We start from the raw sequence: 52,597 nt of genomic DNA on the forward strand, positions 1-52,597 counted from the left end.
GAAAACAATTAGATGCTCAAATGTAAACTAAATTACTCTAAACTAAAATAGTGATATAATGGATGAAGTTAGGGGTTGGATTGTCTACCACTAACCTCCCTTGCAAGTATTGAAGTTCAAATACAAGTGATGCCATTCTGATTTCCCAGCTACCCTCTTTGCATCCGGATAAGACTACAAAGGCTTAAACTCCTTTAATGGTATTAATTCCAACCAGATAAGTCTAGAATTAACTACCTAAGAACAAATCCTATTACCAGTTAAGTCTCAATTCATTGTTCCTAGATGCATAAAGCTTTGAGTTTAGATAATCATGCAAGTAAACCAATCCTAGATCTAGGTGATTTTAACTCACAACCTTCACATGCACATAGAGGATGCTATCATGCTATCAATGCTCAAGGTTAACTACTCCCTAAACATTTTTTCATGAGATGACAAACACAACACATTCAAATTAGTTAAGTTTGAATGAATGCATTCACTTCTTGAATTAACAAATGAAGATGAAAATCACAAATAACATCAAATGTAAATTAAAAAAATAATTCATACAAGTTTGGCTAGGGCTTTCAAACATAGCCCCAACAAAGTAACTACTCACTCATAGTCATACAAATTGGCATCAAATCTATAAAGTAAATCAAGGTAAATTAAAGAGTTAAGGAAAGAATGAACTAGTTGAAGCTTGACAAATCAATGGCTAACTCCTTCTTTGTTTTCCTCCAATGCTCCTTGAATCCTCTTTGATGGTGGAATGGATGGATGATAAGCTTCTTGATGGTGATGATAAATGGGATGGTGATGAAGATATGATGCTCCTTTGGCCAATTTTGAGTGGTAGTGATGGAGTAATGGCGATAATGATGGTAGTTGTGGGATATGGATATTATGAGTTCGGATTTTGGGAGGTGGATATGGAGGTTTTATGAAGGAGATGAACAGAGAAAGAAGATGTAATGGGGTGGAATGGTTGATGTTGAGAGTGAGAAGAGAAGGTGTTTATATAGGGAAGAACAAGAAGAGTGAAATAAAAATAATGAAAGTGGAGTATGGAATTGGTTTGTAAAATATGGAAAAGATGGAGTAATGATGAAATGAAAGCAAAGCATGAAGGTGCAGAAATATAGAAGTGATGATGATATATTAAAGAGGATGGAGTAGAAAAATATATCCAAGGAAAAAGAGAAAAGCATCTAGCTTTCTTCATGCGGATAGGAATATGTTGAGCTGTTTGTTTAGGTCACTTTCTGCCCCTTTATTCCTTCAATTATTTCTCCACCAAGACTTCATCATGGGTCTCCAATTTCTTCATATCAAATGTTCCTCTATCAGTGTAGATTATCCTGTTAGAATTTCAGAATTTTTAGAATAGTAGTTGGGGCGGAAACGCTACTGGACTCCTTACAGGTCTAGTTTTCCAGTTTTGCTTCTGCAGAAAATTAGACTGTTTGTTTGAAGGTCTTGCACTTCTATCTGGCTCTTGCACTCTTCATAAGAAATGTTTCTTAGCATGTCTAGAATAGATTTGAAGAGTTTCAGCTCATTTGGAGTTCATTTGGTCAGGCGTCCGCTCCATCTTCCTTGTCTAGCTCACTTTCTCCTAGCCGGAGTAAGAAAATGTTCTAAGGTTGACATTTTATTGCATTTCCATTCTTCTCCATCATTTCCTAGAATGATAAGGAAAACATAATAAATATATATAAATAAACACAAATATTAAGTAAAGTACAAGATTAGAAAAATAATGAAATTAGATTAGTCAACATTAAATTGGACTTTTAGAACATGTAATTTTCATGTTTTAGGGCACAAATATGTATGGGAAAAATTCACCAACGGTGTCTGGACACTTAGGGGACTTTCAGAATGATACCTGAACTTACAAAGTTATCAATGTGATACCTGGACTCATTTTTTCGTATCAACATCGTACCTATGACCAATTTCCGTAACGGCTCCGTGACGGAAATTGGCCGTAGGTATCACATTGATATGAAAAAATGAGTCCAGGTATCACATTGATAACTTTGCAAGTTCAGGTATCATTCTGAAAGTCCCTAAGTGTCCAGACACCGTTGGTGAATTTTTTCCTATTTTGCACGTGCGATGCACGTGAGTCACTTAAGGAAGACAAAATGACCGATTTACCCTCAAATTCTTTCTTTCTTTTCTTTTCTTTTTTTCTTTATTCTTCTTTCTTTCTTTCTTTCTTTCTTTCTTTCTTTCTTCTTCTTCTTTTCTGGTTTCTTCTTCCCCTGATTTGAATCATCAAGATTCAAATCATCTTGCTCGTCCGATTCCTACCGCCGATCGCCGATCAAACACCGCCGCTGCGTCTCAATCCACCTTCATGCACCATAGATGTTTCTGGTTCCCCCAACTTCAAATCCTATAGCAAATTGAAATTGTGCATTGAGGCTTCACCGCTCACTCCGAGTTCATCCTCGCCGTCGTCGCCAATGACTTGACCACAACAACCTCCACCACCGCACAACAACGTCGTCCTCCGCTGCTTCTCGATTGGGTTTGGGGATAAGGACTGCTTCTTCCTCCACCGCTAGCGAAATCGTGGAGGCTCAATGCCACATTCTAAGGGCCACCGACCGGAAGGACCGCCACAGCAAGGTTTGCACCACCAAAGGCCCCAGGGACCGCAGCATCCGACTCGTCGCCCACACCGCCATTCAATTCTACGACATGCAGGACCGGCTTGGATACGACCAGCTTAGCAAGGTCGTCGATTGGCTAATCAAGAAAGCCAAGGCCGCAATCAACGAGCTTGACTAGCTGCCACCGTTGAACCAAACTAAATTTATGTTCATACAACATTTTCTCCGACGATGCCGATATCCGCCGCGCAGGACACGCAGAACGTGAGCGTCAATTTCTCGATGGTGGAGGCTCCGAGTTCTTTGTCTACTAATCGGCGAGGCACAATGGTGGGTAGCAGCGGAGTGGCGAAGCTGGTGAATAAGAACAGCTCGAATTTTCTGCAGGTGAGGATGGTGTGGAGGCCGAAGTTGTTAATCTTTGTCTGCCTAAAATTGCCTCTGATCGAAGTTGGGCTAAACCGATGAAGTTGCAGGTGAGGATGGTATGGAGGTGGTGTTGCATGTCGGGAACGAAGGAGAGGATGGAGGGGTGGGATTGGAGCTGTGATTTGAGAGTGGAGGGCTGGCAGAGTCTGAGTTTCTGATCAATGGTGTATAAAAGGGGGTCGGAGGAGAGAACGAGAGTGGTGGTGGTCAAGTCATTGGCGGTGGCGGCGGGGATGAACTCGGAGTGAGCGGTGAAGCCTCAATGCACAATTTCAATTTGCTATAGGATTTGAAGTTGGGGGAACCAAGAACATTTGTGGTGCATGAAGGTGGATTGAGACGCAGCGGCGGTGTTTGATCGGCGATCGGCAGTGGGAATCGGACGAGCAAGATGATTTGAATCTTGATGATTCAAATCAGGGGAAGAAGAAACCAGAAAAGAAGAAGAAGAAAGAAAGAAAGAAAGAAGAATAAAGAAAAAAAGAAAAGAAAAGAAAGAAAGAAAGAATTTGAGGGTAAATCGGTCCTTTTGTCTTCATTAAGTGACTCATAGGGAAAAATTCACTAACGGTGTCTGGACACTTAGGGACTTTCAGAATGATACATGAACTTACAAAGTTATCAATGTGATACCTGGACTCATTTTTTCGTATCAATGTGATACCTACGGCCAATTTCCGTCACGGAGCCGTTACGGAAATTGGTCACAGGTACGATGTTGATATGAAAAAATGAGTCCAGGTATCACATTGATAACTTTGTAAGTTCAGGTATCATTCTGAAAGTCCCCTAAGTGTTCAGACACCGTTGGTGAATTTTTCCCAATATGTATATGAATTATGATCCAACACCCAGCATGCATGACAACTTTCATAACTAGCATCAAGTCATAATCAAAGCGAAAAGGGTCGAAAACTACCTCGAAAGTCGTGAATCACTGTTCAATCCGAGCTGAACCAATTTCCACATGAATCGACCCAAACAACCACCAAGGATCGATGGAGGAGGCTCCCACGAACTCAAAACAGGAAGCTTGAAGCCACGACATCGCCAGAGCAAGGATTTCCGATCGGGTCCGACTGAACCAAACTCGGCCGCCTTGCTGCACCATCGTCGCTGAGAATCGATGCTAGAGGAGCGCACGGTAGAGACGAGTCGATCTGGAAAGTTTCACCGGTAGAGGTCGCCAGACAAAGGACTGTCGGCCGGGTCGGATCACCAGGTCCGGGTCGAGTCAGTCGCGGGTGAGGAGAGAGAACGGAGAGTTTTCAAAGTTTCCATAAAGGGAAAATTCCAAAATGAAAATAGTAAGTTTCCGAAAACGGAAACCCTTATTTATAGAATTTTTCCAAACTTCAAACGCTCATAAATTTCTTATACGAACTCCGATTTTCGTGTTCCGCATATCCACGAACCTCTTATCGACGTGCTCTACGACTTTCGTGAAGAGAGTTTTCTGAGAATCTCAATGTATAAAAAGTCAATCTTGAACCCCCCTCCCTAAATCCACATTTTTCGAATAAATAATTGTCCGAAACAATTCCACTTCACATATGACATACGCATAAAGCATAATAACCATAATTCATACAACTGGTCCATTATTAATTACTAAAATTAAATAACGAAAATTCAGGTCATCACAACTATTGTATACTGTATCATGAACTAAAATTTTCATTGAGCCAAATAAAATTATTTTGGCGTGACCATTGTGTCTTTATTTTATCTACTATGTCATGTAGACTCATCTACATACATACTTTACATTGTTGTATAATACAACAACAGTTGCAAACCTTCCTAACAAGGACATTATAATTTATCGCATAGTTGCGAGTTGTCACTATAATGGGACAATCCTCCCGCCATTAGGGGGAGAAATATCGTTCATGAAAAATGTGAATTGGTGTGAGATTTTATCTACCATGTCTCATTTAAATTTTCAGAAAAAGTCTCAATTCATTATCTTTTTGACCTAAAAATTGGTTTGGACCTGCCACCCACCAATGGATTTTCAAACCAATATTTATAAACACATATATTGTGTGGTCAAATCTAATACTCTTTCCGCCGTTACGGGAGGAAAGACTATTGTAACGGCGTGAATTATGTGGAATATCCCCACTAAGTCCAATGTTTAAGTTCCCTATAAGGGAAGATTATACAAGCCCTATAACGCTCTTCATGAGGTTATACAAATGTCCACATTCTTTAATTAATTTGTCCTTGAGAGACAACAAATGCCCTAAAAGATGTAGGGGTACTTGATATGAATAAGCTTATTATAGCTAATAGATGCATATATTTTGAATGTGTGATAGATCTCTAATTGATGATCATTGATGATATCTCATCTGTAGTAGCTACTAAATATCATCAAGGGCTGTATACTATACCACGTTTCATTTTGTCAACAAATTATAACATTGGCCAAATTGGAAAGAGGCAATTCCAATGAATTTGAATATTGTAAACATGATGATATACTTGAATTTATCAATCCTAAAAATTACAAGAGGGTGTAATAAAGTGAATTGAAATCACTATGACACAAGTCTTTTTATAGAGACATGAGATTATCATTCTTCTCCAAGCGACAACTTTTCTATAAGTACAGTGTTACATATAGGTGTTATATTGACGAGAGGCTTATGGTACGTTGTCTTGGTTAATATGAAGATCTTATAGGCAAATTGCTAAAAGCAAATCCTCAAATCCTATGTGTCATCATAAGCATATTGCTTAACCGAATCCTTAATGAATTTATATTGCCAAAGGCAAGTCAATGAATAAATGAAAGAGCTTAATACTCGCTCATGGAATCAAAAACTCTAAAGTTCATATATACTCATTCATTTACCGTCAAAGTGAGTTATTGCCTCAATGAGTACTATGACAAGACTAAGAAATCGAATTCAAATCATGCTCACAATGTTGCAACGTATTCTAACTTTCACGAAGTTATGAATTTATCTAAACCTCATATTGAGCCTATATGAAATTACCAATTACACAAATTGATATTTATAACTAAGTACGTCATACTTAAATTTCAATGCTCGGATAAAGGTAAATGTGTCAATTTTTGTTCCTTTACATTGTTATTCTTTAACTAATATCTTTATCTATAATTTAAGCATATGAAATTGGTTCTACTCTTATCATGTGAGGTAAGATTTATTATCATTTATTATCAAGTTTTATTGGTATTACCCTAACCTTTGCAGGAATAAAGATTCATGATGAGTCCTCTTTATGCAAAGCACACATGGTCTCACCTATGTGATCGACACACCATATTCAATATACATAGTGCATGTATTTTGTTACATACATGATTGAAGCTTGTAACAATTAGGGGGAGATTCTCATAAGGGGGAGCATGCAAAATTATGCTACCTAAGACATATGTGCGTTGTACTCTTTTTCTCATTCGACCAGGGTTATTTTTTTTTGTCCCACTAGGTTTTTCATTTTTGTTACCTGGCAAGGTTTTTGACGAGGCAACATTAAGCGCGTCCAACACCATATCACAAATTAGTGGACATCCAAGGGGGAGTGTTGTAAATATTATATATATGTGGTTGTCCAATGTAAATACTCATTAGTTATGTCCTTATGATGTAAACTTTACTCCTATATAATGGGTATAATGAGAATGAAACACACACTTCTACCTCCTCCTATATTTTGTTTCTCTCTTCTATCACTCTCTCTTATTCTCTAGTTTATAACATTTATATCTAATTTCTCTATGACATTTACATGTTGAAAGTCCTAGACCATAATCTTATAGATCAGAAAAACTGAACTGGCTTAATTGGCAAATCAATCATGAAAGGATTTAACGATATTACGATAATGATGCAAAAAGACCAAATAGATGTGCCGGGATTGAAATGGAGGTATCAATCTTAACATATATACATTCAACAAACAAAGATGTCATGATAATATGCAATGCTTCACAAGGATCAATATCTCTCTCTCAAACCTAGTCTCAGCCTAGAACTGATATTTTGTATGAGAAAATTGTCAACAACACAAAAACACCATACTAACAAAAAGTTCTCGTGCGTCGACTTTAGCATAGTGTTGATAACGGTAAACGTTGAACTCGTTTCAAAATTCAAAAAATGAGTAAATTAAAAATAAAAAAATACAAAATAATAATAAATAAATAAAGGACCCGCTCAAATCATGAAAATATGGACCAGGCCCATAGGCTATAAGCTATGGAGAAAACCCAGAGGAAATCACGAAGGCCTTAGTTTCCCTTGTTGAGGTCCAATACAGTTGTAGTTGTTGGTCACCTATCTAATGGACTAATGGACATCGATAATGGACGTGTACTACACGCCTAATATATATCTGGACTCATTGAATCATACTAACTATTACGTGTGCCAATCTGTTTCTGCAGGAAAATCTTCAACTGTAAATCGTCTTTTTTCGAGGATTTTCTGAATTATTGATATTACTAGCTACTTATATTAGATAATTACTTAAATTTATAGGATATGAACAGGCAATGTGTTTATATTAAGGCCATGATAAAGTTTATTTTGGTGAGTTAAGGTTAATCGGTTAAATGGATGTGATCATGTGTAACAGAATCTTCATTACAGTATCTCGATATTTTACATAGATCTCACATGGAGTGGTGCCATTCAAGTCATCCAGAGACTAATGAATTTATAATTATCTATAGTTGAATTTAATGTTGATGCTTGACGGTCAAGAATAATGATAAGTGAACTACCTTTTGAGTGGTTTATATGCCGAAATGCAACATAAGGTGAGGTTTAGGTGGGATATAAAAAGATAATTCACCTAGAATTATATGACGGTTAAACAAGGAAGATACACTTGTTTGGCTCCAATTTTGTTGCAGCTGGTCAACAGTCTCTTTTCTTGCGCGGGCGTGCCAGCACCGTCGGGTGCGGTCGTCGGGGGTGTCCCTTGACCTGACTTCTGTTGAGCGATTGTAGACGAGGAGAGCACCAACCTCGTCGCAGGATTCTTTGTGCCTCGTGGTGAGGACTTTTGCTGAGCTTCTTGAAAATCACAATCGATACTCGATGTTGTAGATCGAGCAGAGCGAGAACCACTGGGAAGTGAGGAGAACTTGCTAAAGCGTGACTTTAGCTTGGCTGGGTTGCTAGGGCGTTACCCTTACTTGGCTGGTTCTGTAACCGTTGTGGTTGCGGCACTACCGTCGGCTCCCGAGGAGACTAGGACCGAAGTACGTTGGCAGAGGGTTTGGTGGCACTGAAAGTCGGCTTTTGAGAATACTAGGACTAGGAGTGTGATCACCGGTAAGAGAAAGAGAAGGAGAGGAGTTGCTCTAGAGAGAACTTAGATCATCTTAGAGATGTTTTGATGTTGTGAATGTGTCCCTAGAATGAGAGGAGAAAGTGTTTATATAGGGAAGAAAAAGAAGAGTGAAATGATGAGTGGAAGAAAAATAATGAAAGTGGAGTATGAAAGTGATTTGTAAAATATGGAAAAGATAGAGAAATGATGAAATGAAAGCAAAGCATGAAGGTGCAGAAACATGGAAGTGATGATGATCTATTAAAGAGATTGTAGTAGAAAAATATATCCAAGGAAAAAAAGAAAAGCATCTAGCTTTCTTCATGTGGGTAGGAAACATGAACATGTGAATATTAAGCTGGTTTTAGGTCAGTTTCTGCCCCTTTATTCCTTCAATTATTTCTCCAACAAGACTTCAGAATGAGCCTTCGACTTCTTCATAAAAAATGTTCCACTATGAGTGTAGATCATCCTGACAAAGTTTCAGAGCTTTATTCCATGCGGTTGGGCCGGAAAAGCTGCTGGACCTCTTACAGGTCCAGTTTTCCAGTTTTGCTTCTGTAGAAAATTGGACTGATTGTTTGAAGTCCTTCCACTCAAAACTAGCTCTGTCACTCTTCATAAGAAATTATCCTTGGGATGTCTAGTATTAATCTGGAAAGTTTTAGCTCATTTAGATTTCATTTGGTTAGTCTGCCGCCCCTCCTTCCTTGTTTAGCTCGGTTTCTCCTAGCCGAAGTAGGAAAATGTGCTAAAGTTAACTTTTCATGCTTCCATGCTTCCATAGTAGGCTTTATTTAGCCTCTAAATATATATTTCGAGCTTGTCGATAATATATAGCTTGAGCCACTGACATTGGCTCAATTTCTCCAACACATGCCTTGTCAGGCCAAAATGTTTATTTTGGGTCCAAACATTGCCCCCCAGACCTCGAAGTCAAAGGTCTTCGTCTTGACTAAAGAGGTCTTGAATCAGTACCGCTCTTATAATGTCGTTGCTTCAAAGTCGTTGTTCCAAAGCCACTTGTATTGGCTTGATTGTTTCCATATAGGCCTCTAAATAGGCCATAAAGCTTGAATGCCACTACTGAATTGCCTTTGTCATGAACTGACGCTTCCTTTGCCAACTTTATTGCCCCCCATGGATCTAGCGAAACTTGGGCAGGTTGTAGGCAATCAAAACTTTAGCGTGTCCCCCATGCGAAGGAGACTGCTTTTGATCGCGGATAAGGATCCTTCTCTTCCTTGGTGGTAGCTTCGCCATGTGTATAGCAACAAGTATCTGCCTTGTTTGCTGGCTCTCTGTTGATTTTCTCAAATGTACGTGTTGGAGCCGCTTTCCTGGCCAGATCAAGGCCTATAGTACTTGGCGAAATAAGATGCAAAATAGCAAACTGTTTGCTTTCATTTAATCCTTCACGAGTCTTATGCCAAAGAGGATGATTGGATCATGGCTATCGTCATCATGACGTGTGACCAAGTGAAACCACCATATTTTGCTGCAACTTTAGTATCTAAAACCGCATCGGTTTTAATCATGTTTTATTTAAAAAACATCAGGCCACTATGCTGGCCCTGCGGTGGTAGGAAAAGGTGGAATATCTTCACTGTCGCCTTAGATGCGATTCTCAAGATGGAATAATGACTCATTAATTATCAACTAGGGCCACTCACTGGCCCAGCTAATAAATTAATCTCTAAACATATTTGAGCTATAAATCAAGGCGTATTGGAGAAGTATCTTCACTGTCGCCTTAGATGCGATTCTCAAGATGGAATAATGACTCATTAATTATCAACTAGGGCCACTCACTGGCCCAGCTAATAAATTAATCTCCAGAATTATCTGAGCTATAAATCAAGGTGTAATGGAGAAGTGTTCCTCACAACCTAGAAATGGCATCCAAGAAACCATTCGTTATCGATCAGGCAGATGAAATCACTGAGAAAGCCGCATTCACCTGGCGGACTAACATGAGTGTTCGATGTAGAAGTCAGACCGGAGAGGAGAGAAGTCGACTGATGGGCTTTGGTGGCGGTGATAGTCAAGCGAGTCTAGGTCCCACACCTCGCGATCGTTTGCCAGATGATGCTATGGCCTATTATGCGCTTCCCATCCGCCGTCCCATAGCGGCTCTTCGGCAGGTGCCTGGTGATTTTAGCAGTTGGGGACCAAGGAGGAAAGTGGGCTACTGGCCTACCGTCGCTCCCGAGGAAAATGTTTGGTATCAGGAGGTCCGAGCGAGAGATTTGGCCCGATGGGATGCGGTGGGTATCACCCAAACCATCGATCTATGCTTCTGTCTTCCCAATAATACTAGCCCTGCACCGCTAGCCGCTCTTTGCTTCTGGAACACCTCCAGCAATACATTCGATTTCCGGTTTGGGCAGATGAGCATAACTCTGCTGGATGTTCTTACCATCACGGAGTTGCCCATTGACTTTGACCCCTATGTGCATGGTCAGTTTGATGGAACTCAATTTTCTTTGAGAATGGATATGGCTGGTCGAGGGCATCACAGCAGATCCTACCCATCCTGGCGCGACTATTACTGCACCCGGCGTGACCATACAAGAGGTATCACATTCCTGGAATTCTGGCTTTGCAAATTTATCTTTTGCACTTCTTCCAACAAACCTACTGGACCTTGGAATTCTCTGGCCACTGCTCTCTACAATGGTATTTGCGTTGGCCTTGGGCAACCTGTATTGGGTGCGTTATATCGCTCCCTTTATAGAGTCGTAATGCACCCATTTGATACCGACATTAGTGGCCCCTTCTAGATCCTTGCCTTTTGGCTGCAGATTTATTTCCCTCTCTTCCGTCGCGGTGATATTCCAAAGGAACCTCCAGTTGATTCCCTTTTGGGGAACTGGCTTTGCCGCAACGTAAGGTATCGAGCTCCACCCTACTCCGAGTGTTTTATTTACTTGTACTTGCTGGGAGAGATGCCGGACCCTAAAATAGTCCTTTCTAGGCGATTCCCTCCTCCCCTTGATGATGGCTTTCTGCCCAATGGACGGGATCATAGCGAAAGAGCCCTCCTGGCCTTTCGTCGTGCCATTTCCTGCTTGGATATTCGTCTTGCCACTGAACGCGTAAGTTATGAGCTCTACGCCCCTAACCACTTTGCTCGCCAATTTGGGTTGGCCCAATTGGTACCTTGGCCTCTGGTTGATTCTGCCAACTACTACACCTCTTGGCGGAGATTAGCCCCACCTGGGTCTGTCCCCTTTCAGAGTCAGTTTACTTTGATAGTGATTCCCCCTTGGGTCAGAGCGTTGTACCCCCTCAACGATGTAGACAATGATTATGCTGATTGGTGGAAAGAAGTGTCCGTGAACTGTTGGGACCCGCCACATGACGAACTCTTCGTCCTGATCTTTCGTGGCATGAGTAGTCCTGGTCCGGAGGACCGCAAGATTCTTGAGCACTTCTCCAACCCTGCAGCACAACCCCCGCGACCTATTCTACCTTCTCGCTCATCGTGTCCAGGGATACAAATCCACGAGCCTAGGGCAACAGTATGTTTTTGTCTTTCTTCACCATTCCTTTTCCTTGGCTTGAGTATCAATCCTTATTGCTAAGTGCATTTGTTTTATTTTTAGCGTACCACCTGGAGCAGGGCAGCCTCTACTCAGGCCGGGAAACAGAAGGCAGTAGCCGAGGAGCCTCCTGAGGGGGAGTCCTCTGATGATGACGATGTGAGCCTTGCTGAGGTAAACTGCCCCAGACTAATTCTGACTTTGCACATTTGGCTTTCCAGACCCCTTCTATTTTCTGAGTTGTGATTCCTCTTCTGTGCAGGTAATTGCTGCTCATACTTGCAAACGCGGTCGCGCCCAAATCGCTGAAGAGGACTTTGAGGATGACGAGCCTCTGTCAATGCGGCTGGTAAGCTCTGGCCCTGTTTTATTTTATTTAAATTTTAGAATCTGGGTAGGATCTTCATTATGTATCTTTTGACAGGTCCGTCAGAGGACCACTGATCCCTCTCGCCTGAGCGAGGCTGGATCCTCAGCCGCTGCAGAAGAGCCAATTCTCTCGCTAGTTCAAGCATCAACTAACCCCGTGGCACCTCTTCCATCTCCTACATCTACAGAACATCTGCAAGGTCCTACCATTCTAATAACGATCTCTGATGAAGACTCCTCGGAGGATGAAAGCTTGGAAAGCCACTCTGAGACTTCTGCCGCTTATGAGGAACTGATGACGACAGAGATTCTCGCGGCACTAGAGGTTCAAGAGGTGAATGAGGTGGGGCCTCTTCCTCTTGGTGACCACGTACCAGATATTGACCCGACAGCTCAAGAAGTAAGCCACTATTTGGCCAATACTTTCTATTTCTCTTTAGATCCAACCCCGCTGTCTGACATTTCTGAATCTAACCAGGATTCTGTTTGTACCGAGGAGGTGGCTACAAACGCTGAGGGTCCTATCGGCCGGACAGTCACCCCAGAGATGGAAAATGATACTGACGGTGGTGGTGCCCCCCAAGTCTCGCGAATAAATGAGACAACCGTCGAAGCCGAGGGCTCTGTGCTTGAATCTACTCCACTTGCCCATGGTGAGCCACGAGTTGAGTTTCCAGATTCTCCCGCGGCTGAAGGGATAGACCAACCTATTGAAGATGAAGAAACTGAGGAAGCCGTCCACTCTTTTGCATTGGTGGTTCGTGATCCTGTGGCGCCTCCGCCGCCTCCTCCTCCTACCAGATTCGAGAGATTGATGAGGGTGTTGGAGGTAACTCCTCTTTCTGCTGTGGATGAGGCTAAGATGGTGCTTCACGGACATCTGGGTCCTCGGGTATTGGAGACTGACATCCTCCCGCGAGTCTTGGAAGCTCTAAGGTATCTTCGTCAGGAGAAGGCATTGACCCTGCAGCAATTTAGTGCCATTGACGATCTGCTGAATGAACTTGGTGAGGCCCGCCAACGTCAACCGGCCGCGAACGCCCAGGCTCACGACACTCGAGAGGCTTTAAATAGCCTTTCTCGAGAAATGGACATCTCTCGCGGTATTTTAAATGAGCGAACCAACCGCCTGCGGGAACTACAAATCCAAAGGTCCGACTTCAAACTTCGGATCAAGGACCTCCATACCGGTTTAGCCTTTGTTGAAAACGCGATTGCTACAGAAGAAGCCCAACTCGATGAACCTCTGGCTGCTTCTGAAGAAATGGGCCGCAACCTGGCCCATCTCAGAGAACGGGCCACTCAGGCCGAAGCTAGTGCTATTGCGGTGAACCTCCGCGTGGACGAACTTTGCTTGAAATTGAGCTTTGTGGGCCAATCTCTGTAGGCCCCCTCGAAAACCGTTCGGTCTCCTCACATGCTATTAATCCCTTCTTTTCCGAGATTTAAGGCATTAATCACTCGTTGAAAAACAACGGTCGTGAAAAAATAATCTCGTGAATAGAACAGTTACCTCCTCGAAAACCGTTCGGTCTCCTCACTTGCTATTAGTCCCTTTTTTCCCGAGATTTGGAATCACTAATCTCGATTTACTGACATCGGTTTTGAAATTGAGCTTCTTTCAAGGGTGGGGATTTGCCTGAATTCCCTATAAATAGTTGTATTTAGGGAAGGGAATACTCACAACAACTTTTCTGGAATATTCAAGAAATGGCCTTTCAGTCCTTGCTTCTTTTTCTCCTTCTTCACAAATCTTCCCCTCATGAAATGACCTTTAGCCTCTAAATTTTAGGCTTTATGGCGTAATCTTAAGCCTGGGTTAGGCCTTATGGCGTAATCTTAGGCAACCCCTTGTTTCTCCTTCTGGAATCCTGCAACAACAATGCCAGGCTTCAGATTGGTTTAGAAACGCGAGGGGGCTCCGAGTGTGGGATCCACGATCATGCGAGATCATCTTTGTCATAATCCTACACGCGGAGCGAAACGGAGAAAGGGAGGACGGCCACTCTGAGGTTCGTCTTTCCTCCTCTGTTTCCTTCCTTCTGGACCCGGCCCGTGTTGTGCCCTCCAGATGGAAGGGGCTTTGGTTCTCACCTACTTCTCCCCATTTCTCTTCTTGATAGAATCTTGAAGGGATGGACTCTTTGAAGGAATGGGTTCAAGCAACAGAATGACTGTTCCTATACTTCACGTCCAACTAATGGTGGTTACCATGGCTAGAGGGGGTGCAGAGACTCAAGCTGATATTCGGTTCCTTCACTCTCTGCCCCTCCAGGAGATAATGGCGCGGCTCAACCCGGTGTTGGATTCCATAGCTGCTTCCAATTGAGGAGGCTTGGGGGCTCCATTTTCTTTCACTGGAGTCTCCCCTTCTCATGGATAATGGCGTTGGCCAAGCCTATGTTGTATTCCTCTACCGCTTCCATGTAAATAGGCGCGGGGGCTCCGTTACTCCTCTTTTTCCTTCCCTGAAGTCTGCTCCTCCTTGAGATAATGGCGCGGCTCAACCCGACATTGGATTCCATAGCTGCTTCCACTTGAGAAAAGATTGAGAAGATATCTGAAGATTCCTGTTTTGTATTGTAGCCACTTTTGGCTTTGTAATGAATGTGCTGCTTTTGGCCGCAAAGCCACTTTACGAATACAATAATATGTTCTTATCCTGATATCTAAATATCCGTGAGAAGCCAATAATTGTGTCTCGCAAGGCCCCAAATATAGGCCCCTATAGTTGTATATTGAAAATAGGATTAAATTCAGTTTACCCCCCTGAGGTTTGGGGGTAACTTCATGTTAGTCCATGTCCTCTCAATTTAATCAGAAACACCCCTGAGTTTTCCAATTCCAATCAGCCGTGTCCAATTCTTGAATCTCCATCCAATTCTTCCGTTAAGTGATGATGTGGCAGGATACAAAATTATGAAATTCCTATAATACCCCTTGTCAAACCTAAATGCTAAAAAAAAAAAAACAAACTAATATGCCCCTAATTTTAGATGAAATGTCCAGAACAAACAGAGCACCACCGCTACACAGAAGGCCAAGACGGTGGCACTCCTGTACCAAAATGCCAATGACCATTGTTTAATATCAAACAAATTCATCATGCTCAATAACTTTCTTTCCAGATCACATCACATTAACTATTTCTAACGTGACACCAATATCAACTCAGCCATTGTCATGTTTAATCAATACCAGACGTCAATTCAACAATCATTTTCTCATATACAAATTCCATTGGCATTCAAATTGCAGGAACAATTGTTCATTGAGTTAACGAGTTTCACAAAATTACCTTTGTTTCAGAATGATCACAGAACCCAAATCCTTGCTCATAGTTTCGACTTAAACTCCAACAATTTCTACCAGCAACCAATTAGTGAATTCAGCCTTCTCAAACAACCCAAATAAAATTGATCAATCCTTGGGTCGACACCAAACTTCACAATTCTGGAAATCAACCATCAGTAACTATCAGAAGAGATGCAATAAGGTCCGAAATAAGCCGGAAACAAACCAAAGGAGCTGAGACCGTCACTGAGAATAGTGACACAGCGGCGGCACAACGTACCTGATTCTCCAATTCAACCCATTCAATAAACTGAGCTTGACTACCAGATATAAGCAGCCCAGATACCCGCGACGCAGAAGGCCAAGACGGTGGCACGCCAGAGCCCCGACCCGTGAGCCTCCATTGTGAATGTGGCCGGAAATATCCGTCCGGATCCGGCCGACTTTACTAAGAGAATTGGGGCAGATTTGAGAGAGAGGCAGCGGGAGATGGAAGCTAGGTGAAAATTTACCGAAATGAATATTTTGTTTGTGCCTAACTGCCACAGTTCCAGCTATACGAACTATTCCTCCGATCCTTCTCCTCCGTCCACGACCGAATCAACACTGCCTCCTTCTCCACCGACCTTCGCAAAAATGCCGGCAAGGTTCCCGCCGGCCTGGGCAAGGCGCAGGGTTAGGATCGTCGTCACCAGTGGCTCCAGCTTCGTCGATAAATTGTTGGTTTAGGCATGTGATTATCTGAAGAAGAAGAAGAAGAAGAACCGGGTCAAGTTCTGGAAGACTCGGGTCGAGGGGTCGAAGAGGCTTGAAGGGAGGCTGAGGGCGGTCGGGTCGGTGAATTCGGACCACAGCTGGTGCGCCGCCATCGTCGATTGGTCAGCTTCCTTGAACCGGGTCACGATTCCGGTAGACATTGTGAAATGGGTGATTCCAAAGATTTGATTTTGGGGTGAGGAATGTGAAGATTGAGAAGAAATCAGAGATGGGTCTTTGGTTTCTATTAGTGCTATGAGAAGAAGAAGAAGAAGATCAGAAGAAGAAGAAGAGCTGAGAGAGAGAGAGAGAGGAATGGATCGAGGGGGAGGTTTTGTGTTTTTTCTCTCTCTCTCTCTTTTTTTTTTTTTTTTAATTTTACGAACTGACAATTTTAGCCTCTACAGTATCAGAGTTAACAGAACAATTGGATGGAGATTTAAGAATTGGACACGGCTGATTGAAATTGAAAAACTCAGGGGTGTTTCTGATTAAATTGAGAGGACAGGGACTAACATGAAGTTACCCCCAAACCTCAGGAGGGTAAACTGAATTTAATCCTTGAAAATAATATGAACTTTTAAAATATGCTCCGCGTCAAAAAGAGCCTCGCGGCGAGGGTTTTGAGAAAATATGTATCTTTTGGATCCACTTGCTGGCTCCCAACTCAAAACTCTTAGCGTCAATAACTCCTTCTTTTCCGAGATTTAAGGCACTAATCACTCGTTGAAAAACAACAGTCGTGAAAAATAATCTCGTGAAAAGAACAGTTACCTCCTCGAAAACCGTTCGGTTTTCCCACATGTTATTAATCCTTTAATAATAGCTAACTCCTCAAAAACCGCTCCTCACATGCTGCTAGTCCCTTTTTTCCCGAGATTTGGAATCACTAATCTCGATTTACTGACATCGATTTGACTCCTCTTTGACAGTCCATCCAAGGGTGGATATCTGCATGCCTATATCTTCCTCCACATTATAAACCCAAATTTCCAATCCCAAAATCATTTCATCAATTCGAATATTTCTAACAGCAATCTTTCTTAATTACTCATCATCATCACTCTTCAATTCTCGCATTCTCTCAATCCATCACCAATGGAAACACAAACCCAGCAACCAACCGAGGATGGAGGAAGCAACAAAGCAGCCGGGAGTAGTGCTAACATGCTTTGTAAGCGGAGCAGGTGGAATCCCACTATAGATCAAATAAGAATCCTCAAGGAGCTTTTCTACAATAAGGGAGTTAGGTCCCCAACTGTAGAGCAGGTTGAGAGGATCTATCTCCAGCTGAAATGGTACGGCAAGATCGAGTTCAAGAACGTCTATTTTTGGTTCGTGAACCAAAGGGCTCGGGAGAAGCAGAAGAAGAAGTCCACTTCGGATGTTCATGTGCCCATGCAAAGATCAGGGCTTGTTGGTGATGACAATGTTACCAATTGGAAACATGAGGATCAGTATATTAACTTTGGATCTTCTGCACCTGCTTCTGCTTCTTCCGCTGGTGTGATGATTGCTGTTAACGGGCAGATGGGGAACTATGGTGGTTATGGATCTATGAACATGGAGAAGAGTGCTAGGGATTGTTCAATCTCAGCTGGAGGGGGAACTAGTTCTACTTTCTTTGACATGAATGTAGAACAAACTTTCATGGAACAAAGAGGAGAAGATCACCAGGAGATTGAAACCCTTTCACTGTTTCCCGCGCATGGTGAGGACATCTTTGACAACATGAAGACTACTTTCGATGAAGGTGGCGGTCATGGTGGTGGCTCTCACATTTCCCTTGAGCTCAGCCTTTCTTGCGAGGGCAAAGCTGGAAAAAGTTTCCGGAGCCGCTTACTCGGCTTAGAAGCTTCGCGAGTGTAGGAACACTTAAAATTGCCCCCTAAGAGTTGTATTTTTTATATATATATATATATATATATATATATATATATATATATATATATATATATATATATAAGTAGCTGAATTCAATAAGACAATGTGAATCAAGGTTTAGACATGCGGCCCAAGTATAGTCGTCTACACACAAATTTTCTTTCAAATCCTTTGGGCAACCTTACTGAAATGGTCATGTGGGGGAGGGCGAACAAGAGAGGCAGAATCCATTTTGGCATGAGCTACTCCCACATAGTGGTTTAGGCCCATTTGCACGCACTTCTGGATTCAAGAAACTGTCATGAACGTTGTCCCCTTTCTAGACACCATTTCACATAGGCTATACTTACTAAGATGAGAAATGTCATAAGTGTGAAGACAGTTCAACAAGTGTTAATAAAAGCCGCCCTTAACCTTAAGGGACCTGAACTAGGCACCAATAAGGAGTTTAGGCCAATATTAACAAAAGAGACTTCACCTATTCCGTTATGATTCACAACCGCTTACCAAATTCAACTTTTTTTTTTTTTTTATATAAAGGTAAAAAAAAAAACTGAAAACTGACAGGAAATTAACAACAAAGCAAGGAGCTATCAGCGACACGTTTGGCTAACCTCTAGAAGGTCACGGGGGTGGCCATCTATGCTTTTCTCCAAGCTCCGATGTGTCAAATGTTATAGCATGAAAACCCCTCTTGTGAGAGCTTGTAGGAAAGGAACAAAGATACTTCGCATCGAAAACTTGGGAAAAATTTGGCTCGTAGGAGGAGTAATCTTGCCCCCCAAGCATCTTTGTTGGTTGGCGAAGCATGATCTTCAATTGCACTTTTGGAGATGAAGATGTTCCAAAATCGGCTTTGTCGCCAACTACCATGTCATAGAACATGGTGTCTTCAGGATTAGCCACAGATTGGCCATTATAGACAACCACTTGCTGGTCTGAATTCTCCACATCAAGAGCTTCACTTGCTGGATAATTGTAAACAAGAGTTAACTTGTATTGATGATACTCAAATTTACAGTTGCGAAGGACAACTTGGCCACTAAAATAATTGTTTTGGCCATTCATGCAACGTGGGTTGTAGATGTGCCCTCCACATATATCAAAGCCACCGCTTGGCCTTGAAGAATATATGAAAAACTTCAAGTTGAATTGATTAATAAAACCACAGATTGGCTTCTGTAGACCACAACTTAATTGATAATTAAGTTGGTCATGGCTTAATTGATTAACTCCACCATGACGTCCAGCATGGCTAAGGCTAAATTGATGATAGTAAGGTAGGCCCTGCCCTTGACCCTTTGCATGATCATGATGACGTGTAGCAGAGTCACAATTAAAATGATCATGAACTTGCTTCTTTTGATCAAAGGGATGATCATGGGCCATATCTTGCCCCCCATGCATCTGATCAGTAGCCACGTATTTGGCTTGATCAGTAGCCTTGGGAGAGGGCTGCTGCCCTCTTCCCATCCTCCTTCTCCATTTCCATTTTAGCTTTAGTTTTCTTTCGGTATTTGAGAATTACTCACCCAAAGCTTCCAAACATCAAAGGACTTCATCATCATCAAGATTTAAAGATTGGGTAAAAGTGGGGAGTTATAAATCAAGGCTTGTCATAATTGCTTCATAGCAATTGTGACTTGTTCTTGTTACTTCTCACTTCTTTTCACTTTTTCCTCTTTAATTGATGTTTGTTGATGTTAATTTAATTATGAGTAGTGAGTAATTTCTTTGTTGGGGGTTAGGGTTGTGTGCCCTAACCCAAATTTGATGTAATGGATGCTTAATTTAATTTATATGTGTAATTTGTTAATTATTGGATGCTTGTGTTTTGTGATAATTGATTAGAATGCATGCTTAGGAATTGTCAACTCTTGGGTATGTGTTTTAATAAGTCTAGATTAAAATTTAGGAGATGACATCCTTAGATTTTAGAGCTAGAACCCCGCTTTAATATTCGTGGGAAGTACAAGCATGGTTCACTACATGATTAGCTTGATCGCAATTATGGTGAGCTTGGTTGCTTAATTCCTCGAACTCTAGGCCTCTTGATGTGAATTAGTGACCCTTGAACCGGCTCTAATTCATGTCAAGTGAGTTCCTACGGCCCTTGAACCAGAGTAGGAATACCATGAAAGGGAATTTCGGCCCTTGAGCCTTGAAAAGCCTTGGGTACGGCTTTTACCATCTTTAATAAATTGCACGTAAATCAAATTAGCATCTAGAGCATTGAATTAGGGTTAGGATTCATCCCTAACTACCAATCCCATATTCATATTAATTTCTTACTTTTCTTTTCCTTAATTTAATTTAGTTGTTAGTTAAAATTTTCATTTAAATTCTTGCACTTTAGTTGTTAGAAATGCAAATTACATTTTTGGTGACATTTCCTACTTCATTGTAAATAGTCATCACTAGGTCTTAGTTTTGATTAGGCTTCGGTGCAAACCAAAGCCGAGCATTGCTAAGGCTTGGTGTCTTAGAGTAGCTTTTTTATTTATTTTGTTTTTATTTTTCTTTTGTTTGCTAAGTGTCTTTATCTCCGATTATCCAAGGATTGTGGATTAGCCACTAATCCCCGTGGTACGATAACTTTGGGCACAATATTTCCCTATCTTGACAACGATACGTACGCTTGCGTAAATGTGTATCCAAGTCAAGCAGCTTCTTGATGTTCCAATTTGTCTTGATGCAAACTGACTTGAGTAGCCAAGTAGGAACCTTCTTTGCGCAAGGTCGCGAACTCCGATGAGGTCTGTTTGTGCTGGGTCGCAACGACATTCATCGACTGCTGGTGGTTTTCTTGGACTGGTTGGGTCACGTCGGCCAGCTGCTCCCAAGTCTGCCGCGACCCTTGTTGGGCCGATTGGAAAAGTTCATCCATCCTCTTCTGCTGCGCCGCCAGGACCTTTTTCAAATTCGCATAATACGAAGCAGTGTTCTGTTGAAAGATAGCAAGTCGCTCCTCTATGCTCTCATTCTCCGGGACAGGTATGCGCACGAAGACAGGCATGATTTCAGGAATTTCTTTTGGTAAAGATTTTCCTCTGGCATCCCAATGATGGTGAATACAAAAAGACTCTAGTTTAGTCCCACTGGGCGTGCCAAAATGTTTGTTTTGAAGCCCAGTGGTTGAATGTGCTTCAAGAGAAAAACTTCTGATGTAGTCCCACTGGGCGTGCCAAAATGTTTGGCTCCAATTTTGTTGCAGCTTGTCAACAGTCTCTTTTCTTGCGCGGGCGTGCCAGCACCGTCGGGTGCGGTCGTCGGGGGTGTCCCTTGACCTGACTTCTGTTGAGCGATTGTAGACGAGGAGAGCACCAACCTCGTCGCGGGATTCTTTGTGCCTCGTTGCGAGGACTTTTGCTGAGCTTCTTGAAAATCACAATCGATACTCGATGTTGTAGATCGAGCAGAGCGAGAACCACTGGGAAGTGAGGAGAACTTGCTAAAGCGTGACTTTAGCTTGGCTGGGTTGCTAGGGCGTTACCCTTGCTTGGCTGGTTCTGTAACCGTTGTGGTTGCGGCACTACCGTCGGCTCCCGAGGAGACTAGGACCGAAGTACGTTGGCAGAGGGTTTGGTGGCACTGAAAGTCGGCTTCTGAGAAGACTAGGACTAGGAGTGTGATCACCGGTAAGAGAAAGAGAAGGAGAGGAGTTGCTCTTAAATAGGTTGCTCTAGAGAGAACTTAGATCATCTTAGAGATGTTTTGATGTTGTGAATGTGTCCCTAGAATGAGAGGAGAAGGTGTTTATATAGGGAAGAAAAAGAAGAGTGAAATGATGAGTCACTATGCCAAAAAATGCTTCAGACGACAGACCATATCTGTCGTCTGATGAAGTAAAAATCTGTTGTCTAAGTGGCTGCCGTCTCTAAGCCATTCAGACGACAGATATTCTCCGTCGTTTATAAGCTACTCAGACAACAGATTCAGTTTAAGTTCTGTCGTCTGAAGTACCTAATATTGAAGAATCGGAGTCTATCTGTCGTCTGAAACACCATACCACTACATATTAATGTTGTTGGAAATTCACTTCATTAACGGATTCAAAAAATAACTGTCGATGTAGTTAATGTAAGATGACGGAGTTTTTGATGTTTCTGTCGTTTGATTGAACCAATATTAAGCTTAGTTGATGCTTCTGTCGTTTGATTTGAAGAACAATGACAGTTATATGTTGACTGATTTCGTACGCAACAACATTTATACCATGAGTTATGTTGTTTGAGATTTGTTTGGACCACAGATAATTTTGATTCTTGTGGTTAGATTTGGTTTCCAACTACAGTTTTAGTTGTTTTATGTTGTTTGAATGTCACTTAGAGTATAGTCTTACTCAAATTTCTGTTGTCTGAAGTAGTATTCAATCTCATTTTTCTGTTGTTTGTTTGCACTTTCAACCATTGTTTTAGTTATGTTCTGTTGTTTGAAGTTGGTAGAAACAACATATCAACACCTACTTCTGTTGTCTGAGAGCTATTTGACCTCTACTTTTCTGTTGTTTGAACGTGATAGAAACAACATATCAACACCTACTTCTGTTGTCTGAGAGCTATTTGAACTTTACTTTTCTGTTGTTTGAACTTGATAGAAACAACAGATGATCATTTGTTTCTGTTGTTTCTATTTTCTTGATACAACATAAACCTGCATATATCTATTACCTTTCAACCATTTCAACATCAGTCATTTACAATCATCAAAACCATAAAATTGGACTAAAATCTGCATTGAAAATGATGGCTACGTTTCATTAATTGCATCAACATCATCCAAAATACAATCCATAGTTCCAACTCTAAACCTAGCCAACATCATCCAAAATACAATACAAGTAATCTACAATACACCAAAAGTCCATCTCATTAAAGGGGAATAAAGATCCAAAATGCCGTACTCTATTGTTTTGACCAATTCTTCAAAGTTGTTGTTACACTAAGTAGGCTTCAAATATATATAACTAATTTGATTCATACCAGAAGTAAAGAAATCTGCATATACATATGTTGTGCCTCATGGAGCTCCATTCCATGGAAGAAGACGTGTGCAGATTGTGATTCTTGTTCTTCCTTCTTCCTTTTCCTCCTCACATCACCGTGCCATTGCTTTAGAATGCCAACCATGTTATCTTCTAGTATCTTACCCTTGAACTGTGAACCCATCTGTGTGTACATATAAACAAGTCACATATCAACCAAACTAGAAAGATTACCCGCATGTTGCTATGGTGTTGACTATTATGAATGAAATGGAGAAAGAAGTGCTGATTGAAGTGAAGGAGATGTTTCTATGAATCACAAAGTTCTATTCATATTTACACAAAGTGATTTGATTACTTTATGCAACATATTGAAAGATCAAAAGCAGAGAGAAATCATGACAGCTAATTGTTTTAATCCAATTAGTTCTCAGGGCTTAAATATCTATATGAAAACCAATATTTAGTACAGAAATTTACTTCAAAATGTAGTCAGTCTGGAGGTTTTTCTTTTGTCCTTCAATTGAGATTGTCTGCCAGCATTATATATGTTAATGTCTATATGTTTGACAGAAATATAAATTTATCAAAGGCAAAACTATTCAATTTTATGGTTACCTTCATTTTAGTGTCAATATTTGGATCAGCAGCAATTCCTTCTTTCTTTTCTCTCCTGCTGACCTGTAGCATTATATCTGCATGAGCAAATCAACCTCTGACTTCACATCTCGATGATGGAAATAAAGAACTAACCCAAAAAAAAATATCAAAAGAGATGAGGAATGTACCAGCTCTGCTTCCAAGACATTAACAGCAGGCTGAAAATTTGATTATTTCTGTTACAGTCATCTCAGGTATGTGAAGGTTGTGTTGGTTTACAATCATTTGAGAAAGATGGCTGCCATGAAGCTTACGAAAGGATATTTAGTAAACCTGCGCAGCAAGAACATGTCAAGTTATGCGCTTCCAATTCAAGAAATAGTTTAACGTAAGTAAATCTGAGAACAACTATCATTGCAAAAGTTTCCAAAAGACATTGATGGAACCCAGACCAAGAAAATATGTATACTTAATACTGCAAACAGAAGAAATAGCTGAAATTTATCGTGACAATAAATGATCATATACATCAAAGTGTACTAATTTTTTGAAGAGGTCACAACAATGCCCCACTCAGTATCTTTTCTTGGTCACTCGGTATGTTTTTCAACAGTCCCACATGTGAAATCAACAAACAGAAAATGCAAACTTCAGGTACTTTCTCCTATGGACTAGTCATTCCACTTACACCAAACACCACAACGAGATAATATACATCCCAGATCCAACTCAGCCTGTCTTCCCCACAACCATTGTGTGCAGTGTACACACACTATAAACCCTAAACCATTCTGATAACAAAGGATTTCTTTACAGACCATCAGAGAATTGATAATATTTAGAAGAATTGAAAGTATCTTAATGATCTTCAAACACTGTACTTTCTCAGTCTGAAGATCAGCTAATGACAAGGCAAAGCTATAATCCATCATTAAAAAAAAAAAAAATAGCAAAGGTTTTCTCTTCTAAGGACCATTTCAAAGTTAAAAGGATTCAATCTCATTATTCAACATTTAAGCTATAGGAACTGTCGAGTTAATAACTAAACAAAACAAAAAAAAGAATTCCTTAATATTTCGTTTTGGCTTGGGGATTGGAGATTCTGGGGAAAAACCAATGTATTGCAGCGAAGTCCTCAAACATTGAAGTTCCTATATGCTATCATCTTAAACAGTACCAGAAATTCTCATATCTTTTATACACAAATTTGTTTCTATCATTTTCATTCAACTTTAAAAATGTAAGTAATTCAATATTGGCTGATCTTAGTAGTTTCTGTCAGATATGCAGAAAGTTTCATGTTTCAACCTTAAGCTATGTCACGTTTACATTGATCATATAGCATGACTCATAAAAGGAGCAAGTAACATGAACTTGTGAAATTTCACAATCAGAGCTACATAAGAAGAGAGTTCTCATAAAAGGATTCAGAACCTTATATTGAGATATTGAACTTTAAAGCATATATACTACAAAAAGAAAAGAATGCCTACAAACCTGGCCCTGTAAATCGACCAGGAAACTTGTTGGGCTGGCCAGGTGGCTGGCAGAAAAATTGCCCATCCTCTTCATTGTTTCTAAAAGTTGCTTTGCGCTTCTTTAAAGTTGGCTCCAAACTCCGATCTTCACCCTCTGAATTCCACATGCTTGAAGTGGACTCAGAGGGATCATAAGCAGTCTTAGTAGGAAAGAAACAGAACTCCTTACTTATAGATGGTGAATAATCGTTGAACTTTCCACCCTCTTGAGAATTACTCGAACCAATATCTTCCGTTTCACTGGCGAAGCTTCTATCAGTACATAAATGTGAGACAGGACCCAACCTCAAAGATAAATATCTATATGAAAACCAATATTTAGTACAGAAATTTACTTCAAAATGTAGTCAGTCTGGAGGTTTTTCTTTTGTCCTTCAACTGAGATTGTCTGCCAGCATTATATAAATTGAACAGTAAGCACACCAAAGCAAAATCTAAACTTGATCAAAATCACTAATTTCCCAAAATTGAACAAATTTCAAACTCATTTACATAAAACTTCAACTCAGCTCGCTATCAAACCTAAACTTCATATAAAATCCAACAAAAAAAAAAATCAAACCACAACAGATTAATTGACGAGACGACGATTTAAACAAACCTAACCACAACAGATTAATTCCACTAATCAACAAATCCACCTCAACAAATATCTCAAAATTCGATAACCTGGATTGTTCAAAAAAAAAAAAAAAAGAGAACTTAGTGTTGATAAAGGAATGTATTGGGTGAAGCTAGCTCGATAGAAATTCTATACCTTTGGCTTGTACATGACAGGTTAGTTCGAGACCCATATCTATCCTCCAGCTACAAGAGGATTCAAAGAAGCAATTACTCTTCAAGCCGAGAGTATCCATGAAATGAAAATAAACAATGTAATCCCTAACCGGGCCAAGGCTCAAGGAATTGCTTTCCTCGGCGTCTCCGTCACACGATTTCGTGGGTTCCGCCGCCTTCATCACCTCCTCAAACACCTCCACCAGCTCCTTCTCCATCGCCCCCAATTCTTTCAATCTTTCCTCCCTGAAATCCCTAAGTCAAATTCACACCCACGCACAAAACAAAACTTTGAATCACTTAATTGAAGGGAGACACTGGAACCTAACAGAGAGAGATCGACGTTGTTAAAATCAACGAGAGAGGAAAGAGACACTGTCATTCTTTCTCCAATAAATTTTCCAGATTTTCTGTTTGGGAGGGAGCAATAATGAAAAAGCAATCGACAGATCAAGAAAGAGAGAGAATTACCCATCCGTGGGGAGCGGATTTATTTTGCTCAGAGCTAAAGAATCTGAGCTCCAATTTGGTTTCGACGAGGAAGAGATGGCAGACGAGAGAGAGAGAGAGAGAGAGGGACGGAGTCAGTGTGAGAACTGAGAAGAATACCATTACCTTCAGGGGGACGAAGTCAGGAGACGGGTTTTCTAGTTGCAGGTTGCTGGGCAAGGAGCTCGGCAGTGGGGGCTGGGTGGGGCTTGAAAGACCGGAGAGGCAGAGATGCCTCACGCCGAGACGGGTTGGAAGTTCCAAGGAGAGAGAGAAGCTGGATCGGGAGTGTGGAGTTCCGCGGAGCTCCGGCGTCAGAGCCGGAGAAGGAGGATGGGAGCGGAGGCGGAGGATGAGGGTGATGAAGAGGAGGTCGGTTGTCGTGTGGTTAGGGTTGAGAAAGAAACTTTATGTTTTTTTGACCAAGTGTTGAGAAAACTCGGGTATAGGCTAGGCATCTGCTGTTTTTTTTTTTTTTTTTTTTTTTTTTTTTTTTGGCAAATAGTTCACATTAAGTTTTAGTACGTTCAACCAAAAAAAAAAATTTGTCCCGATAAATTTTTCCCTTTACTCAGACAACAGAATCTGTTGTCTGAATTCTCTAAATTATAACAAACTTGAAAAAGTTGAATTGGTGTTGATTTTGATACCATTTAGACGACATAAATAGTTAAATCTGTTGTCTGAAGACGTTCAAAAAAATCAGACCACAGAAAAAACGTCTTCTGTCGTCTGAGGGGTATGGTATGAAGCATTTTTTGACATAGTGAGTGGAAGAAAAATAATGAAAGTGGAGTATGAAAGTGATTTGTAAAATATGGAAAAGATAGAGAAATGATTAAATGAAAGCAAAGCATGAAGGTGCAGAAACATGGAAGTGATGATGATCTATTAAAGAGATTGTAGTAGAAAAATATATCCAAGGAAAAAAAGAAAAGCATCTAGCTTTCTTCATGTGGGTAGGAAACATGAACATGTGAATATTAAGCTGGTTTTAGGTCAGTTTCTGCCCCTTTATTCCTTCAATTATTTCTCCAACAAGACTTCAGAATGAGCCTTCAACTTCTTCATAAAAAATGTTCCACTATGAGTGTAGATCATCCTGACAAAGTTTCAGAGCTTTATTCCATGCGGTTGGGCCGGAAATGCTGCTGGACCTCTTACAGGTCCAGTTTTCCAGTTTTGCTTCTGTAGAAAATTGGACTGATTGTTTGAAGGTCTTCCACTCAAAACTAGCTCTGTCACTCTTCATAAGAAATTATCCTTGGGATGTCTAGTATTAATCTGGAAAGTTTTAGCTCATTTAGATTTCATTTGGTTAGTCTGCCGCCCCTTCTTCCTTGTTTAGCTCGGTTTCTCCTAGCCGAAGTAGGAAAATGTGCTAAAGTTAACTTTTCATGCTTCCATGCTTCCATAGTAGGCTTTATTTAGCCTCTAAATATATATTTCGAGCTTGTCGACAATATATAGCTTGAGCCACTGACATTGGCTCAATTTCTCCAACACATGCCTTGTCAGACCAAAATGTTCATTTTGGGTCCAAACAACACTGGTTTGATTTCAGCTCTTACTATTAGACCAGGGGTGAGTAACTATAATTTTTTAATCATTAATTACGAAAAAAATAAATTCTAATATTTTCAATTCTCACTACCAGACCAAGGGTTATTGATCAATTACACAGCGAAGAATTTTTTTTTTTTTTTTTTTTTTTAAAGGGGACTGGTGCGGCTGCCCTCAAGTCTTGATTAATGAAACTGCAGAATACAAGGAGGGCATAGAGCCTAAACCTCAAATTACAATAAACATCGAAAGAACATCCTGAAATAATACCAGAAATCACCACAGCGAAGAAATTATTTGTTTAGAAATCACAAATCCTAACAACCGTACTATATGAATATCGACTGATGCAGTTCTTGTGCTTGACATAACTCACCAAGCTGTTATATTAAGAGACAAGCTAGTGTACTGGTGGGTATGAGATACCTCTTTACAACTATTTGAACAAAAATTTACAAGTATTTGAACTAAAATTACAACATTGAGAACAAAAGTTATCATATTCATTTACACTATTTACATATAGTTAAACAAAAATTACAACATTGACAACGAATTTGTTCAAAAGCTTGTAAAAATGTCGTAAGAGGTGTAATTATCATTATTAGAACTAAGATTACAACATTGACAACAAATTTGTTCAAAAACTTGTAAAATGTCGTAAGATGTGTAATTACCATTATTAGAACTAAGATTACACAAAGTAGGACTCAAATTACAACTTTGACAACAAAATTTGTTCTCACTTTTGTAAATGTGGGTACCACTACACTAGAATTTCCCTTATATTAATGTTACGAAACTTTTTCTGCTTTCTTTTTCAGGGTTACAAGGCCAAAAACAGCAAAACGAGTTATGAACTTTTAATATAAACTATAAAGTCAAAAAATTAATCAACTACATAAATTTTCACAATAATTAACTATACCACAGGTCACACGGAAACAATAGACTAGTGGAGGGAGCGAGCTAGCCAACGTACGATAGATATGAAATATATTGTCAATTGAAACTTTTGCTTCTCGATCATTCTAGTCCGCTAAATCAACACATGTTAGGTGAGCAATCATTTTGTTATCTGGAAAAGCATCTAAAATGTCATCGCCCTTCAAAGTTCAAATGATCAAAGGGACATTTATCCTCTCACTTTAAGACGCGGGGCTAGGACGTCTCCAGTACCAGTCTTGTGGAGTACTTCTGTTTATGACAGAGAGGTTTGATCCGTTAAGATCAGTCGCTGTCGCTGCCGGATATGTTTAAGTCGTAAGTTCACTTGCGGAATATTGATGCCAATGCATGTGCATAGAGTTGCACTCTTCTTAGAGTTTCTAATTATTCGTCTGACGGAATATTTTGTTGGAGAGAAAAAAAAGTATATACGCTTCATGACAATAAAGATCCTAAAATAAGTTTGCTGTACTTGCAATTAATCCCGCATAAAACATAAATAGATCTGGCAACCAACTCTTCATGACCCGAAAAGAAGAAAAAAACATTAGAAAACGGATCAGCAAGTAGGAGACGTAATATTTGAACGATGATTATTACCTGGTTTTCATGTATGTTGAAGATGAACGGACATATATCTTTATCAAGAAAGCCGTACGTACTTCTTACAATGCAAACTTTGAACTCTATGATCAGTATCATTCAAGCATGTTCATCCATGTGATCAGTAGGGTCGGCTGTCGATCTGACGGCGTAAAAGGTCAGATCTGACATATAGATTATTAGATAATATTAGAGATAAGCCACTTCTCTTCTCAGCCTATGATCCCTGCTCGATCCTCGCTGGTTCTAATTCGATCTGTCGTCTTATATGAGCAAACTAGCTAATTTACACTCTGTCAAGCACTAACTCACCCACTACATGCCAGCGAGTGAAAGTAACTTATAAGATCATATTATTCAACGAAGAGTTGCCGTATCTAAATTTGGTTTTGAATAATCACTTAACTAGCTAACAGGGTTCTTGATGTTTGACGTTCATGTATTAGAAGTAGTACTTTGCATTTTTTTCCCTGTTCTTTCTGTTTTTCTCCAGTTGTATGTAGTAAAACTGTGACGTCGATTTTTGTTTTAAGCTCTTGGAAATGCGTGTTTTGTTAGGCGCAAATTTATTTGCGGTTCATATTTTTTCTGCTTCATCGAGAACTTTGAATGTTTTCCTCCCTGTGGACCTTCGTCAGTTGGCAGCTGGTGTTTAAATAAGCAAGCTATGTCATTTTCTTTCTTCTTGGAGACAGATGATCGACCTTTAAAATTTTTTGCAGCTTTCGTTTTTTACTTTTAGCAGCTGCAACTCTGCAGGCCCCTCTTCAATTGTGGTTGATATGTATTCAAAAATAGTGGGCCGGCGGCCCTTGTTTTTTTCTTCATCAATATGCATGCATCAAACAACTTGTTCTAAAGGCGAAAAGTACGCATCAACTTGGAAAACAAATAAACTCAATTAAAAAAAATATATAAGTAAGAATTAATTCGCAAACAAGATGACGACATTAAACAACTCAAGTTTATTCTTCAGCATCCTATATAGTTCTGTGTAGTAATGGTATGAATATTATCTAATTATCTGTATACATATTCAAGGAATCTTCAATTTTTGTATAAAAAAAAAAAAAAAGGAATCTTCAATTTTGGGTTGAGAATGAAGATCATGTGAACTGTGAGGTGATAAGCTATATATAGACATGCATGTTCTTTTCATATTATTGGACCTACACAATTTGTACATTTATACGTCCTTGTACTAATGGAAAGACTGGCTGTATATGCCAAAAAGATTAATTTTTTCAGTGAAATGATCTGGCTGGTGTTTCTTTTCTAATTTGTAGCAACTAATTTGGACTGACAAGCATCAAATGCAATAGATTAATTAAGAATTTGCAATGCACTTCATTGAATTAGGTTATTAATTAGCTAATTAAGTTTTTAGCACCATGCCAGATGACCAAAGTAGTTAAGTATACATAGTTTTGTTTCAGATCCTATATAGCACTTCTTCTCCACTTGCTCGACAATCTATAATGTCTGCATGTTTGATTCCTATGTGCTATTAATTGTATATTGGCATATATATGTTGCATGTGAAAAATACATATACGAATTCAAAAAGGACTTCTACAAATGATATGTTATCATCTCTCGCTTTATATAACGGATATAATATAAGCTACTCCATTGATCATACTAACTTACTAAGCATCAAAATGATCAGTCAATCATACAGGAAGTAGATCGAAATACCTAAAAGGAAATAATTAAATGGTTTCAATGAGTTTTATCCAAATAGTTGAAAGTCATTAATGGAAAAGATATATAACATGTATCTGATAGAAAGAAAGGTCAGTTAAGAGCTTTTTGTTAGGGTTTGAGAGAAAATGTGGCGGCGGCTAATATCCATTAGGCTTTTGTACCCGAGCATTGAGGTTCGCATAGAACGTCCCTAGTGATGAACATCTGAGTATCAATCAACCGAGACCCTATTAGTAGCCGCGAGCGAGAGCAGAATGTGGGTTTTAAGAAAACCAAACACGAAGCCTCCTATGGCGAAGTGTTCACTTCTTTTTTGCCAGGTTTCATTCGATTTGTTGTGGATCGGAAGATGGAAAAACCAACAAGCCAATCTAGTTGATTCTCAAGTCGATGGCACAGTGAACTGTAATCGTGAAAAGGTTGGAAGATCTGGCCAAAGAAGGTGATAGCCATGTTTTTACAAGACGCCTAGCACCAAGTTTGTTTAGTCAATTTAGTGATGTAGGCATAGATTACATGAGAATTTCAAGTGAGATTTAAAATAAGGACTTCATAAAGACTTTTAATTTAACAGCTCAATGAATGTTTTAAATTTTAATTGAAACATTATTCTTTTAACATATCAGTCATCCAACACTTAATTTGAAAGTTTTCATTTTAGAGGTTCTTATTAAATCCACAACCAGTAAACTATTTGGCATAAATAAAATTAATATTATAACACAGATCGGTTCGTATGATATAGTGTAAATTCAATTTTGTGAATCTCACTAGAAATTTTTTGGCACATATGAAGTATTTTCTTCTAAATGGAATTAGGAACACCTACGTATAGCACAAATTCAAATATGTGCCAAACGTATGAATAGATACACATGATATGTCCCTAAGCTATTAAGTCTCCTTTTGACCATTTTTCTAGTAGTGTTATATGTGTCTTGTTTCTTGTTTCTTTTATGATGTAGTGGCGGCGGCTATCCTGGACGTGGTCTGTTTTGGGTACCAAGGATGAAGTTTCTAGTAACGAAGGTGGATAATGGCATGGTTGGACTCTTCCTGTTTCTGACGGCTATCAAAAAACTTAGTTGTTAGCCGCGGATTTGGTTGAGGCTCCGGCACAGATTTTTTTTATGAATGATAGTTAATCGGTAACTAGCTATGGCTAGGGGCATTGCGTTTTTATATTTTTATAACGACTGTGAAAACTTTGGAATGTAATAATTAAGCAAAATAAAACACGTTAGCTCGATGTTAACGTAGAGTACAAGCAGTACGTGATGGAACAGCCCATTCCCAGTCGCTTTCTTCTTTATTACAACTTTGGACATGCACCCTTTTCCGGTTTCAAGCCGTGCAGATCGAAGCTGCAAATGGACGAAATGGTCGGTCTGGAAACTTGAGGTCGATATATCATATACGATGGATATTGATCGGCCTTAATATCTAGTGATATATCAAATCTGTACTCATAACTACTGTACGCACATTCGAATATTAATTGTGCAATACAATTATTGAAGAAGGTAAAGACATCTCAATTTATAACAGTAGGGCTAGGGTTTGGTACCTATAATGAAGAGGATTGATGTTGACATTATTATTGGTGTTTTCCGGCATTTGTTTTGAAGATGAATCAAACATTTATTCAGATTAAGTTTTTATGTTTACTTATAGCTAGAGATCAAGATAAAATTAGTTCACATGTGGAATTATGTAGATAACAAAAATTCCAGGCTTAGCTACAAATCAAACGAAATAAAACCCTAGATCAAAACCCGAACCTCAAATATATATAAAAAAAAATCTCAAAATATTAATCATACGTATAAATAATTGATTCGATACTTGACTGTAGGTAATTCCTATTAATTGATTGTTAGTAGCTTTTTCACTGTCGTACTACTAGCTAGCATGGTGAGGTACCAAATATGACTTGTTTAATTTCATATGAATCGAAAATTAGTGACGTTAAAAAAATTAAAAATAAATAAAAAACCCACAGGTGTTTTGCAAGAGATCGATTTAGAAATACATCTCGTCTGACTCGCTTTTGCCTCTTGCAGTAAAGCACTGCAGGTTCAGCTAATTTAGGGAGACAGCAAAATGGAATATTGTGGTGAATGAGCAATGGCAGAACAATATTGAATATTGACGGCTATAAACAAAAAAGACCGTTTCATAGTCTGTCTTTTATAGAAGATTTAAACAAGATTACTACGTACGACGACTGTTCCCGTCTTATCTCGGCTTTACCAACTACTTCAAAGCAAACAAATTTTCAGTGTTGGATTAATTGTTTGTCTCACTAAAAACTTGGTTTAGAAATGGATCAAAGTAAATTATAAAAGTTCGTTAAACTACCTGCTTCAATATGTGATAAAAGACTGTAAAAAATAACCATATGCATGATCTGTGACTCCATAAGTGACTCTTTAAAAGTTGGTCAGGTCATTAGATAACATAAATATACAAGTTACCGATTCGCATTATATTTTTTTATTTTTTTATATAAGTGTAATTTAAAGTTTGGAATCTTCTTCCTTTATAAAAGAGGTTGTTTAGCCAAATAATTACTTGTCAAATCCATTTTCTCCAACAACCAACAAGAAGCTATTATACGTGGTAGTTAAAATTGAAAATCAACATGAATCGTACGGGCTCGGCTCCGAACAAGCCATGTTTTCACATGTGCAAATTGTATGTGAATCAATATCCATTTATTTGCTACAAACAATTGATCGTGTCTAATCCAAGACCTTGACGTTCATATAAGCAATCGTAATTGGATTCACATGTTCTAAAGGTATGTAAAAAGTTCATTAAGATTGGGTTAGCATAACTTAGATCCTAAGCTTAAAAGGATATTCAAATAAAATTTTTATTGTATAATCACGTACCACCACGTATACTCTGCTTCAAGCTAATATTATTGATTCACATATTAATTAATTTATGGATATTGATGCTCATTTAATGTAAGTTTTTTACCATATGCAATGGTTCTCATGTAAATAATTCAGATCTATTAGCCGAGACTACCACATAATAAAGACTTAATTAATTATTTGAAGCATTTAGTGACTATAGTCACCGTTGATGAAATCACATGTCCCCATTATTCTATTCATATTCTGTCCCTTTAACATGATTGGTCCACAGAGATTAAAAAAATATTTTCTTAATCTTTTGTTTCATTTTTTAATCTTTGTGGATCAATCATGTTGAAGTGACAGAATTAGGACACAAGAATCAGACACAGGTGATTTCATCCCGTCACGGTTATGGCACCCATCAATGCCAGGTGATAGTGAGCACGACATTTGTTGATTCAAAGCATTAGCAGCCATGGTTCTCCTAATTGTAACCATCATCAGTTATTAACTGCCGGACTTAAACATGATTTAACTGATCTATCAATCACTAAACCGACCTCTTAATCAACAATTAACTAATGACTGGCTAATTAATCTTCAAATGGTCTACGTGCTACTCTTGCTACTATGAACGTAAAAGTTTCACATATTTTTCGGGAAGGTAATAGTGTCGCTGATTGCTTAGCAAATTTTGGTGTGGATAATGTGGGGGATCATTGGTGGGATTCGTGTCCTCCTTGTGCAATTGCAGCCTAGTCTCGTGATTAACGAGTTTTCCCAACTACCGCTTCAGTTTTTGAATGATCAGTGGCTACATGGAGTTGATAAAGCAGCTTGATTTGCTATGCACTTCAGTAATTTAAGTCACCTTTGCAAATGCATTGGCCTAGCCTCTGTCATTGGTTTCTGGTTTGTTGTTTTTTGGCTTCCAAAGGACTGTTTTTGTTGGTTCTTATTTTTGGGTGTCCTTAGTAGCTCCCAAGTTTTTGTTTCGGGTTGTTCTTTTTTGTTTTTCGGAGGGGTTTTGGTCTATGTCCTCCTCTCCCCCATTGTTTTTTTATTTGTTTTTATTCAATAAACTTAAATAGAGGGACGGGCGGTGGGTTTCCGGGTGTAGTGGTCATTAAGAGGAAGGGTAGGCGCTCTGCGCAAAGACCGCTAACGATGTGCTAATATCGCCTAATCCTCTATTTTAATTTTTTTAAAAAAAAAAAATCTTCAAATGGTCTACTTATTTTACAAATGGTCCCTGCTAGCTCGTGGACAATAAAGAACAAAAAGTCATAAAGTCATTTCCAGAGATGCTTTATATATTCAGTGTCGGAGCCACATTGGGGCACACTGGGTCCCGTGACCCAGTCAACTTTTCACTATATAAATAATTAAGTTACCAAAATAACAAATAGCCAGCTTTGAGCAGTGGGTTGGTCATGTTTTTGCTACATTAAGGTCTAGGGTTCGATTCTAGCAACCAGCAGTCATTTTTATTTAAATTTTTTCCAAGGTTTAATGCTCTCCTGCAGCACTAATTATTATTAATATTACTACTTTTTTTATGTGGCTTGCTATTATAAACTTGACATAATTTGAACAATATTCTTATCCCAAATTAATCTTATTTTTAGATTACAATATTTCTCTCAAATTTTTTTATCGGAACTTTCATTAAAATTTGATATATAGAGTTCTAAATTTTTTCTTTACAATTTCTTAAAGTCCTCACCTATATATGATGAAGTTCTAACTCCGTCACTAGTTGATACTTTTTAGTGATGTGGAAAACTCTTGTAAAATAGAAAAGCATAGTTGCAACATGTATCGCCTCTTAATTAATCACAAATTTCTTGTTAATATTATTTTATTATTTTGTGCCCCAGTGATCCTAAGTTTCTGGCTCCGCCTCTGTATATATCAATCTGCTTACCTGGAAAAAAAACAGATCACCTGGAAAAAAAAGATCACGTTTCTTCTAGTTCAGTCAAGATTAAATATTTAAACGTGTGTCGAAACCGTGTGTATGATCTGGAGAATTGATGGACACAGAAGAACACAGAATCTGCTGGTTATTTTTTATTTTGTTCAATATGAACAATACTGTTGATCGTTTCTTAATATACTATTGTTGTCATGAATGATGGATCACGGTGATTTGTTAACAAATTTGTGGGTCCAGGTATTTTACGAAGTCAACTAATTATCATTTCTATTTTTATTTTTTTTTGACAGGGTTTGGAACCCAGCTATCATTTCTATTAAAAATAAGTGTGTGTGTCTATATATATATATATATATATATATATATATATATATATATATATATATATTTTGAATAACTTACGCATATAATTTTTTAACTGTAATTGATAATAGATAATTGTAGGACTGGTATAAGAAGTTCTTAGGATTAGTCAAATAGTGAGAGATGGTAAAAAATTGTGTTAGACTTAGATTAGAAGGTACAATATCCTCTAATGTTAAAAAGAAAAAAAAAATGTAGGATTGATTTTCGGTAGGATTTTGATCTTGCTATATCATTTGTTTTTCACATTCTATTGGCCTAGTACAATGTAGAAATGATGTTAGGTCAACTATTTATCTAGTTTATATCTCATGTGACAGTTTAGGTACTCAATTTTGTTGGAAAATTAATCTCACCGCTACGCAAGTACTAGTAGAAGAGATGTAAAGATGAATAACCAAGACAAGAAGATAATGAGATTTAACAAGGTTTGGCCAAAATTCATGCCCACTTTCTCGGAGAGTTTTCATCTTCACTATACACAACTACAAGATATACACCACTCAAGATTATATCCAACTAGAACCCATGCATGTATGCAACAAGATACTCCTTGTACACCATCTCTTATCCTAGAAAATCACTCTACCCTGAGGCCTTGTTTGGTTCAGGGAAGGAAAATCAATTCCCTTGTCTTTTCTATGGGGATGAGAAATTAAAATTCCTGTCAAGTTTCATTTCCTATGTTTGGTAAAGCATGGAAAGCAATCAGGAAAGACCATTTGATTTCTCTTCCAATGTTTGGTTGGTGCAGGAAAGGAAAATAAAAATATATCAATGTTTCAATAATACCCGTGTATTTTAAAATAAAAATTAAATCATGAAAATTCAAAAATACACCAATTTCGGCAATAACACATTTGAGCAGGGATATTGTTATCCAAAATTTTCGTAATAAATACTGGGAAAGGAGAAGGGAAAATCCCTATGAGGTCTGAAAGAAATGATCTTCCCCCTTCTTTTCCGCTCTGTAAGGAAAATACTTCTAAAGTTTGTGCCTACCAAACAAAGGAAATAAATGACTTTTCTTTCCTGATTCCTCAAATCCGTGAACCAAACATGGCCTAAGAACTATCACACCCTTGAACAGAACTAACTTTGCTTCTACATCTTGAAGGCCCTTAGAGTTGTTCTTGTCATCTTGCTTGCCTCTATACAAGTTTCTTCTATTTATAGCCATTGATAGAAGCCTCTAGAATCACTTCATCATGCTTATTTATGAATCAATCACCCATCTCCCATATTAATTTCTTAGGAACACTAGAATGTCAATACACAAACTTGGCCATGCATTTATTCCCAATGCTACACTTGACTATGCACCAATTTCCTATGTATAAGTTGTCGTCATGAATGCACAAACTATTGATACCATGCATTCATGTCATGCAAAATATCTCAACCAAAGAAGGATAGGGTCCAACCCTAATAACTTTTAATAATTAGATAAATTAGAAACTATAATTAAATGATGTGTCACTTATTGTTATATAAAATAATTTATAAATTCTAAGCGATACTTGAAACCGTGGTTCATTTATTTATTTTTTTCTATTTTCTATGGGAGATTTGCTCACTTAGCATTATTAAAGAAATTACTATATATTTTGTAAACGAATCTATATGCATTAATATGTCGGTAAAAACCAGTTTTTTCACTTTTGTGATTTTATAAATCCATTTTACCAGACCAAGAACATTCGGTAAGTCTGGTAAATCTAAACCAAACCATAAGACGACGACACATTATCGGCTTTGAAAGCGCAAGCGGGGAGTCACTGAGCAGTCAAAATGTATCTCCTTTTTGTTACTAGCTGTCAAAAATGAAGGGGTTAGCTAAACAATTAGTAAATGGCCTAGCTCTGCAATTTTGAAAAATTTGAAATCAAATTCTGTGATTTGATTCCCTTCTCTATATATCATAATTGACCCCACACTTTTTGTTACCTTCTCCAGTTCTACTATACCTCAAAAGCTCCTTTCAAAGAAAAAAAAAAAAACCCAAAAGCTTCCCAAAACTGTCTCTCGCCACCCCAAAGCTTCTTATAAATACCCTACTCTGCTCCACAACATCACCACCACCGCCACCATAATCTCTCTGCCTCTTCTTAACCATCTTCTTCTTCATTTCTTCATTGTCTTCCAGTTCTTGCATGGCAGTGAGCTTTTTGAGGCACGAGGTATCTGACCTCTGTCTGGGCAAGCCGGCTCTGAGGTCTCTCTCCATCTCGGCCACCGTTGCCGATGCCGTTGAGGCCTTGAGGATCTCGGAAGACAACTTCATCAGCGTCTGGGATTGCAACCATCACTCCAAGAGTCTCGCCGGAGACCAGTGCCGGTGTATTGGGAAGCTGTGCATGGTCGATGTGATTTGCTATCTTTCCAAAGATGACAACTTGTCGTCTCCATCTGCTGCGCTGAAGGCACCGGTGTCTGAAATCTTGACAAAGATTCCGGGAACTGTTATGCACGTTGACCCATCTTGCAGGTACTTATCTAATTCCAACCTATAATTCAAAATTTCTTGCTTTGTTCAAATTTGAAGGGTTTATTTTCTAAGATTTGATGGTAAATTCAAGTTTACAAGGCTTAATTTGCACCTCTGTTACCTTTTGCTGTAAAAAAAAGTCTTCATTGCCACTCATCTCTCAAAATTAGAACCAATTTCTTAAAATTCCAGCTACGTAATAATTCTTAAATTTTTCCCATGCCAGCAGCCAATCTTATGACTTTATTTAATTAATTCCCAAATCAGACCACAGGTCAACCAATTACCCAAAACTAAATTACTTACTCTGTTTCACAGCTTATTGCAAGCCATTGATCTAATTCTCCAAGGAAACCAGAACCTGGTGGTACCAATTCAGAACAGGCTAAGCGGCACTTCAAGAAGAAAACAGTTCCCAAAATCCACAAACTACATGACCACAACAACCAATCACAACGGTCAAGAATTTTGCTGGCTAACACAGGAAGACGTAATCCGATTCCTTCTGAGCTCAATTGGGGTCTTCTCTCCCATGCCGGCTCTCTCTATCGACTCTCTTGGGATCATCAACACCACAGACATCTTGGCCATCAACTACCACTCTCCGGCAAGCTCGGCGGTCCAGCTCATATCTCAGTCACTCGAGCAGCAAACCTCAGTGGCTGTTGTGGACATTGATGATGTGTTGATCGGTGAGATCTCGCCTTTCACTCTGGCCTGCTGTGACGAGTCGGTGGCTGCAGCCATCGCCACTCTGTCTTGCGGAGAGCTCATGGACTACATTGACTGTGGAGGACCACCTGAGCACTTGATCAAGATTGTGACAGAGAGATTGAAGGAGAGGAAGTTACAAGGAGCTTTGGAAAATTACTCATCAGCAACTAATGCTTCTGCAAACTTAGTGTCGTCGTCTTCTTCTTCTTCATCAGATGAGGAGTCCTCTGGATCTCTAAATAGTACCAAACTCAGGTCAGCGGGAAGATTTAGTAGGTCAAATAGCTACTCGGCTAGAATGGTGAGGAGGTCTGAGGCCATAGTTTGTCATCCAAAGAGTTCGTTAGTGGCTGTGATGATTCAGGCAATTGCTCATAGAGTGAACTATGTCTGGGTCATTGAGGATGACTATAACTTGGTGGGTATTGTCACTTTTTCTGGCATGTTAGAGGTTTTCCGGGAACACTTGGAGACCATGATCTAGAATGTTAAATGACAAGGGTCTGTGGTAAAGTTTTGGCAATTCACATGATGAAATGATTTCCAGTGAACTCGTTGTGTGAGTGGTTAATCCTCAGCATCACTGCTAGCTAGGGTCACTTATCCAGAGTTTTACAGGAATGAGAGAAATAAAATCAGAATTACCATATGACAACAGTGATCTGTTTACACAGAACAGCTTAACCTTCAAGACTTTGCATTTTTTTTTTTTCCGTTTATCTTGTGTTAAGCTCCTCGAATTGGAAGGAAACTGACACTGGACATATTCTGATCCTAACGTACGCATTTCTGCACACTCCTGCACCATTTAGACTTATCCCATTGTGAAAACTGAAACTTACATTGAAAATGATAGGACACACCTAGCATGACAAACTTTGTTGAGATAATAACGGTGTCTGGACACTGAAAATGATAGGACACACCTACATTGAAAATTCACCAACGGTGTCTGGACACTTAGGGGACTTTCAGAATGATACCTGAACTTACAAAGTTATCAATGTGATACTTGGACTCATTTTTTCGTATCAACATCATACCTATGACCAATTTCCGTAACGGCTTCGTGACGGAAATTGGCCGTAGGTATCACATTGATACGAAAAAATGAGTCCAGGTATCACATTGATAACTTTGTAAGTTCAGGTATCATTTTGAAAGTCCCTAAGTGTCCAGACACCGTTGGTGAATTTTTCTCAATTTTGCACGTGCGATACACGTGAGTCACTTAATGAAAACAAAAGGACCAATTTACCCTCAAATTATTTCTTTCTTTTCTTTTCTTTTCTTTTTTTCTTTATTCTTCTTTCTTTCTTTCTTTCTTTCTTTCTTTCTTTCTTCTTCTTCTTTTCTGGTTTCTTCTTCCCCTGATTTGAATCATCAAGATTCAAATCATCTTGCTCGTCCGATTCCCACCGCCGATCGCCGATCAAACACCGCCGCTGCGTCTGAATCCACCTTCATGCACCACAGATGTTTCTGGTTCCCCCAACTTCAAATCCTATAGCAAATTGAAATTGTGCATTGAGGCTTCACCGCTCACTCCGAGTTCATCCCCGCCGCCGTCACCAATGACTTGACCACAACAACCTCCACCACCGCACAACAACGTCGTCCTCCGCTGCTTCTCGATTGGGTTTGGGGATAAGGACTGCTTCTTCCTCCACCGCTAGCGAAATCGTGGAGGCTCAAGGCCACATTCTAAGGGCCACGACCAGCCTAGCAAGGTCGTCGATTGGCTAATCAAGAAAGCCAAGGCCGCAATCAACGAGCTCGACTAGCTGCCACTGTGGAGGTGGTGTTGCATGTCGGGAACGAAGGAGAGGATGGAGGGGTGGGATTGGAGCTGTGATTTGAGAGTGGAGGGCTGGCGCGGTCTGAGTTTCTGATCAATGGTGTATAAAAGGGGGTCAGAGGAGAGAACGAGAGTGGTGGTGGTCAAGTCATTGGCGGCGGCGGCGGGGATGAACTCGGAGTGAGCGGTGAAGCTTCAATGCACAATTTCAATTTGCTATAGGATTTGAAGTTGGGGGAACCAGAAACATCTGTGGTGCATGAAGGTGGATTGAGACGCAGCGGCGGTGTTTGATCGGCGATCGGCGGTGGGAATCGGACGAGCAAGATAATTTGAATCTTAATGATTCAAATCAGGGGAAGAAGAAACCAGAAAAGAAGAAGAAGAAAGAAAGAAAGAAAGAAGAATAAAGAAAAAAAAAGAAAGAATTTGAGAGTAAATCGGTCCTTTTGTCTTCATTAAGTGACTCACGTGCATCGCACATGCAAAATTGGGAAAAATTCACCAACGGTGTCTGGACACTTAGGGACTTTCAGAATGATACCTGAACTTACAAAGTTATCAATGTGATACCTGGACTCATTTTTTCGTATCAATGTGATACCTACGGTCAATTTCCGTCACGGAGCCGTTACGAAAATTGGTCATAGGTACGATGTTGATACGAAAAAATGAGTCCAGGTATCACATTGATAACTTTGTAAGTTCAGGTATCATTCTGAAAGTCCCCTAAGTGTCCAGACACCGGTGGTGAATTTTTCCCTAATAATAACCTTGACGAGTAAGTCTAAAGTTTTTCTCAAAAGGTCCCGGTACTACTAGCAGTGAATTATGCGCCTACTTAACTTTATTTATTGTTGTGTGTGTATATACATATATCTTTCTTTTTTTTTGTGACCCTGTCTCTCTCCACACTCAATTTGTGTCAAGCAACACATGCATCTACAACAAAATTCAAGTATAGTTAGTTCATGTATATCGAGTTCTCAGCGACCATCTGCTGGTTACTAGTTTGAAATTTTGAATATTTTCAAGATATTTTCTCGACATATATCTATTCTCTAAGAGAAATTTTAAACATGCACGTGGGCGACTGTTCTTAGCATTTTACCAATCCTGAATTTTAATCACATGCATATGAACAACATATTATCTATTCTAGTTTTAGTCTTACAATCAATCATCACCCGCAAATCATACCTTCACGTTAAAAAATCAAACTAGCTAGATCGAGCTGACGCAGCCTCGACTCTCTCTTATTAGTTCCTAAGTAGCCCCAAGAAAGAAGAACAAAAGCTGCCACACGAGAAACATGCATGGCTGCCTGACTTGCTAATTAAGCAGCAAGTACGTATAGCAGCAGCCAAAGCCAAAACAAATATACATACATATAGACGACATATTTGAACGACTGAGAGGATTGCTATGTTTATACATATCATCTCATACGACACAACAACAACAACAACAACAATGAATGACTGTACGGCCGTCTGTATGGATAATATTAGCACATCAAGATCACTATCAAGAAAAGGTTACCCTAGCCCCTAGCCCTACCTTTCTTCTCAACTCTATCCGTCTATCGTATACGAGTCAGACCCCTTCACGTTCATCCCTCACCATATGTGCATGTGGTCTGTGCACAAGGCCCTGACGCCTGACCTCGTTAAAGAATCAAATTAGCTAAGCCACACTTCATTTCACATTTTCACTCCCTAATTCGTAGCTAGCTGGCTCGATCTTACCTGTCGTTTATTTCATCTATCTTCCAAGTTTGTTTCATCCTCTGTATTATTCTTCACAGATCTAAGTCATCCAGCACTGCCGATCACGCACTACATGTCGTTTTAGTTCTCGTGTACGTATCTTTCACTTGCAGGTACGGACTACGACAGCTCCCATCCCACCGCCGATTCCGACGTTGAAGTCTACGATACAAATCATGTCTTGTCTCTCTATCAAATCTGGACTTTTCCAATATTATAAATATTTCTGTACTTTTCCGGCCGATTCCACTCCATCTTTTTGGATCTTATTTCCGAATTATGAAGCTACGTAGGTAATAATGTCATTTGGTCTAAAACTAGCTAATGGAATAAAAACCTGGCTACCTGAAATGCTTTTAATCAAGCTCATGGTGATCGAACATGGTACAGTTAATTGTTTGTAGAGTAATGAAATACCGCTTTTATTAGTCACGGCCATACATCAAAAATAAAACAGTCGCCATCTCAGGGCTAAAATTCTCATTTTAATTATTAATCCTCTACCTTCTACGGTTCTACACCGCTCATGGTCTTTATTTTAGTGGTTGGGAGAAATCAGTTCATAAAGAACACGTTGATATAAAGTTGATTTTGATTATTTATATGATTGCTTCTGTATCTGATCGTGAAAGAAAGGTTATTTTTTGTTTGTTTTAGTTGATTATGGTCAAAACAAGTGGGCCGGCGTTGGCTGCTTCTTCATTAATATGCATGAACCCGGGAGTAAAACTCAATTAGCAAGTGAATTTTCAAATACTGCCAAGAATAGCAAACAGTTTAAGTGAAAAATATTAATTGACTGTTGGCCAACATGAAGGTATGAGCTGTATGTTTGTTTTGACCCCCTTTTGTTACCCCAAAATAGATTGTGAGATCCCAATTTAGCTAGGTTTAATTTGATCAACATGCCGTTGTTTTGAAGCATGCACCAATTACAATTTTTCTTTTTAATTACTAATCAATAACAAAACCAATGAACAACAACCCAGATCGTAAGGATCTATTTAGAGATGCCTTTCTCCAGTGGTTGGTAAACCACCACATTCTAAGGTTTGATTCCCAGTGGAACCACTACAAACTACTAAATAAGCTAGCATTGAATTGGTACGTACCATCAAACAATTAATCCAAGTTATCGACTACTAACCCTCCTCTTTCAATGTTTATAAACTACAGGCTTTGACACATGTATTTTGTGAATGGAATAAGGTGCTATATATATCTCTAAACTCCAAACCTAAAGCTTAAATTTCAATCCATAAGTGAGAAGAAAATAATTTAAATAAAACACTAACAACATGTCACGCGTGAAAGATAAATTTTGTGAAATGCATTATTAAATATTATCATATAACTATTTAGTGTATCAAAAGATTACTGATTAACTAGACGTGGATTGTAAAATTATGGAATGATTACATTTAGTTAATTAGCAACAAATCAAAAAAGGCAACCGAACGACTAGACAAAAAGTGATGGAAGTGTCCATTCAATTCTCATCGAGTCATTTTCTTCTGAGTTGAAAGAGCGATAAACATCCTTTTGTTTTCCTCATATCCTCCATCTCCATTTCATTACATTTTCTAGTTACCATACCACAATATTTTACATGAAATATCTACAGGAATATATTCAGAGCATTGACGTGCATTTATATTAACAGCAATGAACAGTTGGATAACATCAAATTTACTTTTTAATTATTAAAAAAGAATTGACTATAGATATCAATGACTGAGATTATCAGTACATAAGAAGAATTTTTTAAGACGTAGGTCAATATCTTGACATATATATTGATCAATGCGAACAACAAGAAATAAATCAAGGACCTTCTCCTTCTTTACCTCAATCATTCATTCATGTTCTTGAAGCAGATAAGCTCCCTCTCCTCATTTTCACACGCTCTCGGCTGGCTGTGGGTCCGTTGATGCATCACCACGATTAATATATTTTCTAGACTGTCGAGCACTGCAGCCTCACGCCCTCACATATCTGCATGTCGTTTTGTTTCTTGAAAGAATATAAATCTTTTTTCAGATTGATGCGTACATAGTCTGATGCGTGTAATAGGTACGGAGCATATGACGAACAGCCTCACATTTTGACTATTCTAAAATTGTTACAAGTCCTTTGTCGAAAAAAAATAAAAATTGTTACAGGTCTTGGGCCACAAGTCATGTGCTCGATCTGTCTAGAAAGTCATAAGTATCTTTTGGAAGCTTCTGCACATTGCTATTGCGGCCGTACTATTGGTTTTCTAGATACTTCAAATCTTATTGATAAAATTCTGCATAATCGGTAGATTGTTGAAAATGACCTGAATAGTTTTGATCAATAGACATGGCGAACATAGATTGCCAAATTAATCTTTTCAAATTCGTCTATATGGATATACAAAAAATTATAATTTCAGTGTTTTATGAATCGATCTACTAGTAGACCGTAAACATTAATGTGTCGATCATAGGCACAGTAAACTCTTTTGTACAATTTTTGGTACTTAAGCGCCTTATGATCATAACTTCATTACTAGTTGTATGTTTGTTTTTTTGTTTTTTTTTTTTTTTTGAAAGAATGGCTGGTGCAGCTGTCCTCAAGCCTTGATTAATGAAACTGTTGAATACAAGGGGGAGACATTGAGCCTTGACTAGTTGTATGTTTGTTTGATTAGATATAAGAATCGAAATCAATGATTGAGAATCAAAATCAATGATGAAGCAGCAGTTGGATGGTGCATAGCCAGATACTGAAGACACCGAATAGTTTATGATTCCCACACACGAATTCAACATGCTAATATTATCTTCATTTTAATATCTCAGAGAGAAAACGGGCTGGGTGTTAAAGGAAAAACGATTATCAAACAATTAGACAATAAATTAACACCAAAAAATTTAGACTGAATGAACGACTGATCGAGGAATAATGAATATGCTTCAAATGTACAAAGAAACAGGCATGATTGATGATCTGTATTTTGATTATTTTTTTCTGTGAAATTGAGAGTGATTATTTCAGTTAACTATAATCTATTCTTCAGCTAATGCAGCTCCGAATCTGGGGTGTGAATGTGATCATCTGTCACCATATTCAAAGCCGTACCAATCAAAATCAGCAAAAGAAAAATCTTCCAAGGAATCTTAAATCTTAGGCTCACAACATGATTTGAACTGTGAGGTGATAAGCTGTTGACACGTTCTTTTCATAATATTGGACGACCATAATTTTTTTTTTAAATAAGAAATTAATAGAAGGATCCTTTCTACTTTTGAGGAAGACAATGAATTAAAGTGAATCAATTGACGCATGCCGGAGATTTTTGTGGGAGATGATGATATGAGTAACTGATTGGAAGATAGATATTCCCAGAATATGCCGGAGGTATCTACTTCATCTTGTGTTTATGTTAATCAGTTTAGTCCCACATTAAAAAAATAATTTAAATTTTTGTAAGAGAATGGTAATTAATTTTGAGTTAGATATCTAGATTTTTTTATCATATAAAAGATGTTTTATCGGTGAGCCACAACCTGTTGGTTAGTTAGCCTAACTAATACCGTGGAGGTCATGGGGTCAAATCTCATAGACATCGGGGTGGGATAGAGAAAAATTGTAGTCCAGAATCACAAAAAAAAAAAAATGTTTTAACTTATGTGTGAAATTCAATAGCTATACAATCAGATTGCGAAGCTAATTCATTATTCGTGCCCTATGGTTGGTAAACCACGACATTCTACGTTTTGATTCCAAGTGAAGGAAAGTTTAGGCAAATCATTGAAATAATAGCAACCAGTAGGGCTGGGCACGGTCCCAGACCAACACTGTTTTTAAAGGGACCGGGACTGGGACTGGCAGAGGAAGTTCGGGCCGGGCTTGGATATGTAGAACACAGGGACCGGCCTAAACCCGGATCGAGAATATCTGGGTCGATTTCTCCAGGCTTTCAGTTCGTGATAGAGTTAGCAGAAGTACTGCATTTTAACACCAAAACTGTCCTGCACTCATGCTTGCCTATTGCTGCCTGAAACTGTCCTGCATTTTGGCCTGCTGCCTGCTGCTGTTTAAAACTGAATGAGAAGGGTATACAAGCCACAAGACTATACTACATGCTTGGCATCAAAAGTTCAAAAATGCAAGAGTAAACAGGTAAACAACAAGGCTATACAACACAAGTATAAAACTACAAATACTACAAAAGTGCAAATCTGCAATGAGAAGTTGAGACTTGAGAACTGCAACCTGCAAATCTGCAATACTAGCAGCAATTAAAGATTAAAGACTATAAATTTATAAAACGTTTCTGCATTTCTGCAATGCTGCAGCCTGCAAATAAAAGTATAAAAGCTGCTCTTCATTTCTCATTCTTAGGGCCTACTCATTCTCAAATCTCAATCCACATGTGCAGCAAGCCAGGAAGGTATTAAAAAAACAAAATGAAACAATCAACAACACAATAAAACTGAAAGTCTGAAAGTCATTAACCGAATAAGACAATGACTTATTAACTCAAATACTCAATAAGCCACCAAGTTCACTCAATAAGCAAATAACTGAAATAAGCAATTCTCCAACTCAGCAACTCTCATTGTCTCAACAAAGAAAACAAATTAAAAACGAATGAAGAAACAAATCAACAATTCCATGCTGAATGCTATGTAGCCTATGCAGCTGCTCTTCTTCTTCTTTTATTTTTTTTCCCTACACAAATACACAATTGACAATTCAGTGGAGGAAGACAATGACACAATGTATTACAACAATACAACTTATACAACTTATACTTGAATCCAATGAAACTTAATAGGACTAAAAACAAAAAAAGGCAGTAAGGCACTCATTTTGATATACCTTTAGATTTTCTTGATGGCAGCAACACCTGTTTTGCAGACTTTGAGGTTCTAGCAGCTCCTGTTGAGGGAGTTGCAACAGCATTTTTTTGAAGACTTTTGCACACCTGGAGGTTTCAGCTCCTGTTGTTGGGTCATCTTCACTTTCGACAGCTACTTATTTTCCCTTTGCTACATCTGGAACAAGTGAAACAGCATGTACAATAAGTGAAAGTCAAATACCATCTAAAAAAAAATAAACAACAATTAGCAGCAAGCATACCTCTTTCCATTTTTTCATAAAACTCAAGCTCTTCTAGGCTTGGATAATATTCAATGTCGGATTGATCTCTTTTTTTGATCCAATTTTGCAAACAAATCAATGTTTCCACACTTGTAGGAGTTAAAGAACTCCTAAAAGGGTCAATGACTCTCCCATTAGTACTTAATGAGGACTCAGATGCAACCGTACTCACTTGGATTGCAAGTACATCCCTTGCAACAAGAGCAAGGTTTGGATATTTGCAGCCATTTATCTTCCACCAATCAAGCAGCTGCCATTCTTCATCTTTGGGATTCTCCATTGGATCAAGTAGATACCTGTCAACTTCACTCTCAACAATAACTTCATCCGGTTTAGCTAGGGCTCTTTGCCAACCTTCTAACATCTCAGCCATTTTCCTGGGCATTTTCTTGGTCTTCTCCTTAGACTTGGACTTGGACTTGGAAGATGTGGCTGTTGCTTTTGTGCTGTTAGAAACGACGCAGCTTGTTGCAGTGCTGCTCCTAGAACTTCTAGATTTTGAAGAGGCATTGCTTGATGATCTATAAAGATCAGTTAAGGATACCAACAACTCCTTGACTTCGTTGGCCTTGGCCTTTGCTTTGGCAGCGTCAAACTGGAGATGAGTTAAACATTTGTGACTAATGTTTTTTAACTTGAACCTAGGATCTAACACAAGGGCGACTAACGACAACTGATTCATATCATCAATCGTTCCAAACTACTTCCTAAACTTTGCTATCTTTTTCACTGCCATCTCCATCATTAGCTCTTCAGTTTCACTTCCATCACTCATCTCCGGAGGCACAAAGAGTGCATCAATCTCAGCTTCGATTGCTACAATGTCATGAAAAGCTTTATGAGTAGTGGGGTGTTTGGTTGCACTAATTCTCATTGTCACATCGTAAGAAACCCTCAAGAACTTCACAAAGATTTCAGCTTTATCCCAATCTGCTTTTACTGGTGGCCCAACTCTTTTTCTTGGTTGAACTGATTTTCTTTGAACTTGTATTTCAGTCTCTTGTTCCTCCTCAACCTCTTCATCTTCATCAAAATAGTCTTTGTACTTATTTTCTTCCACATCACTCATCCGATCAAAAGCTGGCTTTACCTCCAAAGCTATGTCAAGCATAAAAAACGTGGAATTTCATCGCGTTGAAACATCCAAAGATGGAATCTTTTGAGAATCTATGTGGCCTTCAAGCGTCTCATTTTCAACACACACCTTGAAGCAATCCAATCTATTAGAACTACTTCTAATATATTTGACAGCATTTCGGATTACAGCACAGCTTCTATCCATAATTCTCAAACCAGCCCTAACTATAATGTTCAAGATGTGAGCCAAACAACTCACATGCATGAACTTGCCACCAAACATTGGGGGGTTCTTCCATCCAGCCATCTTCCTTTGTAGATACTAGATCGCCACCTTATTTGCACTAGCATTATCAACAGACACTGTCAAAACCTTGTCTATCCTCCACTGCAGCAAACATGTCTCTAACAACTTTCCAATTGTGTTGCCTTTGTGATTGGGAATTACACAAAAATTCAAGATTCTCTTGTGCAAATTACAACCACAATCTATGAAGTGTGCTGTTAACACCGTATAGTTGATGTTCTGTATAGATGTCCAAGTATCTGTTGTTAAGCACACTCTATGGTTCCTTAAAACCATCCGAAGCTCCTCTTTCTTCTCCTCATACATCTCCAAGAAACACCTCACTATTTTTCTCCTAGAAGGCACCTCAAATCGAGGAACTACTACCTTGCAAAACAACCTAAACCCTTCATTCGCAATGTGACTAAATGGCAGTTCATCAATAACTATCATTTAAGTCGCAACTTTGACACAAGTTTTTTGTGTCCACCCTTTATTCACCTTCAAGCTAGGTTCAGCTCCACCATCACTAATCAATAGTTATTGTGTGTCTTCTAAATCCTCCCTTCCAGGATACTTTTTACACACCTTTTCGATATGTCTACGTAAAGTACTTGTATCTTTAAACGAAGAATTAGCAGCAAGGTCAGCGCCGCAATACGTGCATTTTGCCCGTTTCTCAAATCCACATTCCTCTTTCTTCTCATCTTTTTCAAAGTAGAGTGTTCTGTCATACTTCTTGTAATGATTCTATACATTTGACCTCGGGGCAGCCTTCTTAATTTTATTTTCTCTTCTTCTCTTTTTCGGCTCACCTCGGGATGCTTGAGTTGGAGCTTCATCTACATGCACTTTGGCGGTTCTAGCTTCTGGTTCCTTGTTCTCAGCTGCAGCTACTACATCATTCCCAACTGCTTCATCTTTCTCACCATCATAATGATAACTAAATGAGTGACTTGAATCACTTGAGGTTGCCATCAAGTCTGAAAGAATGAAATTGCAGCACAAAGTCAGGACAACAATAAAGCAATTGCAATTTGCAAGTAGGCAAACAAAATAACAAATCAATCAATGCAAGTATGCAACAAACTGGGAATTGCAGCAAGCCACCAATGCTTTCAACAATTGCAATTTGCAAGCAGAGAGTAGAGATTGGGTGATCGAAATACAAATGCTTTCAAGTTTCAACAAAATCAAAATACAAAGTTACAAACCAACTCAAAAGTGAGAACAGAGATATTAGTCAGATTACAATTTACAAACCAACTCATTCTCTGAACATATAGATAACAAGCAAAACTGTTAACAAGCAATACATTTATAAGAAAACAAAGTTACAAACAGAGGTGAGCGTGAGATTCAGAGATTACAATCCAAGTGCAGAATTGAAAACAAAATCCAAGTGCAAAATCGAAAGCAAAATCCAACAATCCAATTGCAAATCGAATAGACTGGTGGCTGAGAAGAGTACCTAGAGTCCTAGACTAGTGGCCGGAAGCCTGGGGTGTTTCGTTTGACGGCTCGAGGCGGAGGTGAGAGGCGATCGATTTGGGATAGGGTTTAGTGGTTTACTACTTTACCGTTTTCTTACCAATCTGTTGTGGTCATGTCTATTCTAATAGTATAGACTTTGAAAAATATCCTATAAATGGAAGACAAGTGTACCATTCCGGTTTTTCGGTCCACAAAGTCAGCAAAAGTAAAGGACCAGGACCGGACCGGAAATTATGAGTACTAGGACTGAATTGGCAAGTTTCAATCATTTTCAGTTTAAAACCCGGCCCGCACCGGCCGGTCCGGGCTGGTTCTGTTCGGTTTTCTGGGTTTTTGGTCATTTATGCCCAGCCCTAGCAACTAGCCATAATAAAATTAAAAAAAAAAAAATTAAGGCAACACGTCGCACGACTACTTTCAGGTCTTCTACTATCTAGCTGGGTCATTAGGTTCTTCCATATATTTCTATAATGCATATGCATAGATGTTTGACTCATTTATATAATGGTATCTCTAACAAATGAAGTCCTAAGTAATGTGGTATTATATAGCAAGTGTGCAATTGATCTATTGCGCACTACTAGTTTTGGAGTTCATGATTAGAGGAGTTATTCTCGTTGCCAATTGCATGTGAAAATATTCGTATACAAAAGATCTTTTACGTGCAAGTGATATTTGCTATCATGCATAATGCATTCTTGGAGTTATATATCACAAATATATATAATAAGTGATGAGTCACAAATTACTTAAGCAATTCTGCCTCAAAATTATGAAAATTGATTTGTCTTCCATGCTAATTTACCATTTTTAATCAACTTAAAATGAATATTTGAGGCTTGAAATGTGAAGAATTGGAGCAAGGAGAACAAGTCATGGAATTTGGGCGAAAACTTTTCCGGCTATAGTTGGCTACTCATGGAGGACTTTTGTCCTATCAAGGAGAACCATGGTTGTAAGAATCTCCTACCACATGAAATTCAAATTTCTCCCCACACATTGTTCTTTTGGAGCTTTGCATGCATTCTATGACCAATTTGAGACCATGGTGTAAGAGCATCTCTTCCATATTTTGTCTCCTTACATAGCTGATTTTGAAGACCCAAAATACATTATCTTCATTATCTCTTCAAGAACCATAAATTCATCCATTCTCACTTCACTTTAGCTCCATCTTCTCTCCACAACTCCACCTCCCTTAAATCCAAACACCAAACTCCATCTCCACCACTTCTACCACCCATCAATT

At 38.9% G+C, this 52,597-nt stretch overlaps 2 protein-coding genes and 1 long non-coding RNA gene across 3 annotated transcripts; 1 reads left to right on the forward strand and 2 right to left on the reverse strand.

The window, feature by feature from the left end:
- Nucleotides 1–15,391: 15,391 nt before the first annotated feature.
- LOC133734059 (uncharacterized) lies at nt 15,392–16,611 on the reverse strand. Its single transcript, XR_009858027.1, has 2 exons — nt 15,849–16,611; nt 15,392–15,727 (listed from the first exon to the last, which is right to left on the reverse strand). It is a non-coding gene; the product is annotated as an uncharacterized LOC133734059 (long non-coding RNA).
- A 7,540-nt stretch (nt 16,612–24,151) lies between these two features.
- On the reverse strand, nt 24,152–26,325 carry LOC133730909 (uncharacterized). Its single transcript, XM_062158412.1, has 3 exons — nt 26,088–26,325; nt 25,290–25,664; nt 24,152–24,583 (listed from the first exon to the last, which is right to left on the reverse strand). The coding sequence occupies exons 1-3, from the start codon at nt 26,323–26,325 to the stop codon at nt 24,522–24,524; spliced, it is 675 nt and encodes a 224-aa protein (XP_062014396.1). The 3' UTR covers nt 24,152–24,521.
- A 12,305-nt stretch (nt 26,326–38,630) lies between these two features.
- Nucleotides 38,631–40,440, forward strand: LOC133731998 (CBS domain-containing protein CBSX5-like). Its single transcript, XM_062159455.1, has 2 exons — nt 38,631–39,077; nt 39,396–40,440. Exons 1-2 carry the CDS (start codon nt 38,743–38,745, stop codon nt 40,273–40,275), a joined length of 1,215 nt encoding a protein of 404 aa, XP_062015439.1. The 5' UTR covers nt 38,631–38,742; the 3' UTR covers nt 40,276–40,440.
- The last annotated feature ends 12,157 nt before the right edge of the window (nt 40,441–52,597 follow it).

This window comes from Rosa rugosa, chromosome 2 (genome assembly GCF_958449725.1).
Source record: "Rosa rugosa chromosome 2, drRosRugo1.1, whole genome shotgun sequence".
NCBI classification, from domain to species: domain Eukaryota; kingdom Viridiplantae; phylum Streptophyta; class Magnoliopsida; order Rosales; family Rosaceae; genus Rosa; species Rosa rugosa.

Coding starts and splice junctions, on each gene's coding strand:
- LOC133731998 (XM_062159455.1), top strand. CDS start 38,743: ATGGCAGTGAGCTTTTTGAGGCACGAGGTATCTGACCTCTGTCTGGGC. Junction 39,078..39,395: donor CACGTTGACCCATCTTGCAG/GTACTTATCTAA, acceptor TCTGTTTCACAG/CTTATTGCAAGCCATTGATC.
- LOC133730909 (XM_062158412.1), bottom strand. CDS start 26,325: ATGGAGAAGGAGCTGGTGGAGGTGTTTGAGGAGGTGATGAAGGCGGCG. Junction 25,665..26,087: donor CTGTCATGTACAAGCCAAAG/GTATAGAATTTC, acceptor TACATTTTGAAG/TAAATTTCTGTACTAAATAT. Junction 24,584..25,289: donor TGGTCGATTTACAGGGCCAG/GTTTGTAGGCAT, acceptor CTTTGTTATCAG/AATGGTTTAGGGTTTATAGT.